The sequence below is a fragment of the Lampris incognitus genome, chromosome 2, assembly GCF_029633865.1.
Source record: "Lampris incognitus isolate fLamInc1 chromosome 2, fLamInc1.hap2, whole genome shotgun sequence".
NCBI classification, from domain to species: Eukaryota; Metazoa; Chordata; class Actinopteri; order Lampriformes; family Lampridae; genus Lampris; species Lampris incognitus.
The window spans coordinates 122,060,684-122,132,772 of record NC_079212.1 but is presented as its reverse complement, the minus strand read 5'-3'; the positions used below and the strand labels follow the sequence as shown (position 1 = coordinate 122,132,772).

The following is a 72,089-nucleotide window of genomic DNA, read 5'->3' as shown; positions in this document are numbered from 1 at the left end:
GGGGGTAGGTTCAGGACTAGCTTCCTGGCCTCACCGCTCAGGTGTCGCACAACAGTCGAAAAGCGGAGGTGTGTGGGGAGCTCGATTGCCTCCAGGAGGTACTGCATATCACGAACCCAGTCTTCTACAAGTATTTTGCTGTCTGGATTGCCAGTGAAGATTTGGACATTTTTTACCTGATGAGTTTGCATGAACCCACCATATGCAGCTGGTGGAAGGGTTGTGTTGGCTGCGGCTCTGACGGGAGCATTCATTGGGGGCTCATACGGACGTGGGTGCATGTGCGGGGAGGTGGATGGGTGTGGTGGAGGGTGTTGTGGGAGTGTGTTGTGGTACATGACAGCTCGAGGGTCTGAGGCAGGGGCTGTGTGGTTAGGGGCTACATGTTTCACTGCTAGTGGGGTGGTCACCTCTTGGGGGTAGAAGGCAGCAGGCTGTGACATATGCACCTGGGGGATTGATCCATGCTGCAAACTTTGAAGGGTCTGGCCAGTAGAAGAGGGGTAGCTCATAATGTTCATCATTGGTGGCATTTGAAAGCTTGGCATGAGGGCCTGGGGCACAGGGGGATTATATGCAGGACCAGTGTAGACCTGGGGTTTAGGCTCGGCAGCAGGGCTTTGGTAAGGAGGGGTGTCTGGGTGAGTCATGGTAGGCTGCTGTACAGTTTGCATTTCCGTGGAGGTGGGGCACGAGAGGCTGTGAATGGGCAAAGGGTGTGTGTGCTGGTTCACACTGGCTTGGGCCGGGGGATTAGATTCCACTAATATCTGTACAGCTGGACGGGATGCACTGGGCAGGTTGTAGTCTGGCCTGCTGTTTCGGTGGATTGGTTTGGCAGCTGGGCTGCTGTCAAAACATAGTGAGGGTGCTTGCATTGGAGCTCTAGAGGCTGGCAAGGTGGGTGCATGAGCTGGAGTGGAGTAGTGAATAGGGTAAGGTGACAGTATTGGGGGTGGTGGAGTGAGTGGTGCACTTAGTCCTGGGTACGGGGGCTGCTGACTGCTGTGGTGGTCTTGAGGGAGGATCAGCTGTTGGGTGGTGGTGGGGCTAGTGAAGTAGTTGTTAAGCTTTGGCCTCACTGATTGCTGTTGATTTGCAGCACTGGTGGTTGTTACGCCCTTGCTTGAAAGGTGGGGTTGTGTCTGGGCTGGAGAGTCACAGTTGTGGCTGGCTGTGGGCATCGGGGGCAGTTGGGAACCCGGTGTGGCAGCAGAGGCACCTTCTTGCTTTGACTGATAATCTGCATAGTCACTGAACATTTTGATATATTTTTTTTCTAATAAATATATCAAAAAACAATAATCACTATCAACTCAAAACTCAAATTAAACTTGAGTCAAAATCAGATGGTCAATACACAACCCTTAACCAAAACCAAAAAATTATGAATGATATATATCAGCTTCATGTTAAACACAGTGTTCCTATAGCAGGATCTCACATAGCACGCTTTTACACAACTCAAATAACAGTTAAGTTTATCGAAATATCATAAAAAGTCCTCAAATGGATATAGCAAGCTTTCAACAGTCTTTAAAGGATATTTGAAGAGGTGAGAATCTTGCCAATGCTGCAGCGCCGATGACAGTAGTTCAGTCCACCACACTGTCCAGTCACTGAAGGTAACGCAGTTCAATGCAGCAGCAAAGGCGAGGACGCGAGTCTCTGTATCTCCTTGGATCTCGAAGCACCACGATCCGGGTCACGGCACCATGATGTAACCCGTACTTTGCGTTCGGCCGTCGTCTCCCTACACGCCCTGGGACTCTGCGTTGTGTTTGTTGTAGTATGATGTTTGCGTGGAAAAGGAAGGAGGCGGAGGCTTGGGATCGTGGCTGAGACCTGGACACTTTATTGGCACTCGCTTGCACTTCACCTCTCATCTATCAGCTGGCCGCTGGCCTCATCATACTCACAGCTTCCGGCAGAAGAAACAAAAACATTTGATCAACGTAGCATTTTGCCCGGGACAAGAACTAGGGGTACGGTGTTGCAAGAGGGACAAACATCGCCATTTGCGGCATTCCCAGGGGAACATACAGCATAACAGTGCCACCCTGTGGCGGATTTACATTACTACCTTACATCTATAAGGATGTGATACAAGCACTCCTATTGGCTGTTAAGTTAGCTGCAAGCTCATTGGTCCATCTGACGCATGAGGACGCAGGGAAGCCACATAATCGTCAGTCTATGTTTAGCACTCAGACGAGTCACTACTGTGGAGCTAGCTACTGTATGATTGTAACCGTCACCGTTGAAATAAAGACACTGAACTATAAAGTCGTCGTCGGATCCCTCCATAGAGTCAGAAAGTCAGACATGGTGTCAGAGTAAAAGCGTGAAAAGGAGAAGAAAGAATAAACAAAAAAGTCAGAATGGACGTCGCTGGAGTTCCTGCACCCCGCATGGACTGGGAAGCTAGCAATCTGCCCGAAGCATGGCGCAAGTTTAAACTGCACGTCGAGTTGATGTTTTCTGGACCTTTAAAGAGGAAATCGGAGGAAGAAAAATGCAGCTACCTACTGATTTGGGTAGGAAAAAATGGACGGGACGTTTACAATACATGGACGCTCTCAGAAGCGGAAGGAAAGTTGCTGGAAACATACTACGGTCGTTTTGAACGGTACGTAAAACCCAAAGCAAATGTGATCTTCGCGCGCTATAAGTTCCATGGAAGGGCACAGGCAGCTAGCGAGCCTTTCGAACAGTTTGTGACAGATTTGAGACTGCTTGTGAAGGACTGTAATTATAGAGAGAGTGAAGAGGAGATCAGAGACCGTATCGTTTTTGAAGTTCATTCACCGAGAGTGAGAGAGAAACTACTGAACATCGGTTCCGAGCTAACATTGGAAAAAGCAATAGACGTTGCTAGGTCTCATGAACTATCACAAGCACAGCTCAAAACCATTGCTAGCACCAGCACGGGCACGCGCGAACAGGCTGTGCATGCAATAGATCGGAATGCAACGAAGAAGAAGCATTGGAAAAGGCGCGAGGACGACACAAAATGGCGCGCAGCGTCAGACAATGCCTCATGGAGAGCGAGAGACAACAACCGCAGTAAAGGATGCAAATACTGTGAGAACAAGACTCACAGTGGAAACGAAACATGCCCAGCAGAAGGCAAGCAATGCAACAGCTGCAGCAAATGGAACCATTTCGCTAAAGTGTGTCTCTCCAGACCAGGAAAAGGCGTACACACTGTGGAGGAAAATGAGTCTGACAGATGCTCAGACAATGAAGAACTGTTCATCGACGCATTGACACAAGGTAAAGACAGTAAAAATATGGATCAAGTTTTCGCTGATATGCAAGTAGGTCCAGACAAAAACACAGTCAGTTTTAAAGTAGACACTGGGTCCTCAGCTAATGTCATTCCCACACAAGCTTTCAGAAGACTGGGAATACAGAGTGCATTGCAGCCCTCCACTCACCCACTATATGGCTATGGTGGTGAGCGGCTCGCCATTCAAGGCAAATGTGACCTGAAATGCCAGTACAAAGGCACCCAGTCAATGTTGAAGTTCTATGTTGTTGACACACAGGCACCACCTGTGCTAGGATTAAAAGCATGCCTAGACTTTGGACTGATCAAGCTCATACTGTCTGTATCCGACACACCCGAGGTATCACTCATTGAGGAGTACTCAGATGTTTTCAAAGGAATAGGACTATTTCCTGGTGAATGCATAATCCATGTTGACTCAAATGTAACACCTGTGGTCCACCCACCGAGGTGCGTTCCAGTAGCCTTACACGACCGTCTCAAAGAGGAGCTACAGAACATGGAGAAGCAACAGATTATTGTGAAAGTCACCGAACCGACTGAATGGGTCAACTCAATGGTGGCAGCAGAAAAGCCACACACAGGAAAGCTCAGAGTGTGCCTCGACCCGAAGGACCTGAACAAGGCTGTGAAACGACCTCATTATCCTCTACCTACTCTCGACGACATCACCTCCAAACTGGCAGGGGCCTGCTATTTCAGTGTCATGGATGCTCGCTCAGGGTACTGGGCGATAAAACTCGCAGAAGAGTCATCCAAGTTGACAACATTCAACACGGTGTTCGGAAGATACCGTTTCCTTCGTCTACCTTTTGGGTTGATCTCCGCCCAGGACGAGTTTCAACGGAAGGTTGATGAGACTTATGAAGGTCTACATGGAGTCACAGCCATAGTGGATGATGTCCTCGTATATGGAAAGAGCAAGGAGGAGCACGACAGCAATCTCCGAGCCATGTTGCAGCGCTCCAGAGAGCGAGGAGTGAAACTCAACCCGGAGAAGAGCATGATCTGCGCCACCGAGGTCAGCTATTTTGGGCATCGCATCACAAAGGATGGGGTCAAGCCTGACCCAGCCAAGATTGCAGCTGTGAGAGACATGGAGCCACCCAAGGACAAGGGTGAGTTGGAGACAATCCTCGGTATGGTTAACTATCTGTCCAAGTTTGCCCCGATGCTCTCAGACATCAATGCACCCATGCGTCACCTGCTGAAGGAGTCAAGTGAATTCAGATGGGATGCGCAGCATGACGAAGCTTTCAGGAAGATGAAAGAAGTGATCACACGCGAACCAGGACCAGTCTTAGCCTACTATGACCCTGGTAAAGAGCTCAGACTACAAGCTGACGCATCGAAGTATGGACTAGGTGCAGTCCTGCTACAGGAAGAAAAGCCCATCGGATATGCATCCAAATCGCTAAATTACAGTGAAGTCAATTACGCACAAATAGAGAAAGAACTATATGCTATTCTGTTCGGATGCAAGCGTTTTCACCAATACATCTATGGTCGTCATGTCGTCGTGGAGAGCGACCACAAACCGCTTGAGTCCATTATGAGAAAACCACTCGCAGCAGCGCCTCCGAGACTACAGCGGATGATCCTCCAGCTACAGCGGTATGACTTCACCATCGTGCACAGACCAGGCAAGGAGATCCACGTGGCAGACACACTGTCCCGCAAGTCACTCACAGACCAAGATGACAGCCTCAGAGAAGGCATGGACATGCAGGTACATACAGTGTAGAGTGGCCTGCCGGTCAGTGACACGAAACTGACAGAGATCAGAGCTGCGACTGCCGCAGACACACAGCTCACAATGCTGAGAGAGACAGTCAGAGAAGGATGGCCTGAGGAGAGGGGAAGATGCCTTCAGAGAGTTGCAGAATACTGGAACCACCGAGATGAACTGTCAGAGATGAATAAAATTTTGTTTAAAGGCAAGAAAATCATCATACCTACCTCGCTCCGCGCAGAGATGTTATCCCGGATACACACAGGACACAGGGGCATGGAGAAATGCAAGCAGAGAGCCCGTGACATAGTGTTCTGGCCTGGTATGAACAAGCAGATTGAGGAGATGGTTGGACAGTGCCCCACCTATCTCACCTACAGACCGTCAAACACTAAAGAGCCCATGATCAGCCACAAGATCCCGGACAGGCCATGGCAAGTAGTCGCTACTGACTTGTTCACCTGGAATCATGACAATTATATCGTCACAGTGGATTATTACAGCAGATACTTTGAACTCGACAAGCTACACAGCACAACATCCTCAGCGGTGATACGCAAGCTGAAGGCAACCTTTGCCAGACACGGCGTGCCTGAGACTGTTATTTCGGATAATGGACCTCAGTACTCAAGTATGGAGTTTGAGACCTTCGCGAAGACTTGGGAGTTCACCCACACGACTACCAGTCCGCATTATACCCAAAGCAACGGCCTCGCCGAAAAAACAGTACAGATCGCCAAGTTGCTGATGGAAAAGGCCAAGGCTGACCAGAGAGACCCCTACCTGAGTCTGCTTGAGTATCGGAACACACCTGTCGACAGCTTCAGATCACCAGCCCAGCTTCTCATGAGTCATCGTCTACACTCAATTCTACCCAACACACACCAGCAGCTTCAGCCCAAGGTCGTCAGTCACAGAGACACGCATGCCAGGAGAGTCCAACGTCAGCTGCAGCAGAAAAGGTACTACGACAGGTCAGCGAAGCCGATGTCACAGCTGCACGAAGGACAACACATCAGACTCCAGGAGCACGGCTGTTGGAAACCAGCAGTTGTCATCCAGCCAGTGGATACCAACAGATCCTACCACATCCGCACAGCTGAAGGACAGGAGTACAGACGAAACAGACGTCACCTCCTGGACACAAAAGAAACACACACTGACACTCACCAACACAGGCACTGACGAGAAATATGGTCAACTCACAATTCACAACGCACCACACGTCTCACATGCAGCGGCTGGGACAGCCTCAGAGACTGTCCCCTACCAGACAAGGTATGGACGAGCAGTGAAGCCCAGAGAGGTTCTGGACCTGTAATGTACAAGGGTGTAGGCGGATCGCTGCCCTTATCTAAAAAAAAAAAATGATTGTAAAATGTTCTTGTGAAGTGTTTGATTACTTACCGTAGTTTAATATGCATACAGTAATATTGAATGAATGACATTACCTGTTTTATTAAGAGTATTGACTCTATCAGTGATTACTATAAAATGTGTTTTCCTTCGTCCGGATTGTTCATATGTTTGATATAGGACATGTGCTACTAATGTTGGGAGTCAAATGTTTGATTTCAATTTCTTAAGAAGGGGAATGTAATATTCTCTAGAATATAATAGCCCGTTTGGCTATAAGGATGTGATACAAGCACTCCTATTGGCTGTTAAGTTAGCTGCAAGCTCATTGGTCCATCTGACGCATGAGGACGCAGGGGAGCCACATAATCGTCTGTCTACGTATGTTTAGCACTCAGACGAGTCACTACTGTGGAGCTAGCTACTGTATGATTGTAACCGTCACCGTTGAAATAAAGACACTGAACTATACAGTCGTCATCGGATTCCTCCAAACTGACAGAAAGTCAGACAGGTATCTACATTTGTTCACGCAGGTACAGGGTAATGCTAGCTAGTTAATAAAATAAACTAATGCGCGTACATCTCAGTGCCTCTACAAGATTAACGTTAGTTGATTGTAGGTAAATTAATTTACCTTCAATTGGCCCTGGATGATGTTATCTGCAATCGTGATGACCGTGAGATTAGGCTTTTCCCTCTTGCATTGTGATCTGTAAACTCTCGCCTCCAATTTAAGCTTGTCACCCACCATATCTAGTTTTACATTTTGTACATATCCCTCCATAGCACAGTGAAGTCTTTTTTGATGCCTTCTAGACGAAATCAGGTCCTTCTGTCTCCAAAAGTTATGCATAGCCTCTTGGGATACAGTTTTGACACCGATAGTTGCCATTGTAACTTCTAGTCGGCCAAGGTAGCTTGTCCGAGTTAGCAACATTAACTAAGGGGGGCGGGGCTTAGCGATAGGTATTGCGTCAGCTTCCATTCAGCCTCGTGTTACGTGAGTGAGAGGTGTCTTAGCACCCCCCCTTGATTTGCTGATCATTTGGGCTAAATTCAACCAGCCCACAGGCCATGACTTTTGACCTATGACAGCTCGGACAGTACTGTGACGTGCTACTTGCGTGAGAGTGGGAAGGGAGAAAACTGAGCGACTGTGGCAATGGCGGCCGCGGGCGTTAGCATGAACGAGGGGGATTATTTACCTTCTCATCCATTTTCTTCTGTGTCTTTGAAGGAACATTTGGAAGTGAAGAGACTGGGGACACATCATTCAAACGATGTTCAAGTAACACAAAAGGACAAACGACAAAATCGTAAGTTTTGTGTTACTTGGTTTCAACGAAAGGACTGGCTAACGGCAAGTGCAGCTAAGAATTCAATTTTCTGTTTCCCATGCTTGTTTTTTCGGGGAGACACGGGTTGGACTCAACAAGGAATTGTGGATTTGAAACATTTATCCGATAAAATGAGGAAACATGGATGCAGCGCAAGTCACATTGGAAATAGCGTAAAACTATCAATGCTGGGTAAAGTTAACCACCGCATTTCTATACAGAGACACAACGAGCTGGTGAAGAAAAACAGGCATCCATTATCACGGATTGTGTACTGTATTACATTTTGGGGGACACACGAGCTAGCTCTGCGGGGGTCCGACCAATCTCCGACTTCACTCTAGCGGGGCTGGAGTCTGGACCTCGTTGACCAGTTCTCTTCTTTTGGATAGCCAGTTAGCCGATCACCTGTCAAACACACAGGTTGCCAAATACACGTCTAAGACGAACCAAAATGACTTGTTTGATTGTATGTTAGCTGTTTATGGACAAAAATTGGCTGATGAAATATCGCAGGGACCATTTGTGGCCGTGCAAGCTGATGAGACAACTGATGTGGCATGTGTAAGCCAGTGCGTGATTGTGCGCAGGGAACAATCTGAGCACAATCTTCAGAGCACTTTTCCTGAAAAATTGAAATTAACACAAATAGCCATCACAACTCCTATCACGTCTGCAGAGTCAGAGAGGTGTTTCAGTACACTTAAGAGGATCAAGTCATTCCTCCGAAGTACTATGGGACAGGATAGGCTGAACGCCCTGGCTATGCTGTCTATTGAGCGGGACTTCATCCAAAAATCACCAGACTTCAGTGGCATGGTGATAAACCTGTCTGCATCACAGAAAGGCCGTCGGTGTGAGCTTCTCTTCAAATAAGGTAGGCCCAAGCCTATAGACCTCTTTAAAAGACCTTCAGACACGTTTAGCTTTCCTGTCTACATATTGCTTGTCCCTCTTCTATAGCTAATGACCGTTATTTTTGCTGTGCTTACCAAATGGTTTTATGCGGGACATGTTTGACTCAATGTGTTGCAAAACAGTTGTGCTAAAAACAGCTGCAGTATTTATTGGCAGTCGTTTCAGTTGGGACACGTTTTGTTGTGCATCCTCAGGTGAGCCCTTTTCTGACATTGTAGGTTACATGATTCGGCATTCAGTTCTATCATGTAGCTTACCATTCCATCATTCTTGCATATGTTGTTCTTGTTAAAATGGCATGTGCTAGTGTGTACAGAGAAAAATAGGCAATTGATGTGTGAGAGTTTTTTTTGGCATCAGGCCATTCTCATAATTCTCTATAGTGTTGTTGTAGAGCACTTGCTATAAGAAGGTATATAGTGTCGTTGCTCTAACTTGGTATCTCAGATGTTATGTTGCTGTTGCTGCAGTGTGAACTATAGATGAGTATACTATATTTGTTAGCCCACCCAACCAATATCACCACCAAGAGTCACTGATACACACGCACCATAAATCTGCGCTAGCAACGCATAGAGTGAAGGGTCGTAGAGAAGAGATGAGGCAAACGCGACAACATAGAAACGTGTTTGAAGTTAGCAAAAGTTGTGCTAATATGTTAGCAAGCAACTACTTACACCCCTCTCTGCCGTCATCTTGGAAACGCTGCCGGCCAGTGTATTCTTCACCAGCAGGACTTAGACCCCTATCTTTTACAATGGAGAGTCGTCAATATCTCAGGTTCTGAGACACATTATTATTTGCATTTAATCTTTTGGAACACTGGCACATTGTACACAACATGGGAGTAATAATGTTTGTTACAATGGAAGCTGTTTTCACAGGAAAGGGTTTTAATGGACGCTTGTGTACAGGTGGTATTCACGCCTCGGGAATCATTGGAATCTAAATCAGAATCAGAATCAGAATACTTTATTTATCCCTGAGGGGAAATTGAGTAACATGTGTATGGTGGATTTTCTTTATGGTATGCAGATGTAGCCCGTGGAATTAGATACCACACAGGACACAATTACTTCCGGGGTCCTTGTAGCTTTAATTTTATTGTTTGAACCTTCGAATGCAGATCGTTTTACTGAGTGCATACATTCCTGTGTCTTTCGAGCAAACAGCTCATAAATGTTCACAGATGTGGCAAGTTTAACAGAAAAGATTTTAAAAAGGGAAATAATAAATACAAAATACGGTGCAAAATACGGCAGTGGACTATGTACGTTAAACAGGGTTTAACAAAGACATGTGGAACTTCCTGAAGATCGCGCAACTTCTCACTCTGTCAGTTACCTTGTCATGCCTGCAATGGCGAACAGCGGTCGACGGCTCGCGCCCAAAATCACCGAACATCAACTCCAGTAGCGTCTAAATCAAACCATCTTGTCAAATTACCGACATACAATATTGTTTGGAATAATGTTACAGGTATATTTCACAAGATATTTACCCTTACTTACTACGGAGTCAGAGCACTGTCACACCGCAATCTTCAGGCGCTCCACACAAGAAAAAAAAGAAAGAATACCCAAGATGCACTTGGATAACTTGCACGGAGTTACAATAAAAGTCCGCCACTGCCACTTACTGGTCAAAACATGCAATGACAACCAAACTATAAAAATACACTCACAATCTGCCTCACAATTTAAATACATCAAATGACATTTTACATGGCTTGACAGTGTAACAATTACATATATTAACAGTTAAACTATACTAAATTTAAGTGGAAAATCTTTTAACATATTTAACAGATTTACCACCCGGCTACATACTCCCCTGCAAATATAGTCAACGTCCTCGGTGACTACGAAACATGAACTGACTCAAATACTCCCTGCAAGGCCTTTTCAAAGAGAGCAGCACCCAGGCTTGTCAAAACCTTAGAGACCATGTCTGTGCTGACTGAGACTGCATTACAGGCTGACTTTGGCAGATGAAATGGGTTTGAATGAGATCCAGCCATTTCCCGCTTGCTTTTCCTAATGGCAGGTTTAGGTGCATAGGTTCTACGTCCTGCTCCACCAGCATCCTCTGTTAGTGCGGGCCTGTCCCTGTTTTCAATAATGGGCAAGTCACTGTCGCTAACGTTTGGATGCATATCATTAACACATTCTGTTTCTGTGCCACAATTTCTCATATCTGAATAACCTTCCTCAGGTCCTTCACCGTCACTCTCATCTGTGGGTGCTGTCACAGGTAAACTAACACTTTCTGCTGCAAGAGGCAGGTTAGGTACTTGCACAAGCCGGCGAGGGATGACTTCCTCAACAATAACAAAATCAGCCTCAGGTGACTCAGGCTCATCCTCAGCTACAGGCTGTGCAGTGGTCTGTAACCTAGTTCTAGTTCTTGGTTTGGGAACTGGTTTCGCACAAGGTCGCAACTCTGACCTATGAACTCTTTTAATGGGACCTCCCTCAAAAGGTTCAACAGTGTGTGTGGTACCCTGGATGTCAACTACCTTGTAGACTGTTGAGGTCCATGTGTCCTGAATCTTATGTCTACCTGGGGGTCTGTGACGTAGGAAAACCAACTGACCAATGTCCACAGGAGGACAATACACCTTCTCATTTTGCAGTGAGATCCTCTCAGCTGCCTTCTGCTCTGAGTACTCTCTGGCTCTCTCATGTGCCTGTCGGAGTCTCTCCTGATGAACAGACAACCAATCCTGTTTCCTGTCTGACACACACTCACGCCCTAATAAAGCATCTACTGGGAGATGTGGCTGTACCCCGAAAAGCAAATAATAAGGCGAGTACCCTGTGGTGGAATGAGGAGTGACATTATAGGCATATACTACTTCAGACAGATGCTCTGGCCAACGCTTTTTTTTCTCTGGTGGGAGTGTCCTTAACAAGTCATGGAGTGTGCGATTGTATCTTTCACACTGACCGTTTCCCTGTGGCCTGTAGGGAGTTGTCCGTGTCTTTTTAACCCCATAGAGTTTGCACAGCTCTGCTATAATTTCACTCTCGAAATTTCGACCTTGGTCTGAGTGCAGTCTCTCTGGGACCCCATATTTCATGAACCCCTCCCTGAGCAAAACTTTAGCTGTAGTGTCAGCCTTCTGGTCTTTGGTAGCATATGCTTGCGTGAACTTTGTAAACACATCGGTCACAACAAGGACATTTTCACGGCCATCTGAAGCTGCCTCCAACACTGTAAAATCAACAGCCACCACTTCTAGAGGTCGGGAGGCCAGGAATGCCTGAACTGGAGCATGGATTTTTGGCTGAGGCATCTTGGTCAAAATGCACCGCTCGCAGTTTTTAACCCAGCTTTCCACATCCTTGCATAGCCCTACCCAAAAACACCTCCCTCTTAGCAAGTTTACAGTGCGCTCTATGCCCTGATGTCCCATGTTGTTATGTACATTTTCTAGAACTTGGTCCCTCAAACAACTAGGCACGAGTAACTGCCACACTTCTCCATGACGTGGGTCTGTGATAACCCTGTACAACAACCCTTCTCGTTGTTGTATGCATCTCCATTGTTTCAACAATCTTTTCACTTGACTAGACAGGGCTGCTCTCTCTCTGGGACATGGCCTCCTCCCCCGATCCCAAAATGCCCTAAACTCTTTTAGGGTGGGGTCACCGGCCTGAAAACCTACCAGCTCCTCTCTGGTATAACCTGGCAGTGTGGGGGTGTTGCCCTGTTTAGTACCTGTCTCACCAGACCTCGACTCCCCAGCACGAATCTGTCTCACTTTGTAACACTCCAGACCTCTAGAGACAAGACCAGGATCCAGAACTGTTCCTCGCTCAATCAGGTTACACACAGTGATACAGTCGTCAAAATCCGAGTCAGGGTCTGTTTCAGGCTCCCCTGCAAACTCCTGCCTAGAGAGAGCATCTGCGGCGGCATTACTGCAACCAGGACGGTACTTAACCTCGAAATCAAAAACAGACAGTTGCGCTACCCACCTCTGCTCTATAGCACCTAACTTGGCTGTCTTGAGGTGGCAGAGGGGATTGTTATCAGTCAGGACAACAAACTTTGAACCAAGCAAGTAACCCCTGAATTTTTCAGCAACTGCCCATTTTAAGGCAAGCAACTCCAACTTCATGCTACTATAATTTCGGTCATTCTTCTCAGCCTGGCGTAGTCTGCGGCTAGCATATGCTAGGACACGTCTGGTGTCACCTTGCTGCTGACACAATACAGCGCCTAATCCATGCTGACTAGCATCTGTCTCAACTACAAATGGTTGTGTGAAATCGGCAAAACCCAAAATGGGAGCAGAGGTAAGTTTTTCCTTTAACTGCTCAAAGGAAGAGTCACACTCTGGTGTCCACATATTACAAAACTGGTGACCTACTTTCCCTGTTTTTTTCACACCTGAACATTTGTTGACTAGGTCATGCAGTGGCCCGGCAATCTGTGAGAAGCCTCGAATGAATCTCCTGTAGTAACTACAGAAACCCAAGAACGACTGCAGCTCTTTGGCAGTGGTTGGGACCTTCCAGTTCTTAACAGCAGAGACCTTGGAGGGGTCAGTTCCTATACCTTCTGCTGACACCTGATGACCCAAAAATTTTACTGACTGTTGTAGAAAAGCACACTTCTGCAACTTCACCTTAAGGCCCGTCTCTGCCAGTCTCTTAAACACAGTCTCAAGTCTCTCCAAATGCTGCTCAAATGTCTCTGAAAAAACCAAGATGTCATCTAGGTAGACCAGGAGTATCTGAAAAATGAGATCATTCATAGTAACTTGCATAAGTCTCTGAAATGTAGCTGGACCGTTACAAACGCCAAAAGGCATTCTCACGTACTCATACAGACCAAACGGTGTAGTAAATGCAGTCTTAGTCCGATCTCTCTCATGCATAGCTACCTGGTGGTATCCGCTCGCCAGATCTATGGTCGAAAAGAACTTTGCCCCTCTCAGCGCATCAAAACTCTCATCAATTCTCGGGAGCGGGAATGCATCACGTCTTGTCTTTGAGTTGAGTTTCCTGTAATCAACACATAGCCTCAGACTACCATCTGCCTTTCTCACTAGTACTATGGGCGAAGCATAAGCACTAGAGCTTTCTTGAATGACCCCTTTTTTAAGCAGCTTGCCAATATGTTCCCTGACTTCACTGTACTGTGTGGGTGGGATTCGTCTGTATGGCTGTGTTACAGGTATGTCATCTGTCAGATGGATCTCATGTTGTACTTTGTCAGTGTGGCCTAGATCTTCATCTTCTGTTGCAAACACAAAAGAGTACTTCTCCAGTAACAAAGTCAGCTGTGCTTGCTGTTCTGGGCTACCACAAAAATTGAGCTTGCCGAGAATTTCCTGCACATCTGTCGGTGTTTCGGGGTGTTCACTGATACTCACTTGTTCAGTGTTTGCTGAGATTCTCTGGAACTGTACCTCACAAAGCTCATCACTTTTCACACAGTCTACCTGAGTCAAAACCCCTAGCCTAGTCCGTGGCCCTAGCCAGATATCTTCATCAGACATGTTCATGACTCGGACTGGAAAAATGTGATTGCCCGATGAAACCAAAGTAGGCACAACAACCAAACCTCCAGGAACGGGGACACCCACAGACTCCAGCAACAAAAAAGAACCATCCTCACTCACGGTCCTGAGTCCCCTAGCCATAACTGTAGCAGCAGATGAAGCAGGTATATGGACTACATCCTTACCAGCTACCCTAGCGAAAGAGAGTCTGTCTGTTGCATGTACTGCATGAAGATGATTAAAAGCCTCTCTCCAGTTTGAGTCAAACCTCTCCTGCAGTGTGGTGTCAAACTCAGTGTGTACTAGCTCTCTGCATTTTTTGACAATGTTCATCCCTATTAGACCTGGAACAGAGGAAGAGTGTTCAGAATCTTTAACTATCAGAAAACCTCGCTCTGGGATAGTCAGACCCATGGCTTCTACATCAAGCTCCACATAGCCCATATAGGGTATGTCTAATCCATTAGCTGCAGTGATCTTTAACCACTCAAATGCCGGGTGAATGTCTTCGCCTTTCACTGACAGGTGTTCCCTGAAAAAACTCTCAGAAATTGTACTGACCTGGCTACCAGTGTCAAGTAAGCAGGACACTGTAACACCTCGTAGTTTCACCTCAACAGTTTTACATTCTCCGACTGCACGCTCTAAGATCCTGCTTCTGTCTGGAGTCTCTTTTGGTGAGCCAGCTTCCTCCCCTCGAGTTGTGTGGCTCATGACAACTGAGGGTGCGAGTTTTCCTGCACTACATAAGAACTAGGTGTTGCGTCCCCTTGACCCCCTCTGGCCTGTGAGCATTTTCTTGCAATGTGACCTATGCCTCTACACTTGAAACAGATAGGCTGACCATCTGGTGTGAACTTTGGCTGGGGTCTAGGTCGTGGCTTGGGCTCTAGGAATGTCTGTTGAGTGCTGCGCTTACTCAGTTTACCTACAGCAAAGGCTAGATCAGCGAGTGTTTTGCCTAACTCTGCTAGCTGTTTTTCCTGATGGGCTACTGCTCTCCGAACATCATTTAATGCAATACCTTGGTCATTGTTTGTTTTAATAATAGAGCACTGGGTTTCCGGAACCTCTGATGTAACTTGGTTGCTCTTTATGACCCTGGGACGATGAGACCTGCTGTCCTCCATCTCCCACAGGAGGGCCTCGCTCCTCACATCTAGAAGACTGCTCTCTGGTTTGTCCCTAACCATTTTCCTGAGTTCACGCCTGAGTGCTGCTTCTCTTAAACCCTCAATAAACCGGTCTCTGAGCACAGCTTTCTCATTAGGTATTACATCTGTGGACTGTTTCACTACAGAGCTCAAAATCTGGGATAGTGCATGGGAGTAGTCACGGAGGTCTTCTCCATCAGTTTGGTTACGGTTGTAAAAGGTCTGCAAAAGCTGTGTGGAACTGCGCTTTTCCCCAAATGCATTGCTCAGGTAAGAGTATAAATCACTGGGCCCCACTGACTGACCCCTCATGCATAGTCGCACCTCTTCCAATGCAGGGCCATGCAATAGAGATAGTATATAGTCACATTGTTCTTCTGTTGTTTGCTCTCTGTATCTTAAAACCCTTTCAACCTCTTCAATAAACTCTTCGACAGATCTCCTGTCTGTACCACACTCCCCACTAAATGCTTGGATCTGGCGTTCTCTTGGAACGTAGATGTATGAACGTGTGGGTGCACTGTTATCACTTGCTCTCTGAGCCCTTGCTTCACCATTTAACCTGGTGAGCTCATCTCGCAGTCTGGCAAGCTCTTGCATGGTGGTCTGCATTTCTTTTGTAGCACCTTCACCTATACCCATTATGCCACCTGAGGTGTGGCCATTATCATTACGTGAACTCCCTTCATCACCAGAATCATTAGACATAATGATATATTAATCTTTACTCAGTCCAGTATAAATGAGGATATTTAGTTCAAAACCTGGTTCAAGGATACTACAAGGACAGTCTTTAACTTGGAGCCTTGCTGGATCTTGGTCTTTGTAGCTGAAATTAGCGCTGGAGTCCTCTGCGCTGGTACGGCTGAGTCGTGTGAAACAGGAAGCACCAGAACCTCTTAGATGCCCTCACGTCGTCTCTCGCTGGTCACCACCTCCACAGCAGGATGGCTTCAGACTCAACACCAACGGACGTCACCAACTGGTGCCAATTTAAAAAAAAAATGTTTTAGCTACACCCCACTCCTGGTACCAAAATTATGTAGCCCGTGGAATTAGATACCACACAGGACACAATTACTTCCGGGGTTCTTGTAGCTTTAATTTTATTGTTTGAACCTTCGAATGCAGATCGTTTTACTGAGTGCATACATTCCTGTGTCTTTCGAGCAAACAGCTCATAAATGTTCACAGATGTGGCAAGTTTAACAGAAAAGATTTTAAAAAGGGAAATAATAAATACAAAATACGGTGCAAAATACGGCAGTGGACTATGTACGTTAAACAGGGTTTAACAAAGACATGTGGAACTTCCTGAAGATCGCGCAACTTCTCACTCTGTCAGTTACCTTGTCATGCCTGCAATGGCGAACAGCGGTCGACGGCTCGCGCCCAAAATCACCGAACATCAACTCCAGTAGCGTCTAAATCAAACCATCTTGTCAAATTACCGACATACAATATTGTTTGGAATAATGTTACAGGTATATTTCACAAGATATTTACCCTTACTTACTACGGAGTCAGAGCACTGTCACACCGCAATCTTCAGGCGCTCCACACAAGAAAAAAAAGAAAGAATACCCAAGATGCACTTGGATAACTTGCACGGAGTTACAATAAAAGTCCGCCACTGCCACTTACTGGTCAAAACATGCAATGACAACCAAAACTATAAAAATACACTCACAATCTGCCTCACAATTTAAATACATCAAATGACATTTTACATGGCTTGACAGTGTAACAATTACATATATTAACAGTTAAACTATACTAAATTTAAGTGGAAAATCTTTTAACATATTTAACAGATTTACCACCCGGCTACACAGACAAAGCACTTCAAGTGGCTAGTTCATTAAAACTAAGAGGGTTTGTGTATTTGGTGAAATTTGCCCTTGTAATCCCGGTTCACTCACTGCGTTTTGCGCGCCCGTAGTGGCCATTTTCAGACTGGCGTACATTTCATTCACGTCAAAGTACATTTGGTTCACATTTGTTCCTCCGTTTTATGTCCCCACTGTACTCAGACTAGTTGTAATATCCCCTTGGAAAGATTAATACTTTTGAAGGAAGAGTTGCCGAACTCATGCGAGGATATCTTCATCTTTGTGAATTGAATACGCAGAGGAAAAAAAAAAAACCCAACGATGTATACTTAAATAAGCCCTGTGATGGTCTGGCGGCCTGTCCAGGGTGTCTCCCCGCCTGCCGCCCAATGACTGCTGGGATAGGATCCAGCATCCCTGCGAGTCGCGACCCTGCACTTTGGTTCAACTGTGGTTGTTTTAAATGTGCTATATAAATAAACTTGACTTGACTTGATTTGGGTAAGGATAAGCGGTTTAGATAATGGATGGATGGATGGACGATGGATACTCAATTTCCGTAATACACAGCTCTGATCATTCTGCGACCCTCAGCGACACGGGGTGATATAATGATGAACAAAGAATTTGTCTTGAGTATACTGATAATGGTCTTCGAGGACATGTTCACTGGTGTTTTTTTTCCTTTCAAAAAGGTCCTTCGTCATTTCGAGTATACTTTTTGCCTAAAACACCACTACTTGTTGCCAGCTGTCATTAATTTTGGTTAATAAGCCCCATGGGGCTTATTAACCAAAACACTCACTCTATATATGCTTATATATGCAGGTAGGTCCATAAGTATTTGGACAGTGACACAATATTTGTAAGTTTGCCCCTGTACACCACCACAGTGGATTTGAAAGGAAGTAACCAATATGTGATTGAAGTCTGGACTTTCAGCTTTAATTTAAGGGGTTGGACAAAAATATTGCATTAACCGTTCAGGAATTACAGCCAGTTTTATATATGGTCACCCCATTTTCAGAGGATCAAAAGTAATTGGACACTTGACTAACAAGTGGTTTCATGGGCAAGTAAGACCTTTTCCATCATTATTCCATGACAAATTAAGCAGATAAAAGGTCTGGAGTTCATTCCAAGTATTTACATTTGCATTTGGTAGCTGTTCATTCAGAACTCTCAACATGAAGTCCATAGAGGTGTCAGTGCAAGCGATGGAGGCCATCATTAGGCTGAAAAAGCAAAGGAAATCTATCAGATGGATAGGAAACACTTCAGGAGTGGCCAAATAAACATTTTGGTACATTCTTAAAAAGAAAGAATGCACTGTCAAGCTGAGCAACACCAAAAGGCTTGGAAGACCACGGAACACATCTACAGTAGATGATCGCAGAATTCTTTCCCTAGTGAAGACAAACACAATCACAACATCTAGTGAAGTCAAAAACACTCTTGAGAGGTAGGGGTATCATTGTCCAAGTCTACAATCAAGAGACGCCTGCATGAAAATAAATACAGAGGGTTTAGGGCAAGGTAAAAACCACTGGTGTCACTTAAGAACAGGAAGGCCAGATTAGACTGTTTAAAAACGTCTAAAAACCTACCCAGTTCTGGAACAAGGTTCTTTGGACAGATGACGCAATGATTAACTTGTACCAGAAGGATGGGAAGAGGAAAAGTGTGGAGAACAAAAGGAACAGCTCATGATTCTCAGCATACCATATCATCTGTCAAACATTGTGGAGGTAGTGTTATGAAATGGGCATGTATGGTTGCCAATGGAACTTGGTCATTGGTGTTTATTGATGACGTGACTACTGACAGAAGTAGCAGGATGGATTGTGATGTTTATAAGGATACCATTTGCTCAGATTTAGCCAAATGTCACAAAACTGAGAGGACGGCACTTCACACTGCAGATGGATAATGACAGAAAACAAGCTGAGAAAGCAACCCAAGAGTCTCTCAAGGCAGAAAAGTGGAATATTCATCAGTGACCAAGTCAGTCACCTGACCTCAACCCAGTTGAGCATGCTTTTCACTTGCTGAAGATCAAACTAATGGCCAAAAGACCCACAAACAACCAGTAACTGAAGGCATCTGCCGTTAAGTCTTGGCAGAGCATTTCAAAGGAGGAAACTCAGAATTTGAAGATGTCGATGGGTTCCAGACTTCAGAGCGTCATTGACTGCAAATAATTTCCCTCCAAACATTAAATATAATTGTTATAATCATAGTTATGTTTGTTTGTCCAATTACTTTTGAGCCTCTGAAAATGGGGTGACCTTGTATATCAATGGCTGTAATTCCTGAACAGTTAATGCCATATTTTTATCCAACCCCTTAAATTAAAGCTGAAAGTCTACCCTTCAGTCACATTCCAAATACTTCATTTCAAATCCACTGTGGTGGTGTACAGGGGCAAAATTACAAATATTGTGTAACTGTCCAAATACTTATGGCCCTAATTGTAACTACGCAGTCTGTACTCGTTATGCATGCGTACACAAAGGGCCCCTTTAAAATGTAAGGACCAACTCTTTTTCCTTTTATTTCAAGGAATACCACTGCTTCTGAACATGTAGGAAAGTACAGACTGTTGTGTATGTGAGTACCGTGTTTTGGGTTTTTACAACAGTTGACAGCTTTACGGGAGTGTGCGTTGTGAAGTAAAGAATGTTATGTTGCATCGAACTACTGTGTTTACCTCCAGTTTTGTTGTCGGCTCACTGAATATAACATTGGTGATGAGAGATGGCTGAGTTTGGTCTAACGCCACCAGCACCATTCTTGGCTGTGCCTGGCGACCCTCCATTCTCGTGGACCGCCTGGTTGGATAGTTTTGAGACTTATCTGGATGCTATGAACTTTTCCGACATTACCGACAAGCGGAAGACAGCAATACTCTGCCACTGCCTTGGCCAGGAGGGGCAGAGGATATGTAAAGCAATTTCAGGAACCGTTTCCCCAGTTGCCTCCTGCACAGACCTGGTCCGGTTACTCTACAACCATTTCGCTGGTAAGCAGCGGGTCCTGCAATGCTGATACCGCCTGAGGAAAAGCGCCCAGCTGCCTGGTGAGTCGGTCACTAGCTACATGGCTAACCTGAGGGAGCTAGCGGGCCATTGCAGTTGAATGGATGAAATGGTCAGAGACCAGCTAAACTGTGGGACGTTGTGTGACAAGACGAGGGAGAAACGCTTTTGGAATCAGACGATTTGTCACTTGAGGACGCTGTCAAAATAGCACTCCAGGTTGAGTCAGCGCCAGAATGCGCCTCTATGTTAACTAGTAATCTGCCATGCACACAGCAACCGTCCCCTGCCCTCATGCAGCAGCTCCAGCCAGCGTGTCACATCCTCCTCTGCACATAGCGTGGATTCGGACAGTGACATTCTCGTGCAGCAGACACATGGGCAACTTAACAGGTGGTGTTTTGGCAATTTGTGGGGCTGGCTCTCACAATACTAGGGCGCTGAACTGCCTGGCTCGGGGGACAGAGATGCAAGAACTGTCACAATTAACCATTTCGCCAAAATGTGCCACTCAGCCCCTGCTAATAGCACTGTTCAGGCCAAATCTCAAGCGAACCCACCTGACCACACTGCGATTTGGCATGTTTCCAGCAACCATGTTGCATTCAAATCCTGCACTGTGCAGCTAGGGGAAGTAGGCTTACCTCTACTACTGGACACTGGTGCTGCAGTTTTGATGCTCAACCTTAATATTATAAGTTTTTTCTCATATGCTGCTTAAACCACCCTCCACTGACCTGTGGGGTTATGGCAGCTCTAAGATCCCAGTAGTAGGGACTCTCCAGCTCCCTGTGCGTTATGGCACAACTCCATCCTTCACATTCCACATCTCCAAGAGGTGCGCTAACATCCTAGGACTTGACCTATTCACTGGGTTGGGCTTCTCCCTGCATGACGACAATGGGGCGGCTATACTTCAGGTCACCACCACGTGGCAGCAGAAATGGTCTGCACTCTTTGATGGACTGGGCTGTGTTAGAACTTTCATACACAAGCCCTTGGTGAGGGATGATGTGAGCCCCGTCATCCAGCCCCTACGTCGGAGCCCTCTGGCGTTCTGAGGGCGACACGAAAGAGCTCCAGTCACTGTTGGACGATGCTATCATTGAGTCGGTTGATGCCTCTCCCTGAATTTCTAACCTAGTCATTGCCAAAAAGAAATCTGGGGGGAATCAGGATATGTGTGGATCTCCGCACCGTCAACAAGGCTATCATCCCAGATAAATATCCCTAGCCCACAGCTAAGGAACTTACCACCCTATTCCATGGTTTCACAGTTTTCACGAAGCTCGACCTATGGCAAGCATATTTGCAGATGCCTCTGCACCCTGACAGCAGGGATCTTACAGCGTTTGTAACGCACGCTGGCGTGTTCAGGTACATGCACCTGTCTTTTGGTCTAAGCTCCGCCCCTAGCTGCTTCCAAAAGATCATGTCCACTGTCCTCGCTGGAATACCTGGGGCGGCAGTGTACCTGGATGACATAGTCGTCCATGGGGTGGACGAACACACTCATGACGAGCGTCTCAACAGAGTGTTCCGTGCCCTGCTGTGCCACAACTTGACCCTTAACAGAGGAAAGTGCACCTTTTCAGCACTGCATGTCAAGTTCGTGGGGTTTCGTGTCTCAGCTCGGGGCATTTCTCCCCTCATGTCGAACATCAAGGCCATCCACCGCATCCCAGAGCCAGTGTCAGCCTCCCAGGTGGCCTCATTCTTGGGTATGATGGCATATTACCTCTATTTTCTGCCTGGGTATTTCCAGACTACAGCACACCTCCGCCAGCTCCTCAGGAAGGACGTGCCATGGACCTGGACAGCAGCATTTTCAGAAGCAGTTTGCAGGCTAAAGAACCAACTCATCACTGCACCTGTGCTGGCTCATTTTGTCCCGTCATGCCTGACTATGGTCACCTGCGACGCCTCTGCCAGAGCAGTGGGAGCTGTACTCTCCAGGGCCCTGACTCCCACAGAGCAACACTACTCAGTGGGTGAAGGGAGGCACTTGTGTCTGGGCATGTGAACGATGGCATCTTTACCTGTATGGATGTCAGTTCACGCTCCTGACCGACCACCAGGCACTCACCAGGCTGCTGTCGGCCTCAGGCTCAGGCCACAAGCCCTTGCAGCTACACAGGTGGGCCAACCGCCTCAGACAGTATAACTATGTGCTGAAGTTGACTCCGGAGAGGGATAACGTGGCAGCAGACCTCCTCTCCCGCTCTGTTGATGCCCCGGTGAAGCAGAGTTCATACAAAAGTTATACATGCTCCTCCAGCCATTCATCACATTGGATGAGCTCAAACAGGCATCGGAACGGGACCCTATACTAGCAAAACTCTGCACGTACATACGTGCCGGATGGCCATTACAAGTGCCTGCCTAACTGACACCTTATACTAGAATCAAACACGAGCTCTCCTGCTGGGAAGATGTCTGTCTCTCTTGGGGGCTTTGCACTGTGGTCCTGAGTGGCCTGCGTGTGCGCATTTTAGCCATGGCACACGAGGGTCACTTGGGCATAGTGAAGCTCAAACAACGATGCAGAGATTTGGTGTGGTGGCCAGGCATTGACCATGATATTGAAGTGCTGTCAGGGATTGCGCTGCATGCCTCCTCAGTGGCAAAACTGGACTGCCAGCCACACCGCCCTTACAACCTTTAGCATGGCCAGCCCGTCCCTGGGACCATGTCCAGTTGGACATCTGTGGCGAAGTACATGGGCGAGGGGTCCCTCATTATCAGTGGTTCTTGGTGGTGGTGTATGACCTACATTCAAAGTGGCCGGAGGTTGTTCTGGTGGGAACAGTCACCACTAGGGCCACTATCGATGTCCTTGACAGCTTGTTTGCAAGATGGGGTCTGCCCCTGTCCATTACCACAGACAATGGGCTGCAGCTAACCTCCACAGAATTCTCTTCCTACCTCTGCAGCAGAGGCATTAAGCACTTCTGCACTGCATACTTTCACCCTCAGGCAAATGGAAGGGTAGAGCGTTTTAATCAGATTCTTAAGAATGGTATTAGAGCACACCTTTTCCAGGGGTGCTCGTTCCAAACTGCCAATAAAATGAGCATATTTTGGTCTCAGCCCCTGCAAGTTACACACAAACTCGGGGCTGCCACATTCAGACTGAGTGACGGTTCACGTTGGCATGCCAGTTGCCTCAGGAAAGTGTCCGCACTGCCTCCAGTTTATACACCTGAGTCTCCTTCACATTCCACTACAGTAACGGGCTGGTCTGAGCCATCGCCAGTACAGCCCGCACCTGACCTTCCACCTGAGCCTCAGGAACCAGAACCGGTCGTATACACCGGAGTCTCCTTCACATTCCACTACAGTAACGGGCTGGTCTGAGCCATTGCCAGTACAGCCCGCACCCGACCTTCCACCTGAGCCTCAGGAGCCAGAACCAGAACCGGTCGTCAAGGTCGAGGGTTGGTCTACATGCGTACGGACTTGTCCTGCCCATCTTGAGGACTTTGAAACCTCTTTCCATACCTAGGTCTGTTCCTCTCAGGTGTGTTAGCCTCTGGTTGAATTATGGTAAGTGAGCACTGTTCACATCTTTGTGTTAGGGAGGGGGAAAATGTTGTGTATGTGAGTACCGTGTTTTGGGTTTTTAAGACAGTTGACAGCTTTACGGGAGTGTGCATTGTGAAATAAAGAATGTTATGTTGCATCAAACTTCTGTGTGGACCTCCAGTTTTGTTGTCGGCTCACTGAATATAACACAGAAATCTGCACAGAACTTTTAAAATAGCCTACGACCTAGTTATGACTGTTTCAGTTTACATTGCAGTTAAGATGATTTGGAATCATGAAAAATAAAAGTAATTTTAAAAATAGCAGCCTTTCTACTTGTTTTTCATCCTGCTGTGATATAATTCAACCATGGCTGGTCAGAACTGTTAAATTTGAGATATGTAAAGCTGCCTAAAGTCTCTTTTGTGATATAGTGTAGTTGTAGTTCTATGAAATGACTTTTTTTTACTCTAGATGTCACTGCAGAGCTCCAAGAATAACCTTCTGAATGAACGTATCTGTTAGAGTGAACTGCATACTTTTTTTTTTTTTAGTTGAGAACCAAACTATATTATTTAATTCCAATGAAAGGCATCAGTCCTGGATGACCTCTCAACATTTTGGAGCACAAGTGTCAGGGTTTTTCATGGCTCAGAATGGGCCTTTGGGGGTGACTACGCACGACAGTAAGCATGATCGGTCCACATCGCGACTATGCGCAACAGTAAAGTCAATGAGTCTGTGTTGCCTTATTTGACAGAAATCTATGCATTTTCCTGTTATTTCTGACCATTTGATAAACAAAAATGTATATTATGCTTGAGTAAATGAAACTCCAATTAACAAACTGGTTAAAACATTGTAAGGGGGAGAGGGGAGTGGGGAGAGGGGAGAGGGGTTGAGGCGGGCAAAGATAACTCATAATGGGGAGTTGGGTTGAGGGAGAGGAGTGGGGTTGAGGGTGAGGGGGTGGTGGAGAAAATAATACAGCAACGTTATCACTTGGTTATAAATGAATAAAATAAAGCGGGTGGGCAAACGCAAGTACAGTACGACCAAAGAGTCTTCTTGGCCGCCTGTCATGGTCTTTCGATAGCTAGCTAATGTAACGTTAGTTTGCAGCAGGTATCGATACAATGTAGCTGACTGTAGCTAACGTGAACAGCTGTTAACTTGAAAAGAAACTAACTAGCTAACATTTACGGTGTGTTACTGTAACGAATATAAAACATTAAACTCTAACACTAATGTAGATACAGCAGGCCGCCCAAATACACACTATTCAGTCTTTTACAACAGTTTACCATAAAACGTTTTTTTCTCCCTCCTCTCAGCCATTTTTCAACAACCCCTTCTCTTTTCTCCACAACAACAATACAGACAAAACAATAATACGCAAATTCTTATTATTAAGAACGGGATGGTTATATATGTATACATATTTTATAGCCTAACATTACTCATGATATTTATAAATGGAAAACAAGCAGAATTTAATAAATGCGCGCCTGTTGAGACGACGAGCGTCTGGTTGGGGTGATTTCGGTCTATCGTAATTCTACTACACAGTCAGTGACTGGCAATCCAGAATAAAATATGTAGCTGTAAGTATACTCAAATCAGCACATAGAAAATAAGCTGAATTTCACTAGAAACTTGCCTCACAGGTGAACCGATTCGAAGGCTTTCTTCAAAAAAGCGCTGCTGTCTATGTGCCAGCTGCCTTCTTGAACAAGCTTCGCTGTCACTGAGCTCACACGCCACTATCACTCTGAGCTCGCTCTTCGCAGTCGCGGGAAATCTCCAACATGACACGAAATAGACCCATAAATAAGAAGCCAAAATGTTTAAGATACTGATATTAACTCCATTACTATTGGTACAAACCACGGAAATTGCAAGAAAGAGGGGCTGAACGGGCTTAACTTGAAACAAGCTATTTAACACTTTCGGAGAGGATTTGAATTGCTATTTGTATTCTCAATTCTTATCGTTTTGGCGCTGGTGATTTTCCTTTGGCGCTGGCTAAAACCTCTTTATTTTGGGGGGGGGGGCGCCAAAAATCCCTCTATGCAGGAAAAACCTTGAGTATACTTGCAATTCGTATAACAGTTTTGCTTACATTACACCCCTCTTTGAAGGCTTAGTCCTGACAGTTTAGATGTCAAAGTAATTTTGCCCACTGACACATCACACATGCAAACCCGATCATAAAGATAGTCTAATCCCAATGTTATTTCTCCACATATCAGACAGCAGCAATGACACGACTGCTCAGTAACCGTCTACATCAGCTCTGTTTATTTTCCTCGCTCTTTTTTACATGCCATTTTCGTACTTCTCCCTTGTGCCCTCCCCCCCCCAGCGGGCGGCGGACTAACTAGAAGATATAACATCCCTCCACCCTCGTTGAATATAACCATTACTTTGAAATAAACTCCCACAAACACTCACAGATGAGTAAATATGGGTCTAACCAAATTACATTACATTACATTACAGTCATTTAGTCGACGCTTTTATCCAAAGCGACTTACAATAAGTGCATGTAACGTAGGAAATCAGGAGAACTACTAGTCATTAGAGGTCACAAGTGCATCTAAACAAGCATCTAAGAGCAAAACCAGTGCTAAAGTAAAAGCTCAAGAAAGAGATTTAAAAAAAAAGAGTGAATATAATAAGTACTAAGGGCAAGTAACAGGGTAGTATTTCTTGAAAAGGTGAGTTTTCAACCTGTGCCGAAAGATGGGCAGCGACTCCGTTGTCCTGACATCAGTCGGGAGTTCATTCCACCACTGTGGGACCAGGACAGAAAAGAGCCGTGACAGGGTCGATCGGCAGCAGGGGCCTCTGAGCGACGGGGCAACCAGGCGTCCCGAGGCAGCAGAGCAAAGTGGTCGGGTGGGGGTTTAGGGCTTGACCATGGCCTGGAGATAGGAAGGAGCTGTTCCTTTCACTGCCCTGTAGGCTAGCATCAGAGTCTTAAACTGGATGTGAGCAGCTACTGGGAGCCAGTGTAGGGACATGAGAAGGGGAGTTGTGTGGGAGAACTTAGAGTGGTTGAACACCAGATGAGCTGTAGATTTTTGAACAAGCTCCAGAGGTCTGATGGTTGACGCTGGGGCGCCAGCAAGGATGGAGTTGCCGTAGTCCAGCTGGGAGATAACCAGAGCCTGGATGAGCACCTGTACTGTCTCGACGGTGAGGAATGGGTGAATCCTCCTGATGTTATAGAGGAGAAATCTGTAGGAGTGAGCAGCCGATGCAATGTTTGCAGCAAACGACAGTTGGTCATCCAGGATCACACCCAGATTCCTCGCGGTCCGAGTTGGCGTCACCACAGTGTTGTCAATAGTGATGGCCAGGTCTTGGTACGGGCAACCTTTCCCCGGGAGGAACATCAGCTCTGTCTTGTCCAGATTGAGCTTAAGGTGGTGTGTCGCCATCCACTCCGAGATGGCAGTCAAGCACGCCGCAATGCGTGTCTCTACTTCTGTGTAAGAGGGAGGAAACGACAAGATCAGCTGGGTGTCATCGGCATAACAATGGTAAGTGAAGTCATGTGAGCGAATAACAGAACCCAGGGATGTCGTGTACAGGGAGAAAAGGAGAGGACCCAGAACCAAACCTTGTGGAACGCCTGTAGTCAGTCTGCGAGGCTCCGACACAGATCACCTCCATATCACCTGGTAGGAGCGACCTGTCGGGTAGGATGCAAACATTGAGAGTGCAGAGCCTGTGACACCCAGCCCCTCGAGGGTAGAGAGGAGGATCTGGTGGTTCACTGTGTCGAACGCAGCTGACAGGTCCAGGACAGAGGAGAGAGAGTTTGCTCCCGCAGAGTGCAGCAATTCTGTCACTGCAAGGAGGGCCGTCTCTGTCGAGTGACCCACCTTGAACCCAGACTGGTTGGGGTCCAGGAGGTTGTTCTGGTGGAGGTAGAAAGAAAATTGGTTAAAGACAGCGCATTTGAAAGTTTTGGATGAAAAGGGTAGAAGGGAAACCGGTCTGTAGTTTTTTATGTCAGAGGGGTTAAGTGATGGTTTCTTGAGAAGGGGGGTGACTCTAGCAGTCTTGAGGCAGATGGAAAGCATCGTGCCTGGAGGGAGGTGTTGATGAGGTGGGTTAGAAAGGGAAGGAGTTCAGGTGGTATAGACTGAAGAAGAGGGGAGAGGACCTGGTCAAGGCAGCATGTGGTGGGGTGACTGGATGTGATGAGGTTGAGGACCTCATCGGGGGAGAGGGGAGCGAGGTGGGATAGGGTGGGACGTGGAGAGGTGAGGGAGGGTGCAGAGGGTGGGCTAGTGCAAGGAGCACTAACTGGGTGGTGAGAAAAGGAGGCTCTGATGTCGTTTACCTTCTTGTCAAAGAAGTTAGCGAAGTCATCAGGGAGAAGGGAGGAAGTAGGAGGAGGAGGTGGGGGTTGAAGAAGTGTAGAGAAGGTTTCAAAGAGTTTCTTAGGATTAGGCAGAGGATAGGATTTTAGAGTGACAGAGGGCAGCCTTAGCAGCAGAAAGGGAGGGGGAGAAAGTGGAAAGATGAAATTGGAAGTTGAGAAGGTCCTCTTGGAGTTTGCCTTTTCTCCATTTGCACTCTGCCACATAGGCTCCGTCTGTCAGTACATCCTGAGTCAGACAGCCAAGGGGTAGGTGGAGTTGGGTGTGCAGGCCTGGGGGTGAGGGGACAGAGATTGTCCAGAGAAGAGGAGAGGGTAGAGAGAAGATCAGTAGCAGTGTCAGGGGGTAGGAGAGAGAAAGATTCAGGTGTAGGGAGGATAGAGGTAACAGAGGACGAAAGATCAGTGGCGGAGAGAGAGCAGAGGTGTCTGTGGGTGGAAACCATGTGGGTAGGGGGAGGGGCTGAGGGGGGGGGAAGAGAGGGAAAGAGAGTAGGACATGAAATAGTGGTCAGAGGGCTGGAAGGGAGTAACGGAGAAATTGGAAATAGGACAGTGTCTCGTAAAGATAAGGTCCAGCTGGTTGCCGGCCTTGTGGTTAAGAGGAGAGGGTGAGAGGTGAATGTCAAAGGAGGAGAGGAAAGAGAGAAGAGGATCTAGCTTGTCAGTGTGGATGTTGAAGTCACAGAGAAGGGTAAGTGCAGAGTCATCAACAGGGAAGTGCGAGAAAAGTGTGTCAAGCTCCTCCAGAAACTCACCAAGGGGGCCTGGTGGGCAGTACACAACCACAATGGGGAGTTTGACTGGATAAGAGACAGTAACAGCATGAAATTCAAAAGAGGGCAGAGAAAATTGTGGAATGGAAACAAGAGAGTATTTCCATTTCAGGGAGATTAGCAGGCCAATACCACCACTGCGCCTCCCAGCTCTGGGAGTGTGAGAAAAAGAGTACACATCAGACAGAGCTGCGGGTGTGGTAGTGTTTTCTGGCATGATCCAGGTCTCAGTTTGAGCAAGAAAGTTGAGGGAGAGCAAGGATGCGTAGCCTGAGATAAACTCAGCTTTCGGCACCGCAGACTGGCAATTCCAGAGCCCTCCTGTCACCACTTGCTCAACGTGTGAGTAGAGAGAGTGGGATAGATGAGATTGGTAGGGTCACAGCGCCTAGGAGTGACCCAACGTCTATGCCAGCCCCGGGAAGAGGAAAGGACAGGAATGCGAAGGAAACACATAGTCTATACTAGGTACACAAAATACAGATAACTGACCGGATCTAAAAAGAGCAGTCATTGCTTGATGGAATCTTGGCTTGACGAAGTCTTGGCTTGAAAAAGTTGCGCTTGCCTTTGTTCACTCTAGCCTTCGCTCAACCTAGACCTGCTTGCCCTCAGCTTGTTTGCCTGTCACGTGGATGCTTCCAAGTAGCAGTAGTGATTTAAAGAAAACTGATTGCTAATTGTCTGCCAGGAGTGCAGACCACACCCTGGTCACTGAACAACCAATTGGCCAAAGAGGTACGCCGAAAATAGGCCTATTGCCCAGAAACTGGTCACTTATGTAAAACTCTATCAAATCTCACACAAAACTATTAAAACTGCAAACAGCAAGTTACCAAGGAATATATTTATAAGCTAAAAGGATAACTAAGTCAAAACAGCCAGGCAACAAGAAATATTTAAGTACACACTAGATGAAAAACAGCTACAGCTAGAATAAGACAGCTAAGGCTAGAATAACATCCCACTAGTTCTCACTAGGAACCAGCATCAGATGTATAGAGAAAAGGACTAATACTCAAGCAGTTGGAATAAGAGTAATAGCAACTTGTTAAGCAAGAAAGATGATACTTACTCTATTCTAGATGAACCAGCAATTCAGAATCACTCCAGAAGTTAAATGCACACTCCAGAAGTTAAAATGCACTTTAGCACGCAAAGGATCCCCACAAGCCCACTGTTTCAGCTGATGACTGGTCATAGGAGCAGTCTGAAGCGGTTTCAATAAGCATGTCAGCTCAGTTGGCCCGTGTGTGTCCTCGGGCATTTCTGGGAGGGGAAGCCTGCTGAGGCCTTCAGCGTTTGCAGTGGAGGGTCCTGGCCTGTATCTGAGGATATACTGATATTGATCCAGTAGTAGTGGCCAGCATTGAAGGTGCGGTGATGCAGCTGGCTGAATGTTTTTTAGCTCATCTAGTAGACCCAGTAGGGGCTTGTGGTCAGTTTGGATGGTGCAGTTACGGCCATACACATATTGGTGGAACTTCTTCACAGAAAAAATTACAGCTAGCGCTTCTCTCTCCAGCTGACAGTAGTTCTTTTCTGCTGGCGACAAAGAGCAGGATGCAAAACAGATGGGCCTCTGAGTTGTCCTTCATCCTATGTGACAAAACTGCTCCAACTCCGTATGGGGAGCAGTCACATGTTATGATCAGGGGCAACTGTGGGTCATAATGTGCCAGCAGTGTTGATGCTGATAGTAGATCCGTGGACCTCTGGAATGCTACATGTTGTTGAGATCTCCACACCTATTTTACTCCTGTCTTGAGGAGGTAATGAAGTGGGGCTAAGACTGATGACAAATCCTGAAGAAACCGCCCATAGTAATTAATCATTTCTAAGTAAGCCCACAGCTCTGTCACATTTTTGGGCGGTGGGACCTCTTTGATAGCTCTTACTTTCTTCTCCAAGGGCTGGAGACCGGCAGCAGATACCCTGTGGCCAAGATATTCAACTTCTGGAGCCATGAACTCACATTGGGGTTTTTTTCAGCTTGAGTCCTGCTTCCGCTAGTCGTGTTAAGACCAGGTCCAGATTTCGAAGGTGATCTTCCTCTGTCACTCCTGTGATGAGCACATCATCCATGTATACCGCTGTGTGTGGGATCCCGGCCCCCTCCATTGTCCTCTGAAAAATTGCACAGGCTGATGAAACCCCAAAAGGGAGACGTGAGTACTGGAATAACCCCTATGAGTGTTAAACGTCACCAGCTTGCATGAGTCTTCTGTCAACACCACCTATTGATAGGCATGAGACATGTCTAGTTTGGAGTAGCTTCTGCCTGCTGTCAGTTTGGCAAAAAGCTCCTCAATTCATGGCAAGGGGTATTCCAGTCTTGAAGCCAAGTTTGCAGTCAGCTTGTAATCTCTGCAAATTCTGACTGTATTGTCTGGCTTCAGTAGAGGCACGATGGGTGCCGCCCAGTCTGACTGTGTCACAGATTTGATGACCCCTGTTGCTTGTAGTCAGTCTATCTCCGCTTCAGTCTTTGATCGCATGGCACATGGCATGGGTCGGGCCTTACAATACCGAGGGTTTACAGTCTGATCAATATGGAAACGCAGTTCCATCCCTTTTAATGTCCCAAGTTCATCTTTGAAGATATCATCATGTTTGAAGAGAACATGCTGCAGCCCGCCATCTGCGACCCTGAAAATTGGCTTGAAAAGCTCTTTCCAGTCAAGCCGCAACACACCCGTCCAGTCCCGTTCCAGCAGATTCGGACCTCGGCTGCGGACTACCAGCATGTTCAGCTGTAATGTCTGGCCCTTATAGTGCCCATTCACTTTAGTTTTGCCTTGGACATTGACCTTCTCCCCTGTGAAAGACCTCAGCATGACTGCGGAAGGCTGCAACTCCAACCCTGGGACTGTGGCTTGTAGTCTGGTAAAACATTCCTCACCTATGACCGTACGAGATGCTCCCGTGTCCACCTCAAAATTCACTGGGCAGTTGTTCAGCTCCACTGTTATCACTAGTGGACCATGTGGTCTCTCTTTCAGCACCACAAGGTAATCAGCCTGTTCCTCCCCTTCCTCTACAGCCGACGATGGAGAACACTCTGACATGAGATGAGCTTTCCTTGAGCCCAGCATCCGAGTCTACTTACCTTTGTCCTTTATCTGCTGCCTACACACACGAGCGATATGACCCTGTTTTTTACAGCAATGGCACTCTAAGTCTTTAAACCTGCAGTTGTCAGCTGTGTGTGGATCCCCACAGCGGTAGCATGTTGTTGACTTTGTCCCATGTCGTGCATGTGTAACTGACACTGGGTTTGCTACCTGATTAACTTGAGGTACACGCTGCAGGGTTTGCGCACCTTTATCTGCTGCTTCCAGTGCTATGGCTGTATCATGGGCAGACTTCCATGTCAAATCAGAGATTGCCAGTAGGCGGCGTTGCATCTGTTCACAGCCTATGCCCCAAACGAACTGATCTCTCAGTCGCTCCTTTAATGTATTACCGAAGCCACAGATGTTTTAATCTAACCACATATGATAAAACGGTTTCACCTGCCCCTGTTGTACACGACTGAAATTTAAATCTCTCCACAATTTCATTTGGCTGGGATCGAAATGCTCACCTACACGTTTAACTAGGACCGCAAACGTGACTTCAGTAGGTTTCAGTGGCGCAATCAGATCCACTATTAGCCCATACAGTGTGCTGCCGCATGCAGAAAGAAGAATGGCCCGATTTGTCTTTTCTTCTGTTACCCCAGTTGCCTCGAAATAAAACTCCTGTCCACCCACTTATCTACTTCAGTTTTCTGAAGTTGGATCAAATGCATCCACTTTTCAAAGGCCGACGTCATTAGTATCGTTTTGTCGTCGATGATTCACTTGGTTTCACTCTCACTGGCTACGCCACCTACTCACGCGTGATGTAACTTTGCCTTCGCGTTGTTCACGATATGGTAAGCTATTTCTTAGTGTTGCTTTTACCTCCGCGCCAATGTCATTTATCCACATATCAGACAGCAGAAATGACACGACTGCTCAGTAACCGTCTACATCAGCTCTGTTTATTTTCCTCGCTCTTTTTTACATGCCTTTTTCATACTTCTCCCTTCTACTGCCCCCTCCCTAATGGGCGGCAGACTAACTACAAGATATAACACCCAACAAACCAATCTCCCCCCCCCCCCCCAGTGTTTTCAACAGCATGCTTCCATTCAGTGTGAATTATTACACAAAATAAAACAAATTGTTGCCAGAAATCCAACTAATAGAATTAATCAACTCACACCCGGTGGTATTTGGAGAACAACGGCCAAATTAAGGGAAATAACAGATTATGTTCCTAACAGTAAACCATTAGTAGATAATTTTGTTACATTATTGACAGTTTAAGTAGTTTGGGATCTGCTATATTTTTAACCCTTCCTAACCCTGATGACATCACTAATTTAATTACCAGTTTTAGAGGAATTCTGGGTAAGTTAAGGTGCACCAACACTGGCACCCACCCAGTGGTGCAGGACGGTCACTAACACAGTACAGGGCGGCACATTGTGATTTAGCCGTCTCAGTGGATTTTATTTTTAGTATTAGAATAATATGGCGTTCCTTCAGCTGATATCAGTCAGACTCATCTTTTGGCAGGTGGTTACGGTCATTACGTTATTCACACAGGTATATTCCGAAACAAATACGGAGATGGTAACCTGAATATGGAGTAATGAATTTGAGTGTAATGTGATGTCAGTGATGGGATGGCTGAAAAAAAAGGGCTTCTGCAATCCATTATAGTTATCAAAAAGTTTAAGTAATCAGAACACATACTCTTGAAAATGTAATGGATTACTTCTTAGATTGAGACAAATTTTCGAAAGGAAAAGGACATTGTGATTTTGATGTTCTAGAGACTAGTATAAAGATAACACAGTTTTACATTGTATTTTAGTAGTTAAGATAGATTTTCTTCTTTGACTACAAGGAGAGACCTCGTTGACCAACATCTCGGTCTTTTCAATTTCTGTATTTGGGGCCATGTGCAACATTTCCCCTGACTGACATTAATATCGGATCAATTAAAGGCTGAACTCATTGCCATTCTCTCAGCTAACTTGATGCCATCATCGCCAGTCCCTTCTCATGTCCTCGACGTATACATTTTTCTTATGGTCCACACCTATGTCAGCAGTTGCAGTGACGCATGTTGTTATTTAAATTTTATCTATGCTTTTCACCTCTTATACAATTGCTTCACATTTTCTAAATAAACACAATCCAAGTTACACACTTGAAGTTTAAATGGTAATCTTTGACCCAATATGCAATTCATCTAAAATATTACACCGCTGATTCCAGAAAAAAATGCTTGTCCACATATTGCAAGCATAAATTCCGCAACTTAATCATGCACAGAACAAATGATCAGGCCCATGACACTGATATCTACTTCAATGACTTGAAGGTGATCCTGATGGGCTTGATAAGTCCAGGAGAACTGCATGAGCGTCTCTCAAGTCCTCCGCTGGAAAGAGAGCTGTATGATCATGACAAGACTTTGAAAAAACACTAACCAAAGCCCCAGTACTATATGACACAGAAATGGATTACGACAGGCTGGACAATGTGGCGCCGTTGTGTGGGAGACTTACCCCTCCCAATCCCTTCAAGGAGAAGACCACAGGGTCTAACTCTCATGGCATCACAAGCCTCAACCTCTGAGCCGCTGCTTGGGACGACAAGTCTCAAGCTCCGCCTGCTGAACCATTGTTTCCCTCTGTCATGGCTGTCGGGTTGTAGGAGGTATGCATGAGAAGGGAAGATGATGTACACACCAGGTGCTGCTGACAGGCCCATGCCCCAGGGTCATTACTTTGACATCTATTTTCAGCTCCAAGTCAAGGTTGAGATAGCTCATCCACTGAAGTTCAAGGATGATGGCTGTGATTTGGAGTCCTCACACTGTCCATTCAGACACAAATAAATAAATGGAATGCATTTATATGGTGCTTTTCTACTCTACCGATCATTTAAAGTGCTTTACAGTGTATGACTCACATTAACACACAGATTCATACATTGATGGCGGAGGTTGCCATGCAAGGCACCAACCTGCTCATCAGGAGCAGTTATGGGTTCAGTGTCTTGCTCAAGGACATTTAGACACGCCCTCTGGAGGAGCCAGGGATCGACCCAGTGACTTGAGCGATGCCACCCCACGTGTTGTCTACCTCAGTGTTTCCCGACCCAGTCCTCAAGGAACCCCTATCCTGCAGATTTTCTTTGCAACCCTGAATAGGTACCTGTTTGTAGTTATTCAACCAATCAGCAAAGAATTGTGTCAGATGTTGCACACCTTGCATAATTAAGTGCTGTGAGATGATTGGTTGAGTAAGTACAAGCAGGGCTACCTATGCAGGGTTACAATGAAAATCTGCAGGATAGGTGTTCCTTGAGGACTGGGTTGGGAAACGCTGGTCTACCTCTTTGGTTACAGCAACTTCTCTGGGATGACTATGTTACGGTCAGTGTTTCTGAGAATCAGTACCGCAGCTTTCAGTGTGGCCCCAAACTCCATGGAGACCATTGAAAGAGTCCTCTCGAATTAAAAAATGAATTTCATGGAGGCGGGAGCCCTAATCTGGATTTGTTACAGGATTCCACACGCTGGACAAGAAGATGCACATATTTGTTCCTGAGAGGCTAAAACATAAAGCAGTTTAAATATTTTGGGAGATAGCCCCAAGAAGGCTATCTCGCTTTAAAAGTTTTAATTAGTGCTGTCCATTTGGCTAAAGTGTTGAGGTTAAATGTCAATGAGAAACTGGTGGTTTGTGTAATGTTTTGCAGGCTGAGTGAAAGTGAGGAGGAGAGGGTTATAGTTCTCTGAAATTAAAGCCTAAGTTTCTCCAAGTGTATTTATAACTACCTAGATGTAGGTCTAAGCCCCATCTTTACATGCCATGATGATGAGACAACTTCTGGTCTATGCAAGAGACATGGTCCCCCCGTTCTTGCTCCCAAGCTGTCATGACATTATACATAGAGATTACAGTAGCCGGAACTTCCTGCATAATTTTATAAAAACCCTGTTTTTTTTAAGACATGAAAAGCCTATCAGATAAGAAATATAGAACACAGATGTGATGGTTAATTTTTGTGAGTGCTATTAAATTTTATGCAACAACTATAAAATTTTCTCAGGTTAAACCAGCTAGTATGTCATGTGAGGCAACTTAAAGATGCCTTGCAGAACAACCTGTTCCCCTCAGCTGACATGGCTCTCAACTAGAGAAGGGGATTTGGCATGGTGCCTGGGAACTGGAAGCCAAAGCTTAAGGCAAATAGTCCTGATGAATCAGAAATGTCCTCTCTGCTCATCTTCAAGAGGAAAAACACACTCAACAGAAGGGTACATCGAAATTAAACAGTACATCCTCATGCGGAAACTGAACTGATGCACCAGGGACTTTAGCCAGGTCTGTCTTTACTAAGTAACTTGATTTTGGATCACATTAATTGTTGAAATATAAGCACTCATATGTTACAATCCACTGCAGGGAAAAATTAAATAGGTGTAACAAGCAAGTTTTGCAGACGGGCTAATGTATTAATGGTAGAACTGGCTTTGAGCAGGTCAGCCCATAACTACAGCATCCAGACCTTCAACTGAAACAAATGAGCTTATGATCTGCTGTGCAAGGAGATCACCAAGGCTTACAAAGCTTTACACCGGATACACCATACTTTTCACTCATAGACTTATATTGTCATGTTTCTCTGGCCATATTTTCAAGTGCCATGCAGCAGGTTCACCTACAGTCAAGCTGTATCAAAGTGCTTCTGTAGATAGGTCCAGCCCAACCAGTGCCCCAACCAAATGTTTTACTGGCCAGAGCAGCAGCAGGTTCAGTGAAGACCCTGTATGTCCAGACGAGGGTGACATCACTGGTAACCCCCATAATGGTGTGGTGTTTCACTGTCGAGGAATGACAATTTTATGGGCATTCCTTAAATTCTGGGCACAGGGATTGGGTTTTACTGCTATTTTCTAACCTGTTCCCCTCTCCCTGTGATCCTCTGAGCTTAGCGGAGGTATGGAGTCATGTTTAAAATGACATGACTAATGTGTTATGAGTCTTTATAGTGAAATATTTGCCTTGCTATTATCTCAGGTCAGTTGTCCCTATCTATAATTAATCATGACCCCCATGGCAGCAAAATCAGAAAGCATTAGAAGCATCTGGTTAGTATTCACTGATAACTCATTTGTAGTCATTTTGAAGGGTTGTGAACAGTATTGTTGACAATAATACCATTTGGCATGTCTCAAGCCGTGGAGAGAAAACATCCTATGTGCCAACATTTTGAAACCTACACCGAAACAGGACATATGGCCCTGTGACCGGCGCTAGCAGGACTTTCAGCTTTATGGCAGACCTCTGTCTATGTTCAGCCCAACTTGTCAAGGTACCATCCAGCTAACGGATATTAGCTATGTTAGTATGTACAGTATCAAAAGCAGTCGCATAGCCTTTTTTTTTTACCCCCCCTCCTTTTTTCCCCTCCCCCCTCCCAGTTGTACTTGGCCAATTACCCCACTCTTCTGAGCCGTCCTGGTCACTGCTCCACCCCGTCTGTCGATCCGGGGAGGGCTGCAGACTACCGTGCCTCCTCCGATACATGTGGAGTCACCAGCCGCTTCTTTTCACCTGACAGTGAGGAGTTTCACCAGGGGGCTGTAGCATGTGGGAGGATCACGCTATTCACCCCAGTTCCCCCTCCCCCCTGAACAGGTGCCCCGACCGACCAGAGGAGGCGCTAGTGCAGCGACCAGGACACATATCCACATCTGGCTTCCCACCTGCAGACACGGCCAACTGTGTCTGTAGGGACGCCCGACCAAGCCGGAGGCAACGAGGGGATTCGATCCAGCGATCCCCGTGTTGGTAGGCAATGGAATAGACCGCTATGCTACCTGGATGTCCCCAGCAGTCGCATATCCTTATGGTTCATCACCACTGTATTGAAAAAAAATCAAGGTATAAAATGGATCAGTTTTCTTAGCCACTGATAATATTCATCTCTTGTACAAACATTTAATGTGGCTTTGCTACCAGAGCTCAGTACAGCAGTTGGCCAAGAAAGCTGCTACCAGGAAAGGGCACCCTATGTGCCATGTTGTTGTACGCATGTGCCATGTTGTTATTGTTGGTTTGCACAGGCGCGTGGTTAAGTTTAGGGTTAGGTTGAGGTTAGAACAAATCAGGTTTCTGGTGTGGATCGGGCAGTGATAGTCACCTTGGAGGAAGTTAATGGAGGTTTCAGGAAACACTTCTAGCTAAACCCAAGAAGTCTTTATTCAAGACACCAGGCATGGATCTGGTCAGTCAGTCTTTAAGATGACTGGCTAGTGTCATATGCTTTTTTATGTATGCTTAATAATCTAGGTAAGAAAATTGAACCAGCTCATTTGGATACAGTGTTTATTGACAGACACGTTTCATCACTCGTCTAAGTGACCTCTTCAGTCTAAATTGACTGCAGGTATCCCCACCCTTATAAACAATAGAGTTGCATAATGAACGAAACCAACGACCAGTATCATATGCAAATATGGGTTTGATCATTAACTATAGTTTCAATGGCCATGTGTACTATTCAGAGGATTTGGGAATGTTTGCCATCACAGCATTGTTAGATGGCAACAGATGTAATATTAGCCCCCCCCCCCCCGTTTCAGGGATGGTTGTCCCCTCTTCACATAGATGGCATCTTTGACTCACCATTCAAATCAGCGTTCCTCCCTATCAAGGATGTGCACATCCTCATCCTAAAATGGGCCTAAGAGTACATCTGTCACCATCTTGCAATGCTGTGATTGCAAACATTCCCAAATCCTCTGAGAACATGGCCATTGTAACTAGTTAATGGTCAGGCCCGTATTTGCATATGAAACTGGTTGTTGGTTTTGTTTTTGGACCCCCCCCCCTTTTCTCCCCAATTGTACTTGGCTAAATCCCCCACTCTTCCGAGCCTTCCCGATCACTGCTCCACCCCCTCTGCCGATCTGGGGAGGGCTGCAGACTAACACATGCCTCCTCCGATACATGTGGAGTCGCCAGCCACTTCTTTTCATCTGACAGTGAGGCGTTTTGCCAGGGGGACGTAGCGCGTGCTGCTACGTGGGAGGATCATGCTATTCCCCCCAGTTCCCCCCTCCCCCCCAAACAGTCGCCCCAACTGACCAGAGGAGGTGCTAGTACAGTGACCAGGACACATACCCACATCTGACTTCCCACCCGCAGACACGGCTAGTTGTGTCTGTAGGGATGCCTGACCAAGCCAGAGGCAACATGGGGATTTGAATCGGGATCCCCGTGTTGGTTGGTAGGCAATGGAATAGACTGCCAAGCCACCCGGACGCCAGCATTAACTTTTTCAGCATTTTGAGCCTTGGGCACCCATGACCCTGTCGCTGGTTCACCAGTTGTCCTTCCTTGGACCACTTTTCGTAGGTACTGACCACTGCATACCGGGAACACCCCACAAGACCTGCTGCCATTTTGGAGCTGCCCTGACCCAGTCATCTAACCATCACAATTTAGCCCTAGTCAAAGTCGCTCAGATCCTTATGCTTGCCCCTTTTTCCTGCTTCCAACGCATCAACTTCAAGAACTGACTGTTCACTTGCTGCCTAATATATCCCATCCCTTGACAGGTGACATTGTAACAAGATAATCAATCAATCAGTCAATCAAAATCAAGATAATCAATGACACTTAACGTATCTGTCAGTGGTTTAATGTTTTGGTTGATTGGTGTATGCGCAGTTTATTTTTGAAACAAGATCAAAAGATTCTAGAGAAAAAGGGAAAACTTTAAAACAAAGACAGTTGGATTAAAACTCCATGACATTTTGCTTACTGCAGGAAATACTGTGCGCAGCATTCATTCAACTAAAAGCAGATAGCCTTGCCCCTAACAGAGGAAGACAGTGGTGTCCACATTTTTCAAGTTCCTGTTCTTAATGACAAGACACACATAATGGATGTCAAAGCATTCAGGAACATTATTGAGGTCAGTTTCTACCGAGTGCACCCTGTAAGTCCAGTAGCCTAATAAGTAAGAAATAATTTCTTTGTATCTTACTTGTAATTGTTTACGTGATATCGCACTACAGCAGTAAAGTTAAGTAGCACTTTGGATCAAACTTCACACAACACTGTCATCAGAATTCACCTAACACCTATCAGATGAGCTCTTTATTGTCTTAGATTTTGTGACCTTCAAAATAATCAGATAAATCTTATATGTTAATGCATACATTGGTGTGTACACAAGTTATTGTCAAACAGGTGCTGCTTTAAAATAGATAAGGCAATGCACATGTTCCAAATGTCAAAACAAACCATTATGATCCAGTATACAGGATGTGAAACAGTTTTCCCACATTTCCCTTGATCAGAACAAAGGGCAAAGTGCGTCTGGGTCACATAGCAGAGCTGTTTAAAATGTTCTTTCAAGGGGATGAGAACAGATGTATGACCTCTTCTCCAGGATTTGGCTGGCAATTTTCTTGATGTTGGCGTCATTGTTCTCTGGAGAATCTGGAATGAAGAATAAAGCTTCATTACACGCACGCCAATTCTATTTTTCATATAGAAAACTTGATGCTTCTTCTCTCCAGAGTAGCAGCTTGGACCATTTTCCAAATTAAAACAACCTTGCACAACATGAGAAGTCAAATGCGAGAGGATGTGTGTGTGTGTGTGTGTGTGTTGGGGGTGGGGGGTTGGCTGAATGTCGGTATTTAGGGCTGGCAGCGAAATTCCGCAACACATGCAAATCTTTTGTATTTAGACAATAAAAATGCACAGGGCTGTTCCTAATTAGTTTTTTTTTTGGTACTGTACTTACGCTTTTGCAACTGAGTCATCATATAATTGTTCTTGAAGTAAGCATCGTTGCAAAACGTGTTTGCGAGCAGCACCTAGAAATTTGCAAAACACAGCCATTATTTAAAATCTGAGAAGCCTAGGATTACCATTGCTAACATGATTGAAGTGCAGGTAGTAGTTTAAAGCATTTTAACATAGACCACCTAGTATATAACCAGCGATCGATGAGTATACAAACCTCTACCTATCAAAACATCTACACATATCACTGACAGATTGGTAGGAAGATAAGATTACTCAACCAGCACTCTGATGTGTGCATGCGTGTGTTTACCTCATGGTCGTGATTTCTGAGGCCAATGCTGATAGAGCGGCTGGCTCTTGACAGGACGGCGGTCATGGCATAAAGGTTGATTATCACATCTGCTACTTTCTTCAGCATCAACTGTTCATCCACTATTGTCTGACAACACATGCAATATTCAGGCTTACCAATCACCTCTGAAATCAGCAATAGCTTACATACATTGTGTCTCTGAGATCCGGACTCTACTGAGAGAAACTTGGTGTACATCACTGAGTTGTTCAAATTAGTTTACTTTAAGTCTCCAACAATGAAACTCAGCAGAGACCTTTTGACATGCAATCATTCTAAGATTATCTTTTCTTTTCCCCAATTTGAGTTGCGTGTTTATATAAAAGTTATCCCTGGGAAACCACAGCTGAAGGGGCCCAGGGAACATCAAAACTAAGGTGTTTCCAAGTGGTTTATTCATAATCCAAGACGTTCCTGATTACAAAAACATGGTCAAACAGAACCTCATTTGAGACGAATGGGGGGGGGGGGGTAAGGTACTTTTGGACCAGCTGTCAAGCAGATGAGGTTTACCTTAGCGCTACAGAGCGAGAGAGAGGAGGATGTCAGTAGGTCTCTACTGTACAAAACAGGCTCATATTAACCCCCAAGTTGCTATGGACACAAGTTATAGTTTCAGCTACCTCAGCCAAAAGGAATTTCGCTCAGTGGAATTGCAAACATTCAAGCTGGAGCTAAAAGACCCAAACATCCTTTTTCTACCCATCATGCAAACAGCCATAGATAGATAGATAAATTAAATAAATCACTTACCTTTCCATATCTGTAGAGTAGGCTCTCCACAGTTGCTCCAAAAACCGAGACATTGTGTTCAAATTTCTTTGCGCTGTCCTGTAAACAGAGAAAGGGTGCAAATTCTCATAAATATACTAATATGCCTCAGCCAACAAGAGAGTGCAGTGAATGCAAGATTTCAATGTGGGATAAAAATCTTTAAGGCTAATGCACATTATTTTACACATCTCCTGATTTGTCGCTTCTGTAGCAATTGGCTACAAATGGGAGATCTGGGGTATCAGGAGCACTGGTGTCTATATTTCTACACTGTAATGAATGTAACGGCTAATTAGTTTGTTTTTGGTTCCATGGTTTCCTATATAGTATGCATTCATGTACTTGTTAGTACACCAGCTAAACTAACACTCAAATTTTGTCCAAGCATTTGAGCAATTATACAAGCTAAGTGAATTACAGAGCATTAGGATATTGTTAATTACCATTGCTTATATCCATGGCTTAGATTTCTGTGGGCTACATTTGGATACAAAGCTAAATAAAACATTTATTAAAAAATGTCAAGTGTCTCAATTGATGCTCAAAACCAAATCAAATCCCAGAAAAAATATGATAATAAACTGCAGGTTTATGAAATAAAAGCCAATCAGCCTCTTGTCTGCTTTGTCTATTATCTGTGTTCACTACAAATTTGACTTTTTCCTCACATAGGCCACCAATTTACAAAGTGGCAATCACCGCAGTGATATTTTGTAGAATAGGCTGTTATTGGTGACTTGATGTTTCTGGTGAAAAGTAGGCCACGGACAATTTGTGCATTTGAAAATATGCTGAGGCTTTTCCAGGGCTTCCATCTCATTTCTGCCTTAGCATTTCACAGAGATTAAGTCCTTACTGCCAAACTGGGATGTGCCACTCCATCTTTGCCGGTCAAGCCAAAGTCCGCATTGCTTCCTACAAAGTGATCCTTCAGCTTCTTTCCCAACATACCCAGAGCAAGACCAATATTTCCTTTCTTCATCTCCCTAGGGTAGGAAAGAAAAAGGTCTGGAAATACTGACAAACATGCTTCTGAATGCCTTAATGAGTTATACAACCTGTATATTCTTACTTTATTTTCCCTGTCAGTATTTTTCCAGCATATTGCATTCCAGTTAGAGCAATGTACATCCGCAGGATTTCATTGGTGCCCTGTAGATGAACGAGGATAAGTCAAAATGACATGTTATTAGTTTTACATTGGTGCCCAGAGATAGTTGGCTGGTTATTTTCAATGTATCTGGAGCCATGTGTGGTTCATTGGCCTAGGATCTAATTCCTCTGGAAAACTCACACCTGCATTTTCACAGCTTTTTCTGCTACTGTGGTATGTTTATGTTTGTGCACACAGCAAGGTGGCAAAGTGAGACACACAAGTCATCATGTCTGGTTACCTTATTGCATCTCAGAAAAGGTGCCTGAAATGTTCTCTTAAAAAGGAAACATCAGAGTGCTAAAACATAAATTGAAATTGTCTTGAAACAAAATGTCTTTAAGAAAGACATACGTGGTGTTCATGCTAATTTGGTGATCCCAAAACAGTTCACAACATTTAGATCTGATTTACCCTCTATCTTATGCATAGAGCTGTTTGTGATAGATTCATCTTCTAAACAGACCAGTGAGCTGTAGTTCTGCCCAGTGAAAGCCAAAAGTCTACTTGGTCTGTTTTCTGCGGTTATGGGAAGTAAAAATTGGTCCACCACAAAATCTCACTCTTCTCCTTCTCAGACACAAAATTACAAAACAGCATACGCCCTCTGGTGGACTTCTAATTCCCCGAATAGTTACTTGTGGGTTACCTCAAAGATGAGCAGGATACGACAGTCCCTTAGGTAGCGTTCGTAGGGATAGTTCTTAGTATAACCCAGACCTCCGAGGACCTGCAGAGCCTCACTGACACATATCCAGCCTCCCTCAGAGCTGAATACCTGGCCAAAAAGATGCAGACAAACAAGTTTTGAACAACTGTTTCAAATACCTAAACAAACAACAATAATAGATGTTTGCCTTTTTTTTTTTAAGTCGGACCGAAAGTAATCATATTTAACTTTTCATGTCTAAAAATCTTGAACTCGGCATCATAAAACATTTGGCAACACATTTTTTCATTTGTTAATGACTAATACTGTTTTTTTTATACCTTAATCCATAACTATTCTCAATTGTCTAAAGAACAAGTGGTCCGGTGCTCATTAATATTCATGAGCTGACCTTTTGAATGACAAGTAAACGCAAGTAAAGGTGGGCAGTGTTTCATAACTTGATGATTTTATCTGACTGGCCTGATGTAAATTGTGTGTCTGATGACATTATGAGTATCAGGAAAAAAGATCAGCTGAGAGAAGCTGAAATAGGGGGAGCATGACAAAGTAATAAGCGATACTAAAGAAAAATATTACTGTATCAATTTCGGTCCGACTAAGTAGGGTTTAAAATGAGGTAATCTAACCTTGACTATGGCAGCTTCAAGAGAGCAGTCTGGTACTCCTGGTCTGTCCATCATCCCTGCAGTCAGGTAAGCCATGCTCTCCATTACAAAGGCATTCAGAGCCATCACTGCAAACTTCTCCTACAACAAGCAGCGGGAAAACGAGTAACTACTCTCTCTTCTGACAAGAGAGAGTAGTCTGTTCACTGGAATTTGCTTAGAGCAACAGGCCATACCTGAATCATACCAAACTCACTTAGGCGTTTGTTGAACTGCTTTCTGGTTGCTGCGTACTCTGCGGTCATTTCTACAAAATGAGAAAGAATATTAAGTTGAAGAAGATCAATCGAGTCGCAGGTTACTTCTTATTCAGTGACTGTAACTTGAAGCATTTACCTATTAACTTTTTAATCATTCCGGCCCCAGCACTGCCCATACTGAACCTCCCCGAATTGAGGATGTTCATGGCAACCTAACATAAAGCAATAACATCATTGTTGATGGTTCATGGAAAAATCACAACAGAGCTGCAAATAGTACATTCATATACAGTATAGCAGCGCTTGGTGCCAGTAGGATGACAGTCACCTTGAATCCACCACCAACTTCTCCTAATACATTCTCTACTGGAACAGAGACATTGTCAAAAGACACTTCACAAGCTGTAAGACAAAAGGAAAACAATCATGTTATGACCAACAAGTGGAAGGTAACTCTGGTTATAGAGACACCTACCACACGGTAATTAAAGAGTCCTGCCTCATCTAAATCGCACATGGGGACAAACCTAACAAAGAAGCAGGTTACAATATTTAAATGAAACTGAACACCCCAATGTCCACCACCATAAATGGCAGAAAAGTCTTACTGTTGGAGCCCCGGATGCCAAGTTTGTCCTCAGGTTTTCCACTGATTATGCCCCCATAGGCTCTCTCCACAATAAATGCAGAAATCTTATCTTTTTTCAATCCGTCTTTGTCAACCACTTCAGTCCTGGCAAATACTGTCATTATATCTGCCAGCCCACCATTAGAAATCCAAATCTGATAAAACAAATGAAATAGTCCCCTCAGTGACATGTATATTGAAAACAATGCAACAAGATTTCACAATGGGAATAAAAATCTCAAAATATGTTTTTGCTGACATGCTTCTTACCTTAGAACCATTGAGCAGGTAATGCTTCCCATCGTCTGACAGGGTGGCACGGGTCTGAATGGAGGCAGCATCACTTCCACTGAAACAAAAACAGCCATCATACGAAAGGCTAAAGCAGAAAGCATATATATTACGTTATTAAAATATATGACAATCAGTGAGGCAAAGTCATTCAAATGAACCATTCACAAATAAAACTTAAGATTCAGAAAGAACATAGTGCTATGGTAAATGTCATGGTTCACTACAAGAAGTTCTAAAGCAAGTTTCCAAGCTATTGTTATTATGATGATGATTATTATCATTATTATTACAGTTTTTAATTATATGGCACCTTTCAAAAGCTCAAGGTCAATTTACGAGAGTATCAACAAAACACAAGGAGCAGCAACAATATAACATGAAAAAGGAGAAAAAAAATAAGACGCGTCAATCACAAGCAGGTGAGACAGAGAGAGATGGGTAACACCGTACGAAGAGATGAGACTTTATATGGGTTTTGAAAGATGTAATGGAGGAAATGTGACGGATGCTCAGTGAATTCCAAAGTTAAGATGAGGTGAGTGTGGCTCAGGAGGTAGAGCAGGTCATCAGGCATCTGGAGGGTTGCTGGTTTGATTCTTGGCTCCTCTTTGCAAAAACGTCAAGGTGCCCTTGAGCAAGACATCGAACCCTTAACTGCTCGCGATGAGCAGGTTAGCGCCTTGCATGGCTGACAACGCCGTTGGTGTAAGAGTGTGTGTGCGTGGGTGAATGTGAGGCATTCACTGATTGTAAAGCACTTTGAGTGTCTGTTGTAGCTAGAAAAGCACTATATAAATGCAATCCATTTACCATTTTACCTTTACCATTTAAATCTTTTACCTTCCTGGCTCCGTCAAACAGAAGGCTGCTACATGTTCTCCTGTGGCCAGTTTGGGCAAATACTTCTGTCTCTGGGCCTCATTTCCTGCTATCAGGATCCCCTAAAACACCGAACACCTGTTAACAATTTGCACGGAACCCACATCCACTACAATGCCTATGAAAGTCACAGATGTCACTCATACTGGCAAGGATAAAGACTTAATCAAGAGTCTATCACAGGCTCAAACCCTTTAAGGTCTGTGCTTGCTAGCATCATATACACAACCCATTAAATCTTTTTTTTTTTAAATTGACAAATTAAGTAGATGATATACTATTTATGCCAGGGTAGTGTGTTTGACAGAAACCTCAATCTTTGCTGCACAATACAAGTTTACCTTTAGACCAATGGCTTGATGTGCAGCCAGTGTTACAGCGATGGAGCCATCTAGTGAGATGATCTCTCCTAACCGCGCATACATAGTGTTGGACAGTCCAAGCCCCCCTGGAAAAAAAAATGTCAGTTTTCCTTAATATGAACCTTAGAGCTAATAGATATTATAGGGCTTTTCCTTTCTGTTCTGGTCAGCTTTAGAAATGTAGCTAAGATACATTTGCAGTGTAATTTTTACCTAGGTGCATATGTGATTAAAACATGTCTTTGTAATACAGAACTCTATAATGACCTACCTACAGATAACCTAACATTGAGCTTGATTTAATATTTCACATAATAGAAAGAGGTGAGCTGTATGGACAAATCTAAGAAAATGAAGAATTGTTTATGGGAGGCTGCTTCAGAGACAGGTTATCTTGTAAAATCAAAGTGTTTGGAAAACAAGTAATATAATAAATAATAGTAATAATAATAATAATAAAACACTTCAGGTATTCCGAAAAATTTACATAATCTAAAACCATCAATTTAAAATAAAAGTATAGAAATAAAATGACAAATGCTACAGTAGAACCAAGTAAACCATTCTCTCCACAGATTATTCTCCATAAGAGCAAATGTATTAAATGTTCACAGTTTAAGCATTTGATTTTCCTTAATTTGCATCTATCTATCTGTCTATCAAATGAAACAGGCACCGCCCACCTCAACCAAATGATTAGATTTGCAAACAGAGATTTCAAGCTGTATGCTGGTTTACTTAAACTAAGGGGTAGTTTTTCAATATTAAAATTTCTGAAATGTTTATGGATATAGGCTGTCCCATTTCCCCAAATCCATTTAAACAACAAGTAAACATTCCGGATGTAAACATTTTCCAGTTGACTTCCAGCTGATTAACATTACAGCATGCTGTCCTCCAACGGGTATCTATCTGCATGCTTTGTCTACTTACTAAATGGGTTGATAGAAATAGTACAAGTAATACAAAAAGTAAAAGTTTAAGATCATGGGGCTAAATATGTTTTATGGGTGGGAGATATTTTTTAACAATTCTTCTATAGCTAAAATTACAAGTTAAATTGCTGTAAATTTGGAGGATTTGCTAAGCTCGAGCCAGGCCAAAAATCAATTCACCATACTCCTCAGGAACCTGGATCCCAAACAGCCCAAGCGCTTTCAACCCATCGAGGGTCTCTGAAGGGATTTTGGCTTCATGATCTATCCTCGCTGAGTCAACTGAGGACAGAAGGACAAAAGTCTTTCATTATCAAATTAATAAATTCATCAAAGGCACAAGTTGCACAAACCTTAATTTGTCCAGCTACTACCTGCAGTGGCCTGCAAAAACATGCATACTATTTTTTCATATTTCATAGATTGACTCTCTCACCTTCCTCATTAAAGAATTTTTCCACTGGGGCAACAAACTGATTCATCTCTTCCAGTTCTTCATTTCCAATTTCTGGATAAGGGAACACCTCTTCCTAGTAGACGCACATAAATAATTAAATGCAGATAAAACGCGCGCGCGCGCGCGCACACACACACACACACACACACACTTCCTAAACACACACACGGAATGTGTGTTTAGGGAGTTGTTTCTTATCCGATGCGAGGGTCAAAGGACAGGATGTTGTATTGCTGTTAAGCCTACTGAGGCAAATTTTAATTTGTGATAATGGGCTATATAAATAAAATTGACTTGACACAAATACTGTTTAAATAAAAATGACATCCTTCGAGGGACTTTTGAGGGAGTCATTGGACTACTGGGATAGGCTCCAGCATCCCCACGACCCTGTGTAGGATAAGCGGTTTGGATAATGGATGGATCCTTTGAGGGAGTTCAACATTTTTTGAGCTCTGAAAGTGGCAAGACCTTAAAGAGTCACTGAATAAAGTCAGAAAGCCTCGACAACATTGCGATCATTTCATTTGTGTGCAAGTAGATCAAATGATGAGCCTGACTAGGGAATACACCACGAACACATAATACCATAGAGTTAAACCTGCATGCCATTTATGAATTACAACTGATGAGGACATTTCGGATCTAACATTACCTCACAAATATAGATAAGAATCAATACTATAGACAAAAACTATAGAAAATAATCAATAACTAGTCGACAAATCGTAAACGATAAAAATACACACAAAGCAAAACGTGGGTCAGTTTCACAATGCTAACTGACAAGCCCTTCTTTTAATTTACCTTGTTCACCTGGCCAAGGAACAAATCCTTAGCATACGCAAGATTTCTTGCATGGGTTTTAATGGTCCGGTGATGCTGCAGATAAAATATTTCTTTCCCGGTATGCTTTGCATTGCAGGCGAGTAACCGCTTCCCGATTTTAGCGGATTTAGATAAGGCAAATATTCTGTTTATATTCATATTTCTGAAACGGGTCGTCAACCTGCCCCTGAGCAAGGAAGCTGTTACCTTTCACCTTATTTTGTCGCCTAATGATGACGCAGTAAGACGTTAGCTAATCAGTTCTTAGCTATACCACTTGGTGGCAGTATATATCAAGGGACAGTTAAATCGCAAACAAAGAGAAGGAACAATAACTCAAATCTAAAAATACGCACTAACAATTATATCAACACAACCGTAACAAAGGAATAATTGTTTTTTTTAAAGATGAATAAAGGACATACTCTAGGCGTATATTTTCAAATGGACAAAACTCAATCAACAAATTTGAGTGCAATTCCCTGTAAAACGGATAGAAATCTGCCCCTCCCATCACCCTGATGACGCAGTCCTGCTGACATAAAAGACATGCCCCTCAAGGCAGGAGTCTATTTTTATCTCCCAACCTCAAGGGCCAGACAGACAGAGAGCCGGACAATACATGCCGTCATTCAGAGCACCTGCCCCCCGCGCAGGATTATGGCTGACGAGGCAGCCAGGGTTTTTTGGTATTGTCTACAGGAGACTTAAAGTGGTATGTGGGGTTTATAATAGAGGCTGTAGCCACGAGGATGATACTTTAGTGTAACCTCTATCTTGTGTTTTTATTTATTTTTAATTTTTAATTGTAAACATGAAACAACACTTATGGAATAACTGTAATACTTAGGTCTGCATACAGTATGATTTCCTCACTAAGACTTTTATCCGAGCAAATATTGATGAAAACAGAGTAATTACAGTCACGTTCTTGTACTTTCATCTTTATGAGGACTCCTTATTGACTAGAGTCATTCCCTATAGCCCCTAACCATGATCTTAACCATTAGAACAAATGCCTAAATTTAACCCTTACCCTTACCCTAAACTAATCCTAACCCTAACCCACCCTAACCCTAAAATAGACCCTTAAGGAAGTGAGGACTGGCCAAAATGTACTCACTATGCAAAAATGTCTATGCTTCGATGGTTAAAAATTCAAACTGGTCCTCACAAAGATAGAAGTACAAGAATGCACACACGAATGCACGCACACACATAAATGTGCAGATTCACGTGCAGTTGCATACACTTGCACAAGGTCAATATTTATTCAATATACCAACCTTCTTGACATTCTCAAGGTTGTGCTCCTTGATAAAAAAGGGACACTCAGAAACAGTTGAGATTTTTACAGTATATCATTTTATTTTGCGTTGTCAACATTGTCACAGTACTAATTTTACATCAACAGGATTTCATCTACTTTTAAGATTGAATGCTTAATAAAATAAGGGCACTCCTCTGTTACCATTGACTTATAAAGTGGACTGTGGAATAAGAGAATGGGAGTGTCTCAGGGCATTAATAGGAAGCAGTGATAACCGTGTAACAGTTGGCTGTTCATCTCTAGATCCTATGATAATTCAGTATTGTCGGAGGCAGAGAGAAGCAGTTGATTATGTAGATATCAGAGGGCTGCATGAATGCACCTTCAATGTATCTGCAGACATTGAGTTATATTAATAATTTACAGACTATTTACATATGTACTTTCTCCTCTCGTCATTTTATCGGCCTCCCCCTCAAATCTTACCTCCCTTTGAGACCTTTTTTATCCCACCAAGAGTCCCATTAGACCCCCCCCCCACCTTACCACCCAACGGATTTGCTATTTACACTCGGCTGTATGTCGCCAAATCTTTAACAGTGAAAATTGGGGTGAAATGCATGCTGGAATAGAATGACACGGCATTAAATGAAAAGCAACAATAGCAATTCAGAAATCATCTAAACGTAAACAAGCGTCAGTCACAAGCGAAGTCTGAATCTAGGCTGCAAGGCTCTAAGTAAGCTTGTTGCTCAGTAGAAAACGAAAGAAAACAGGATAGGCATCGATGGCATGCAACCAAAGCACCTCAACATGGAATCCAGACAGGTGTTACTACAGATCAATTGGCTGGAGTGGAGTGAGACTTTGATTTAACACATAGTAGAGCGAGAACTAAATGGGATAAATTAATTTAGAATTCCACTTTGCTGTTGTCTAATTTCATCACACTGCACTCACGGTAATGAGAGTTAAATCTTGCCGCGTGTATTTGTCAAATGTGTTGTAATGGGTCACTGAAACATTAAATTTGGTCCACAAATTATCTGGAAGAAATTGCGTTGGGGATGCATGAGCTAGGTATATCAGGCTTAAATGTTCTTAGGTGACTGCAACATGAAGGCCTAATTAAATCCTGAAGGCTAGTGCGTCGTTCGAACAAAAGCAGGATGAACTGAATAACCCACACAAAGCCCACAAATTTCGTTTTGACTCACAAGAGACCTGGTGAGCAAATGCATTACAAAAAAAAAGAAAAGATGAAGTTCAAAGGAGATCTCTTGGATATCTCTTGACAATAGCAGTGTGCAGGTCACTGACCAAAACAGACAATAAATATCAAGGTAATGTAGTTCTTTCAAAACAACCGTAGCACTTTGCAAGTGCAGCAGTTACTAAGTGTTGATTTGCGTTCCGAAATCTTTCTATATCTTTTATCACTGTGAATACAACACATATTTTGCAGCTGCAGAATTTTGCATGGACATCTGCAGCAATACCCAGCTTCAGCCACTGCTACACATTAAGATTCAGACTGAAATGCTGAACGGGACTATATGTGGATCGAGAAGACACAGATTTGTTCTTCCTCTGGAGTGTCATAGGGACGTTATTGACTTTTCATAGTTGTATTTGTAAAGGCAATACTAAAGCTACCATTCAATTTCAACCGCCATCAGCTGCAACAAGGATATACTTTGGGAATACATAATGGTTAGAAAATAGTTTCAAAATGTTATCATGTTACATGCAATATTGTCTTTGACATTCTTTATCACCACGGAAAGTCAAATTCATCCAAGACTCATGTGGATGCTTGTGGTTTACTGAAATATTGAGGAAGAAATGATAAAAATCACAACCAACATATCTATGCAACAAAATGAAAAAAAAAACCTACCTGATTGCAATAAGTCATTAACAATATAGTGAAAACATATTGCACATACAAGTAAAAAAAAAACTCAGTTTTTATAAGCAGGTACAGAATAATATCTGCCACTGATATCAGCTACGTAAAACAAGTACTGTGTCGATCTCTTCATCCCCGCGACAGGAAATCATTTTAAATTACCCCCCCCCATACTGCACATTGAATGGCTGAAAGGTAGAATGAGCCATCCCATAATATGTCAGAAGAGTGATTGATATATAAAAAAAGAAATGCCATTTTCAGTAAGTGAAGCGTAAGGCCGTTATCACTGTTGCTGGATGATAAGCATTGATTTTGAACCGTGGTGTTTGAGTTGCTCCAGGTAAAGTTGGGATGAGGGGACTGCGCTAGCTCAAGTAAATAGCTCGGCACAAAAGTCGCTGCCAAAACAGATAGATACACGATGAAAACAAAGCGGGACAGGACACACTCAGCCAGCTGAGAGCTTCCACATCAAAAGAGACACTTTTTTTTTTGGACAGTCATGTTCTGCCGGTTTCCCTGCAGTAGAGTTTGCTCACAATCTTTCCGTGTCTACCTTGAAACAAACACGAAAGACCCCTAAAGCAAAAAACAGGTTATTGTCTGAAAATCCATACCAAATGTCATCATATGAATGCACACAGCATTTCATAATGTTTATTTGACTAAAAAAAAAAGAGAACCACGGCGAACAACACAAAACAAGACCAAGGGGTGGCCATTTGGATGAACCAGCCTGCTCACTGTGGCTCCATTTCTGCAGTAGACTTGGCTTTGAATGATGCGGTTGCAAAGTGTAAAGAATGAGCATGTTGTCTACGAGTTCGCAAGTGTGCACCGGCTTTCCACAATCTTGACAGTTCTAATTCCAAGGCAACCACGTCATATTCCAACGCACTGAATTGCCTAACTAATTAGAGCTTTAACTGGTTTCTTAATAGTGAAACAATGTTGCTTACATAGTAGTATAATACTGCAATTTTCCATTGAAGCCATAGACTGTTATTTGTTCCGTAATAATATAATACATGGCTGATAATAGTATCATTATTTTATAAAATACTATTTGCACAATATACACAAAGCAAATTTTTCATAACTAAATTAGTAAATGCTTCAATAATTGGCACATCTGACTGCTAACAGATATCACAGTGTACTTTGAGCTACTGCTACATTAAATACTCGTACAGCAACTGCCCAGGCAGACTGTCTATGGGTAACTCTGTCTGTTGTTCAAGCAACCTTCAGCCAACTCTTCCACACACAAGCTAAAATCACATGTTGTGGTATAAGATTACTATTCACGTCCTCTTCAAAATACTAGTATGCAAGATATTTGATCGTGTCTGTTAAGATACCCATTAATTTATCAAGGGAAAAAAACAGTAGTTGTGGTCTTTGTGCATGCTCTTGCTTTGCTGCCTGTGAGCAGACAGACACAAGCTGTGGGCCTAGCCCTGAAAATAAAAAGGAGCTATCTACTTAAAATGAGTTTGTTTTGAATTGTTGCCTCGTGGTGAGTGTAAAGGAAATGTGGAGGAGGCACAGGACCGAAGTCTGGCTGGCTCCCCAGAGAAGCGGACCAGTGATACACAGCATGGCTCTCCCGTCAACTCAGAGCCTCAGAATGAAATTAAGTTCAGTCATTGAGCCAGGCGTCCCAGTCACCCAGAGTTACATTAATAAGCTGTGTGGAGGGTCAGCCAACAGCCTGGCTCTACACCACTGTACTGATGCCGCTGTGTTTGGGCTTGGCGCTGCTGGAGGCCATGGACGGGGCCGGGGAAGGGGCTGGCGAGGGGCCCGGAAGTGGGCTGTGGTGGTGGGGGGCGCCATGTTGAGAATGAGAAGGATGTGGTGCATGAGAAGGGTGGCTGCCGTGGCTGTGCTGCACGTGGGAGTGTGCAGGGTAGGGGGGCTGCTGGCCATGAGAGGACGGAGGGTGGTACTGGTGGGCCGGGTGCTGTACGTGGGCCGGTGGGTGGTAGTGGTGGTGGTGGTGGTAGGGCGGGGGCTGCTGGCCCATGTGGCAGAACTGGGTATGGTGGGGGTGCATCTGGGCCACAGCCTCTTTTTCTGCCCGGACGGCATGGTGCAGGTTGCCGGGGTGTGGAGTGTGGGAGATCAGGGTGGGGTGCTGGGACTGTGGGGTCGGGCTGGGAGACTTCACCCGCTTGGTGCCAAACAGGGATCCCAGGAGTGAAGAAGAGTTGGGCAGAGACTGGCCGCTGTGACGCGACGGGCAGTCTCGGCTGGACGTGGCTCTCCGCCGTATGTGGGGGCTGCTAATGATGGACCCCTGCAGAGGAAAAGAAAAGTCAGATCGCAGCCAACGTAGTCGGCTCAAAATGTGTCCTCCACACCAAAGGAGGAGTGGTGACTGATGAACTCCTGCTCTAGAGCAGGACACTGCAATAACGAGAACAGTTCAATAAATGTTAAGTCTAACTCAACCAAAAGGAACAAAATTCTCCCAACAAAATAATTCATGGTGACATTATTTACACACAACAGTGAGACAAATGTAAACAAAAGTAATGGACCAAATGAGTGCAATCAAAACAGAAAATATGTGTTAAAATAATGAAGCAGACATTTCTGAGCCATGCATGAATGTGCAGAATCTTGAAGAAACTTTACCAATTCATAGTTCCCTGTCAGCACATTTTTGGCTGTGTTTTAGTTCTAATTTAGTCCTAGTTTTCAAGGATTGGAGCATAATGAGCTGCCAAGAAACTGAAAAAAAAAGATTTAACTTGCGTTATCCTGAGCAGAAATTATCTTTGCACTATGGATAAGGTGCTGTAGATTTGTCTTGACAGATACTGATGAATGAAACTGCTTATTTGTGAATCCCTTTTAAGAGCTGCACCTATACTATAGAAGCTATATGGTATAGAGTTTCTTGGCCTAGTACCACTGATGGCTAAGACAGAGGTAAGGGGAAAGAATTAAGAAGAAAAGTGTGAACCTTGGGTCGAGGGAAGGGGTCGATGAAAGCTAACCAAGCCACCGTTCAATTCATTCATTCAATTCAAACTGTGCTGACATGCAGCTTCAGCTCGTAAAGGACATAACTAAGGAAATGACTAAATGTTTTTCAGGACTGAAAAAGAAAGGAGGACAAAGAAGGAAATTCTGCCGCCAGAACCTCAGTGGTCCTGGTATGAACTGGATAGTCACTTCATGCTGTGTGTACATGGAAACAGTTAATACGGTCTAGAGCCATAGCAGATAGAGTTGCCCTTCAGGCACAAAGAACATAAGGGGTAGACAGTCTCATGCATGCACGCTGACCAAGACAGGCAAGGTGCTGGTTGCAAACAAACACCAGCAAAACAGAACATAAAAAAAAAGAGTTGTCAAACTATAGATAAACACTGGGAAAGTTTGTAAAACAAAACAGATTTTTTTTAAGAGTGCACTACATCAACAAAGAGTGAGGACAGCTTGACCTCATCAGTTGCTGCCTACTTACTTCCATATTGCTGTCTAGTGATCCTGCGCTGCTGCGCCGCCCCCGCTTGCCTGCCCAGAATATGTGATATGACAGATTAGAAAGGTCTCAGGATGGTGTGGATGTTAAATGGAGGTGTGCATATCCCTCCTGCCTGGTATCTACGTTTGCAATCTAGGGGACTAAGTTAGCACACCACTAGCTACACAGCAGACTCATGGAGGAGGCTAAGAGAGAAGAAAACAGTAACTAGAGGGAGGGGAAGGAGAAGCAAGCTGGTGCTGTTCCTACTCTACCCTCACGTCAACCACCAAGATAACTCAAGCTAGGAGAGCAGCAGAGTGACCAGGGGTTCTTGCTTGGCATTGTACTGCACAACAGTTTGACCCTTTATCCCGCGTCTCACATACTGAGATGATGTCCCACATACTGAGATGATGTCCCACATTTGAAACCAAAATTAAAAAAGTACACGGTTCCCCATTTAAACATTAAACAACCAATTTTGATTATCATCCAATAATAATATCTGGCATTCTCTGCTTAGACGTCTCCGCTCTCTTATATCAGTTTGATTGGTCATAAATGAGTATGCTCTTTGGTCGAAAAACACCAACAGGACACTGTTAAGACCACTGTTATTATTAACCATTGGTCATGCCTTAAATGGAGTATATCATTCTCCATTTAAACATTAAACAATCGATTTTAATTATTGATTCTGTGCTTAGACATCGGCGCTCTCCCATATCAATTCATCCATCCATCCATTATCCGAACTGCTTATCCTGCTCTCTGGGTCACAGGGATGCTGGAGCCTATCCCAGCAGTCATTGGGCGGCAGGCGGGGAGACACCCTGGACAGGCAGCCAGGCCATCACAGAGGGCCAGCAAATACACACACACACACACACACACACACACACACACACACACACACACACACACACACACACACACACACACACACACACACACACACACACACACACACACACATTCATACCTAGGGACAATTTAGTATGGCTGATTTCTCTGACCTACATGTCTTTGGACTGTGGGAGGAAACCGGAGCACCCGGAGGAAACCCACGCAGACACGGGGAGAACATGCAAACTCCACACAGAGGATGACCCGTGATGAACCCCAAGGTTGGACTACCCCGGGGCTCGAACCCAGGACCTTCTTGCTGTGAGGCGACCGTGCTAACCACATATCAGTTCAATTGGTCATAAAGTAGCATGGTCTTGGTCAAAAAACACCAACAAGGCTATACTACTGTTATTATTTACCATTGGTCATTCCTATAGAAATGTATTTTCCATTGTTATCAAGTAAATTATACATTGTCGTGCAACAATAGTGGACAAGAGTATAACTGCAGGTGGGATATAAAAATGTCTAATGCCAAATATGCATTATATCAAAGTTCTACACCTTATTTTGTGTAGGTAACTTCCAAAGATTGGCCATTATAAATGTGTCCCACATTGTGCCTCAAACTCTTGCATGCTGCACTTGGACTCTGAATCTGGTCACCCTAGAGAGCAGAAAATGTGCATACGCCACCACTTGAGGCACAGCTGGCAGGAGACCTTCCTGTCAGCAAAAGGCCTGGAGGTCTGGCTACACATAGAAGAAGCTCCATTAGCAGGCTGTACCTTTCCCTGGACCAAAGTCAACCTGCCAACTCTAGTCAGGTTCATCCTCATGACAGAGTGAGACATCGTGACAGCTGCTGAGGGGCACTAGCTAGAAGCACAATGCTGGGATGCTCACAAACATTGCCAAGTTCAAAACAGCAAAACATAGACAAAATCATGAAAATAACTATCAAAATAGTTTACAATGACTACCAGAATAACTTTTAGAACTGAGATTCAACTGTTGATGAGAATAGTGAAAATAAGTTGCTAAGCATACTGAAAAATAAAGTAATTAGCAATAATGTTCGACAATACATGCTCCGTCTAGCCAGTGACAGCTTTTTTTTTGGATTTTAATATCAACTACAACATAGAGAATATATCATCTAGAAATCTTAGCTTCAAGCAGTCACAAGCCCCATTTTGTTCAAAACAGACGTCCTATTATTATTATTATTATTCTCATCATCATCATGTTGTATTGCTTATGTAGATTGGGTGGCTGTGTCAAGGCAACATTATAGGTCTGTCCTAAATCAACAGCATGGCATTAACACCTCTTACTGCTAAGACACTCAAATCGATCAGTGACCTACATAGTGCTGCCTCCACCCACACTGGTGACGCTGGATTATTCAGTTAATAGCCTCTAGTAAATAACAACCTGGGCCCATTAAATAACACATCTCTCTCTCTCCCTCCCTCTCTGTCGCTCTCTGGCCCATTAGTCCTCCAACTTTAAGTGGCTCCAATGTAGTGGTTCCTCCTTTTGCAATCAAGATGTATTAACTGAGACTGCTGTTTCAATTTGACTTTTACCTGCAGTGACAAGCTAAAGCAGAACTGCACAAATGTCAAGTCTCTGTTTATTCTCAGTTCAGACCTTCAAAAATTCCCCTCTGGTACAAGGGCAGTGTGTAGTATCATGCCAGCGTCCGGCTTGGGGTCTACAATATACTTTAGCTAGCAGGAAAGGGAGTCTAAGCCTTTAGATATTCTAATTTAAGATGTGGGATGCTACATTACCACAGCGACCTCTGACCTCACCTGCATCTGAGAGGTCGCGTAGGGAACTGCTGAGGGCACTCCTTTTCAGACCTTCCCCGATGGCATAGCTGTCGTCCAGGCTACCGCGACTCAGGTTGCCGTTGCCCGACTCCTTCTTTAGTCCGGCAGTCTGAGATATACTGGGCCTCACCACCCCCTTCTGCTTTTCTAGCTCCGCTGTGTAGAGGACACATGCACAAAAGTTGACACTAATCTAAATGTCTACATATTCATATGTATGATAAAAATGAGCAGCTAAATAAGTGGTAACATTAATTCTGTCTTTGCACAGGTTTAATAGCTTTACAGTCATTCTGTTGAAGTTTTCACATTTTAAGTGACGTAAAGCTGCTGCGAAGAGTTTAGGATGTTTGTTGACTGTACACTCTTGTGGACAAAAGCGGACCGTTTTGGGCATCCGGGTAGCGTAGTAGATTATTCCGTTGCCTTCCAACACAGGGCTCACCGGTTCGAATCCCCGCGTTACCTCTGGCTTGGTCAGGCGTCCCTACAGACACAGCTGGGTGTCTGCGGGTGGGAAGCCGGATGTGGGTATGTGTCCTGGTTGCTGCACTAGCGCCTCCTCTGGTCGGTCGGGGTAACGGTTTGGGGGGGGGGGCGAAAGGAATAGTGTGATCCTCCCACGCGCTACGTCCCCCTGGCAAAACTCCTCACTGTCAGCTGAAAAGAAGCGGCTGGCGACTCCACATGTATCGGAGGAAGCATGTGGTAGTTTGCAGCCCTCCCTGGATCAGCAGAGGGGTTGGAACAGTGACTGGAATGGCTTGGAAGAGTGGGATAATTAGCCGGATACAATTGGGGGGAAATATCCAAAAAAAAAAAAGTAGTCGGTTTTTGAAGAGGAATGACTTTATTTCACATAAGCATTGCCTCTTGTTGCATTAATTGACATTCACCCTCTGGTAGCTCGTGCATTTGTTTTGAAGAGAAGAGAGAGATGTACATGTGTTTTGGAAAAACAGGTATTTGCAAGATATAAAACAATGAGGTAATATGTCCCTAATTGTGGCTATATACCCTGTCTTTGTGCCTTAAAATCGTTTTAGCATGGAATCTGACCCGGAGACAAACACTTGGAGTCATCATATAGCAAGATCTAATCTTTTCAATGATTTGCTTATGTCGGTCATATAGAGGCATCAATTTAGACTGATAAAATGATGAGTGAAAAACCCCTTGTAGCAGCCAGATAAAAGGAAAGCATTGCTACTTTTTGCCAACGTGTTGTTGAACATAAACCTCCTTAAGGGGAAATAAAATGGAAAATTGTGCTCACATTCTATCCGGTACTTCTCCATCTCCTGGACCTCAGCGATAGACTCTCGCAGATCGTCCGTGAACTTTTTGCGGTCCTGGGGATTGGGCGCATTGAAGTTGATGAGGACTTTGATGTCAGCGCCGGGGATGGCTGACGTCAAGCGGACTCCATTTGGATAATCTGAAGAGTAATTGAATCAATACTGTTTTTAACCTGATATTGTAAAACACTAAGGAGAAGTAAACTCTTAATTTTCTGTGCCTTATCTAAAATACAGCCATAACCAAAAGGGTGCATTCAGTAGAGTGCAAATCCTCGCCAGGAATATATCCCCTTCTCCAGTGCTCGGACTTGGCGACAAACCACCCCTTTTTCCGCCTACCGGGAGAAGGCAAAATATGGAGGTACTGCCTGCATATCTCATATCTACGCTTGACTCAGATCGGGCAGCAACAGAGAGCAGCATTGGTCAAGCGAGCTAGAGAGTGAATGAAGAGAGGGAGCGGTGGTAGCGAGAACAAACGTTTTTCAAAGCTTTTGAATCACTGCAACTATGAGAGGTTCTTGATCATACAGTCATAACTATGCACAAAATCTTTTAGGCTGATAGATCCAGTAGTATGCGAGATTAGCTGCAGACACATGACATGCGCACACACACACAACCAAACGCAACAGAATGGTGGGTGGGGGCCTCTAGTCTTATGCAAAATAGGGGCTCAAAGGAACTTACACTGATTTTCAAAGAGCAGCACTTGCATGCCATACAGAGAAAACGACTGCCGGAAGCTGTATGTCACAGAGTTCTTCTTCTTCTGGAAAATCTTGGTAACCTATTGGAAAATACATAGATACATAGAGGTATACTATATTTTAGGCACTTTCAGAAACACATCTGAGTATATAATCTTGATTTACTGAAGAAGTGGTTGCCATACCACCAGTAGGTCATTGAAGAGAAAGATCTCCCTTTGGTGCAGCCCCAACTTTTGTGGCTTGTTGGGGTCAGGTACTTCAAACAGTCTGCAGTAACACACCAGTCTTCGGTGGGGCAAGGACAGCACCTGTATGTACAAAACATCCCTTACTGACATGCTTGATAAAACAGTAGCATTTCTGACTCTGAATATGTACTGAATATTGTAAAACCCTGAGGAAACACACTGGGTGCTTTCTAAATACTGTCTGACAACAAATATGTCTGAACTTCTAATTCTGTTTCGCAAAGTCTTTGAGGGCTTGTCAATCAGATAATTTACATCCCCTCTAAGAAGGAAGTGATGGTGATGTATAAAGAATATTTATGCATTTTAGATAAATCTCCATGTTTTATGGTATTTATTTATGCGCACTGAATTTTAATAAAACGCAAAAGATATACCAATACTTACACAACCCAGGCCATGGTGCAAAGAGCCAATCTATGGGATGACATTTGCAGAAGGAAAATCAGTCATTATCAATACATGCTGTAGGGAAACTTAACTTTTCTATTCATGATTCACTCGCTCCAGAAAGTACCACCACAACAGCAAAAAGTTGGAATGAACAGCAACTGTCACGATGACAAAACAAGCATTTATGTATCCCCTTTCTTGTTCCTGTTAATCACTTTGCATCCTTCCATCGTGCTGAGGATGAAAGTTTCAAGTTGCTATGGGCTTGTGCTGACCCATTCTGTGTTACTAGAGCAAGTTACTAGGATGAAATAGTAATCAAGGGACACAAGCAGTGGAGGCATAATGGCCTCAGAGAGTTAGCACCTTAGAGAATATGTACTGATTCCTGCTTCCCTGGTTGATTGAGTCTGGACCAGATAAACCCAATTTATTATTACAGGGAATGTCAGCAAGGTCTTTTTTCGCTTAGCTCTTCAGGCTATAGACACATTAAATCCAGCCAGCGTGAAGGTCTCTAGCCATGAGGAAATGGATGTGTCACACAAAGAGGAAGGTCTTCCCTGGTAAAGGAGCCACTCTGATCTTCTTATTTAATAATGTTGGCCATAAATAAACCAGTGGTTCTGTGTGACCGCTTAGAAGTTACATCAGGTCATTTGCCTTGTGTGGCTTTAACATGCTTTTGGCACATTTGGCCTCTGAGTGGCGAGGGAACTGAAAGTGTCTGGTGCACAGGATCACTCTCAAACTCACCGGCTTTTTCCCCACGATGAGCTTTTCCACTTTCTGAACCTGAGACACATGGTCCTCATTGGTCTTGAGCTCACGCTTTCGAATCCTCTCATATATCCCTATTAGCATCTCTCTGGGAATGTCCTCGCCATCATCAACTCCTGAAAGACAGAGACAAAAAGAGAGAAGAGAATGAAGAGGAAGAGAGAGAGAGAGAGAGAGAGAGAGAGAGAGAGAGAGAGAGAGAGAGAGAGAGAGAGAGAGAGAGAGAGAGAGAGAGAGAGAGAGAGAGAGAGAGAGAGAGAGAGAGAGAGAGAGAGAGAGAGGGAGCAAGAGAGATAGAGATTAATGCACAAATTCACGCGAGTTTATGAACCCATGAAAGTTGTGACACATTGCTGCACTGCAGATATAGTACCTTACATTGCAGACGACTCAGTGTTGTACTTCAACTACTGACACTCCAATAGGCAGATAAAGGAGTAAGCCATACCATGACCCATCCCCCACAGGCTAATTCCCCTTAAATCTGTTGAGGGCAACTTAACTTGATTTACAGAAAGTAAACACCATACTGATGTGGCCATTAATCAAAGCAGAGCCCATTCACAAAACTCAATTTGAGATAAGGACTCAAGTTTATCCATGGAGTTGCAGAGCAACAATACAGAGGAGAATATGAGTCTTGGGTTTGGATGTTATTGTGAAAACAGGGAGGAAGGAAAACATACCTCGAAGGTTTTTAACAAAGTCTTCCAGCTTCATCTTCCTCTCAGGCTTGACATTGGGACTGTACATGTCGGTATTTAGAAGGATGATGGCAAAGGCCAGAATGAAGATGGTGTCGGGGTTCCTGAACTGTCGCACCACACCGGGGTTGCAAATACAGTAGCGCTGGCTGTAAAGAGAATATTGGACACAGGTGATCAAATTCAAGGCAGAAAAAGCAATGTGCACATCCTGAAACACCCTCCTCACTTCAGGCCTAATTAAACTAAAAAAAAAAGAGAAAAAAACAGATGGTAAGTCATTACATCACAAAGACTATAAAGGCACATTTCAAAGCTAAAACAAAATCAACAATCATTTATATGAGGGATTATTTCCAATCATGGCAGTAGTATCAATATTGATATTGCACCCTCTTCAAGGCGCGCTACAGTCATTAAGATGATTTTTCTTATCCCCAAGCCATCACAACATTGAGCATGTCAGTGAGAACACAGTCAATACAGCCTCAGGCGCTCTGACAGGCTGTTTAATGGCTTTATGGGTTGTTGTGAAGTCCATGATTATATCTGGGTTAGGCTGTGGGCTAGTGCCAGATGAGAAGTTTTTCTCATCTTCCTGATGTAACAGTCACTGCAGTGTTTACTGAGGCTGAAGTGTGCTTGCTGAGTGCATATCTAAGCACATTCTCTCTGGGCATGAGAGTACCTTTCTAGGTTCGGAGGGAAAAAAAAAGAACATATGACAACCAGTGTTTCAGGCCCAGAGGCCATCTGCTTTATATTTGTAGATTGTTTTTTCTCTCCTGCTGTGATGTAATTGAATAGAGAACCATTTCCAGATTTTAAAAGGCCTTACCCTATGGAACTGGTGGTATCTTATGTCCAGCAAAAGTATCACAGTATCCCTTGTCAAGGCATACCCAGACTTTTTGGCATTTGAGGGTTTAAATTAATTCCATTAATGAGAAAATTAGAGGTAGCTTTAGCTCTGTTTACAGTTTTCTCCCCAATTGTACTTGGCTAATTATCCCTCTCTTCCGAGCCATCCCAGTCGCTGCTCCACCCCCTCTGCCGAGCCGGGGAGGGCTGCAGACAACCACATGTCTCCTCCGATACATGTGGAGTCGCCAGCTGCTTCTTTTCAGCTGACAGTGAGGCGTTTCGCCAGGGAGACGTAGCGTGTGGGAGGATCACACTATTCCCTCCAGTTCCCCCTCCCCCCGCACAGGCGCCCTGACGGACCAGAGGAGGCGCTAGTGTAGTGACCTGGACACATACCCACATCCGCTTCCAGTCCGCAGACACGGCCAATTGTGTCTGTAGGGATGCCAGACCAAGCCGGAGGTAACATGGGATTCAAACAAGCGATTCCCGTGTTGGTAGGAAACGGAATAGACCGCCACGTCACCCGGATGCCCAATAATAGTGCTTTTGAGCTGATACCGTGTCATGGTGCACCATCTACTACAGCACATACACATATTATATCATAGTGAGTTAAATAAATTTTTTTTGGTGAAACGTAGGTGCACTGCTTTCAGCAGAATCTCTCACCTGAAGGCCTCTATGAGTCGCTCCACCTTTTGTGCCTCTCCCTGGACTCGGATGTGGGCCTGGAATTTTCTGAGTGCCTCATCCAGTTCCATGGCTGAGAAGTCCATCTCATCCACAACACAGCTTGTCACAAAGACACAAGCGGAGGTCAGTTGCAACACAGCTAATTACTCGTTCAGCAATAAATGAGATTCGTGTTGTAACTTGTACACAAATACCGACAAATACACCAATGCAAAGACACCAATGCAAGTAGCCACTGGCAAACAAACATGTTGCATAGATATGCATGTGACAGCACGCAGATGCACATACATTAAAATAGGTGATAAAAGACTGCATCCTGCCAAGAGGATTAATTCGATGTTAGCAAGGCTTTATGTCTCATTAGGAATCGACGGCAACAGAAGTCGATGATGGTGGAACAGAGCTGACATTAATTTGAGGCGTGTGACTCCACTCTCCATAGCAGATGAGATCTCACGTCAGGATTTATAGCCATGGGGTTGAAGAGCCCTTTAGAAATCCCTGTCAAACTGTCACAGACAGACCATGCCTGTCCTTATCGTCCACTGAATCTCAATGGGCTCTGCTGGCGTGAGTCTGCTTTGAGTAAGTGTTGACTCACAGCCTCAGACGAGTATGTTGAACCCTCAAGTCCTGAACGAACACTGTGGGTGATATTTCAATCACGTAAATAATCTCTACACAAACCCACCACGTCCTTAGCAGTGATACCATCAGACTTACCTCCGCTATAAAATAGACAGATGAATCTGTAAATGGAGTCTATGTGTTAGTAGTATCTGAGCTCTTTTTTGTCTGAATCACTTCCATCGGCATTCGCACAAAGCTTTTCTCAGCAGAATCTGTTTGTGTGTATTTTCTTGATGAAAATTGAGTATCTATGTGCACTAAAACAATGGAAAAGACAACTATAAAAAGCATTAAATGTAAAATGGTTGTCTGAACGGATGCAACATGCTCACAAATGTTTTAATCCTTGGGGTCTGTTTGGGTCAAAACAACTGCTAACCATAAATGTTGTTGATATTATTTTATAATTGAGGTGAAGGGATATTGAATTATTTAAAAAAATACATAATTGAATCCAAAGGTGGCTCAGGTCAATGTGACTGGAAAACAGTACATCCATTGCTGATTAATGAACAAAACATGAGCATTAAAGTAAGACACTTATGCATGTAGAAAGCATTTCTTCTTTTTTTTCTTTATTTGGATTTTTTCCCCCTTTCTCTCCCCAGTTGTATCTGGCCAATTACCCCACTCTTCTGAGCCATCACGGTCGCTGCTCTACCCCCTCTGCCGACCTGGGGAGGCCTGCAGACTACCACATGCCTCCTTTGATACATGTGGAGTCGCCAGCTGCTTCTTTTCACCTGACAGTGAGGAGTTTTGCCAGGGGGACATAGCGCATGGGAAGATCACGCTATTCCCCCCAGCTCCCCCTTCCCCCCGAACAGGTGCCCCGACTGACCAGAGGAGGTGCTAGTGCAGCGATCAGGACACATATCCACATCCAACTTCCCACCCGCAGACACAGCCAATTGTGTCTGTAGGGACGCCCGACCAAGCTGTAGGTAACACGGGGATCGAACCGGCGATCCCCGTGTTAGTAGGCAACAGAATAGACTGCCACGCCACCCAGACACCAATAGAAAGCATTTCTGATTCACTGCAGAAACATCATGATACTTCTGAGCACACAGTCTTCCTGCGTAGTACAGACACATTCCCCGATGTCAACTCACTCGAGGACATCCCTGTTGAACTGTTTCTGTCTGTTACCCAGGAACTCTCCAATCATCTGCCTGCTAAGGCCTTTCCTCTGGAGCAGGAAGTGGGCCACACCCACCGGAGTGTCCGGCACGAAGCTTCGCTCTATCAGATACTGGATGCCTTTCTCTGGTTTCCTGAAGACAAGGCGGAGGGTAGAGAGGTATGGAGAGTTAAAAGGAGGCGGGACACAATCCAAATCTCTGATTATCCCACTGCATTTCTGTCCCTGGCCCAGTGTGTGTGTCACATGAGGTAAAAGGATTTAGGGAGTGGGAGGGAAGGGGCAGAAAAAGGTGAAACGAGAATGGGGAGGAGAAAAACTTCTCCATGGTGTTGATTAAAAAGAAACTTAATGGTCAGTCTCTGAAAGACATCTTATCCACAGTCATCTGTGATTAAAGAAAATTCACACAGGCACAAATGAATCCACCCACTTTAAGTGACTTAGGCAAAATGAACTGGAGCAGAATAGATTTACACGATTCTTTGCTCCATTAATACAACCATATGCTGATGTTTCAATCACCATCATGGCATATAAATCATACTTAAGATTCTCATTTTGGGTTCTTAAGAATAAGTCAAGCAATGCTTTCCATGATATACAATTCAGTGATAAAGAATCCTATTTAGAGAACTTTTTAATCATTACAGTTTTGTGGTTGTTTCTGTGTTATGCAGTGGGTTGTGCTGTGTGCAATGTAATTGTTAGATAGACTCGATTATGTCATTAATCTGCTCAAGTTATTTACACTGCAATGTTTGTGGAGGCTGATTGTGGTTAATTATAAAGCATAGTGTAAAAAAAAAAAGAAGATCAAAATGACATCAGATGCCAACTGGCTCCGAGCCTGGAGTTTGTGCGTGTAGAGAGTGTGTGTGGATGGCCGCAATGTGAATGTATGGATGGACGTGATGAACCAGAGTGTACATACTTGTTGAAGAGGTTAAGGCCAATGCGGTAGTGCCTCTTTCGGATAATATCATTGCTAAATGCTGGTGAGTCCCAGCTGTTGCGGGTCTCCTTGTGGTACGTCTGCTTGCTGAGTGTCTGCTCTCGAAGGCTGTCCCTGGATGAAGACTCAGAGCTGCAGTTGATGGTGTCGTTAGAGTTGGATGTGCTATTAATGCTGTCATTGTCCCCGTCCGAGAAGTCCGACTCGGACTTGCTCTGCCGGTTGGCAGTGCCATTGATGGCCAGGTGTGCCTCCAGCTGCCGTGGCCGATGGCGGGTGGCTTCTTCCTCCCTGGAAGGCCCCCGGGGTGGCAGGCCGTGGCTGATGTGTTTCGGGCTGGCTTGTTGGTTGTTGATGCTCCGGTCATAGGCGTTCTGCCTCTTTAAAGAACTACGGTCAGAGCGATCGCTCAGCTCCACTGAGCTGTCGCTGGGTGGTTCAATTGTCAGCAAGGGGAGGTGGTCTACCCGCAGACGCTGCTCCTGGCACTCCAGAGATGGTGTGCTGCGACAACTCGTGTCTGTGTCCCCCTTGTCATCCTTATGAGCCAGAGACCAATAGTCCTGGGAGGAATTGAGGGAGCGCAGTCGTAGGTCCGATTCTGTGCTGGAGGGCCGGTCTACAGACTGAGACAGGGGCAGGGGGGGTGACAGCTCCTCCTCATCTATGTATAGGGTGACATCACTGTAGGATGCCGTCATCTCATCCTGTTTGCGGTGTTCAGAGGTGCTGTGGGAAGGTTTGACCTGAAAACTGACTTCCCGCTCCATGTCCTGATGGCCTCTGGCAGGCTCCGGCTGAGTGTCCTCACCGTGCATGCTACGACAATTCAGGGCATCATCGATAGACTCGGCAAGAGACTTGACCTGCCTGGAGAAGGCATCTTCCAGTTCTGTAATAGCGTCTGTGAAATCGGTCTGTGCCACGGGAGACTTAGCTGGAACGCCCACATCCCCGCCGCGCTCCGACTGCACCAGTGCACCAATTTTGGTGCCATCGTCCGTGAGGGACACCTGCTTGCCCTCAAAGTAGGAGCTGTGGACTTTTTCAGGTCCTTCAAAGGAAAACTGCATTCTCATGTTGGACAGGACAATCCGTCTGGACATACGGTTCTCAGACATAGAACTCCTGAGACGCTCAAAGTTTTTGTTCATCTGGTACTGGCGGAAAGCTGTCTGAATGGTGCGGGCTGCATGCCGGGTTATGAAACGCCCACCATATTTACGTTCTAGCATTTCCACCTGCAGAGAGAAAAAGAAAACTAATATCCTAAATAACTCTTAAAAAGCCCTGGCAAAAGCCTGTCAGCCTGTGTAAATGCAAATAGTCTGTTAGCTGTGCTAATATGGCTATTCAATCTTTGCAAAATGTCCCCTGTGATGGGATAACAGGTGATAGTCTGTGAGACACCAGATGATACACAAGATATCTAACTCATTATAAAAGTATTTTAGGAGGAGGAGAAATTTAAATATGATAATGTATACTATTTAATTAACTGGACACTTTGACATGAGAAGGGTCTTTTTTTATTTTTCCTCTTTTTTCTCCTCAATTGTACCCGTCCAATTACCCCACTCTTCTGAGCTGTGCCGGTCGCTGCTCCACCCCCTCTGCTGATCCAGGGAGGGCTGCAGTGTACCACATGCCTCCTCTGATACATGTGGAGTTTCCAGTCTCTTCTTTTCACCTGACAGTGAGGAGTTTCGCCAGGGGGACGTAGTGCGTGGGAGGATCACGCTATTCCCCCCAGTCCCCCCCCCAAACAAGAGCCCCGACCGACCAGAGGAAACGCTAGTGCAGCAACCAGAACACATACCCACATCTGGCTTCCCACCCGCAGACACGGCCAATTGTGTTTGTAGGGACGCCTGACCAAGCCGCAGGTAACACGGGGATTCAAACTGCGATCCCCGTGTTGGTAGGCAACAGAATAGACTGATACGCTACCCAGACGCTCGGAGAAGGGTATTTTAGTGAATATAATTAGTAAACAGTGAAGGTACAGAGGAGGTGGAAAGAGAAAGGCGCTTATGGGGTGGTGTAAGACTCAGAGTCTCTCCATTAAGTAGGTGTGTTATTAAGAATCTGAGGTGAACCCTTCTGTCACACAAATATAACCCCATTTCCTCCATGGCTCTATCCTACTTGTTCCCATTCTTTAAAATATGTAGTAGGTAAAGAATAGCAGACAACCGTGTTCCAGAACTCTTAAAATAATAATGATGCAGTACTCCCTGAGGAACTGTATGGAAGCACAAAATCACAAGAAAGAGAGGCAAAATAAAATGCATAACGGAGGGGGGTGGGGTACATACATAATGACTTCACCTGATACACTCTCTATACCATTAACAGATGGTGAATAATGTAGGATGCTGCACAGCTCTCAATTAAGAATCCTTATAAATATCCTTATTTGAGATAAAGATCAAAACTTACATAAATGGGTTCTAAAAATATGTATGATTTAATGTACACAGAACTGAACTGAAATGGTCATTAAACAGAATCTGTTTATAACTTGAAGAATTAGAAATGTGTCAAAAAAGGGACAAAAAATATAAAGAAATGTGCCCACAGCCTTACACTATGTCTTCACACGCCAAACTAGTTATCCACTTCCATGCTGCTGGTGTAGCAAGAGACACTAATCATATTTTCCAGCGCTGTGGGAGATCCAAGGAGGTTAGTGGTCTCTAGCTTGCCAAAAGGAATATGAACCACAGTAGTGAATCTTACTCACAGCAGGTACCCCCATCACAGCTCGATAGGAGGGCTGGGATAAGTTGTTCTCATACTGACAGTATAAGAGTTTGGCCATCTTTATGAGTATCATCCGTCTGCAGTTGTTAGGGGAGTCCAATTCTGAGACGGCACTGACTACTCCTGTAAGAGGGGAACAACTTTCTAATAGTGTGTTTGTCTTTGTCCACCCTTGCACCCCCCGCTTCCCCCTCACCTGCTTGTCCTGGAGGTCTGAGGAGAGCTCATAGCTTTCGGAGAGTGAGCGAGAGCGCTTGATGGCCTCCTCCTCGGCCTGCTTGCGGAGGATTGACTGCGAGTGTTGAAGTTTGGGCCGGCGAGGCCGATGCTGGCCGGTGAGAAAGATGTGGTGGCCGTACAGCTGGCTGTCCAGGTGGTCGGAGCCGAGCCCAGCAGCATGGGTCACTGGAGCACGACCGTAACTGCCACTGGTCTCCACAGAGGAGCCCACTTCGCTGCCCAGCGCATCACCTTCCACACTGCAAACACACAATGCATGTACTAGGTTTAGTCCACTCAGTCGTTTTACTGAAAGCATGCAGTGGAAAGGCATTATGGAAAAGGGCTCAAACAACCAACGCTTGCTCCAAATAGACTGAAGTCTGAAGTCCAGTGTATTTCCATCAGTGCTCAGATGACTGCAGCTGTCAGAAAGTGAACTTTGACACCTTTGCTAGGGTTTAAATGTGCGTGAGCACATCTACAGCAGCAGTCTCCCTCAGTGTGCATAGAAAGTACCCCAAGTTAACAGAGAGTATTGCAGTGCTCTAGCTTTGTTTAAATTTTCTATGAGAGACCTGGACTGGAACATAAATCCAATGTAGGAATGATGTCAGAAGTTCCAACATGTTGCAGTACTTTGAACACTATAAAAAAAAACCCCGAAACAAAACAAAACAAAACATATTTTTAGCCACAAAAAACACCAGCATCCTCTTCGTCTGCTGTTTGGATATAGTTCAGTGGCTGAGGTCTGAGAAACAACTAGCCATGCCCCACCAGCCTAGCAACTAAATGTCAACATACATGCTAACTTCCTCCACACCTCTTAGGCTATTGTGATTAGTGAGGAGTGTTGCAAAGCACAGTGCTTTGGTGCTTGTGGTTGCTAAATAAAAACTAAGAAATGAGGAATCAAAGCCTTGTGATTGGAAATCTCGGCCGTGACCTGAACCCATCACTTCCCAGGTTTGTGAAACAAGTTCTGTATCAAGAAAGTGAACCTGATTGTGAGAAGTAAAGTGAATTTCCTCATACCGAGGCTGTGCATGCCAACACAAGACTACAACCAATATCAAATATAAGTCTTTTAATTAAACACATTAGCCTCCAGCTGAACTAGGAGCTTTGTTAAGGGTGGAATAAATTTGAATTAATATAACTAATAAATTGAAAAAAGAATAGAATGTCTAATCTAACAGACATAAGGGGGATAAAAACTCCAAAGGTTCATCAAACAAGTTTAATGGAAAAAGGATCAATATTCAATGGGAAATATGACCATCTTTGCTCCAGGCCAGGGCAATGCACTATTGCTTCCTTACATGCCTGAAAACTAAATCATGTTAAAGAAGGATACAGTATTTCCTGTGCTATTCACTTGAAAGTAAAGTATTTAAGTGAATAATGGCCAAAATGAAGTTATATGGCTCTTACAGAATTTCAGCCAAATGCAGGTGAGATAAAAGTTTGATGTTAGTGACCCTTGCTTGCAACTGTAGAGACGAAAAAGCTATCTAACCAAAGAGACCATAAAAACTTGTCTCACATGGCTGCAGTTGCGTGTGCTCTGAGACCTGGGGCTTGCAAACATTCTCTACAAAAATGACAGTGACTCAGACATTATGTATCGGCATGAAGAATGGACTGAGGTTTACTTTCAGTTGGTTGTCAAGTTAGACTGTAAACATCGACTGGTGATTTATAAAATGTGTCCCTCAGAGTTTCGTAGTGAACAACTGCAACATATGCTGATCAGCCAAAACACTAAAACCACTGATGGATGAAGTGAATAACTTTATCTAGTTACAACCCACAGAAGAGCTACTGTAGCTCAAATTGCTGAAATAGTTAATGCTGGCTATGATAGACAGGTGTCACAACACAGTGCATCACAGCTTGCTGTGTATGGGGCTGTGTAGCTGCAGACCGGTCAGAGTGCCCATGATGACCCCTGTCCACCACCGAAAGTGCTTACAATGGGCATGTGAGTGTTAGAACTGGACCATCGAGTGATGGAAGAAGATGGCCTGGTCTAATGAATCACATTTTTTTTCTCATGTGGACGGCCGGGTACATGTGCGTTGTTTACCTGGGGAAGAGATGACATCAGGATGCACTATGGGAAGAAGGCAAGCCGGCGGAGCCAGTGTAATGCTATGGGAAATGTTCTGCTGGGAAACCTTGGGTCCTGGTATTCACATGGATGTTACTTTGACGTGTACCATCTACCTAAACATTGTTGCAGACCAGGTACACCTCTTCATGGTAATGGTACTCCCTGATGGCAGTGGCCTCTTTCAGCAGGATAATGCACCCTGCCACACTGCACACATCGTTCAAAAATGGTTTGAGGAAC

The 72,089-nt window shown here is 44.5% G+C and overlaps 2 protein-coding genes across 2 annotated transcripts; both read right to left on the bottom strand.

The window, feature by feature from the left end:
* Nucleotides 1-39,626: 39,626 nt before the first annotated feature.
* acad9 (acyl-CoA dehydrogenase family, member 9) lies at nt 39,627-49,152 on the bottom strand. The gene is made up of 18 exons (XM_056273752.1): nt 48,935-49,152; nt 48,107-48,200; nt 47,851-47,952; nt 46,715-46,821; nt 46,335-46,435; nt 45,471-45,549; nt 45,181-45,355; nt 44,901-44,974; nt 44,709-44,784; nt 44,549-44,619; nt 44,334-44,453; nt 43,684-43,812; nt 42,954-43,033; nt 42,738-42,867; nt 41,861-41,938; nt 41,066-41,194; nt 40,751-40,823; nt 39,627-40,440 (listed from the first exon to the last, which is right to left on the bottom strand). The coding sequence occupies exons 1-18, from the start codon at nt 49,112-49,114 to the stop codon at nt 40,340-40,342; spliced, it is 1,899 nt and encodes a 632-aa protein (XP_056129727.1). The 5' UTR covers nt 49,115-49,152; the 3' UTR covers nt 39,627-40,339.
* A 1,151-nt stretch (nt 49,153-50,303) lies between these two features.
* Nucleotides 50,304-69,978, bottom strand: iqsec1b (IQ motif and Sec7 domain ArfGEF 1b). The gene is made up of 13 exons (XM_056273693.1): nt 69,708-69,978; nt 66,725-67,986; nt 65,762-65,923; nt 63,990-64,112; nt 62,436-62,602; nt 61,726-61,865; nt 60,964-60,993; nt 60,511-60,636; nt 60,306-60,405; nt 59,591-59,752; nt 58,294-58,470; nt 55,622-55,671; nt 50,304-54,442 (listed from the first exon to the last, which is right to left on the bottom strand). The coding sequence occupies exons 2-13, from the start codon at nt 67,978-67,980 to the stop codon at nt 53,861-53,863; spliced, it is 3,075 nt and encodes a 1,024-aa protein (XP_056129668.1). The 5' UTR covers nt 67,981-67,986; nt 69,708-69,978; the 3' UTR covers nt 50,304-53,860.
* Nucleotides 69,979-72,089: the final 2,111 nt, after the last annotated feature.

What these genes read in the sequence shown, in the direction of transcription:
- acad9 (XM_056273752.1), bottom strand. Translation starts at nt 49,114, where the DNA reads ATGAATATAAACAGAATATTTGCCTTATCTAAATCCGCTAAAATCGGG. An exon ending in ATACTGACAGGGAAAATAAA is followed by an intron (nt 42,868 to 42,953) that starts GTAAGAATATAC and finishes TTCCTACCCTAG; the next exon opens with GGAGATGAAGAAAGGAAATA. An exon ending in GATGACTCAGTTGCAAAAGC is followed by an intron (nt 40,441 to 40,750) that starts GTAAGTACAGTA and finishes TCTTCATTCCAG; the next exon opens with ATTCTCCAGAGAACAATGAC.
- iqsec1b (XM_056273693.1), bottom strand. Translation starts at nt 67,980, where the DNA reads ATGCTAGAACGTAAATATGGTGGGCGTTTCATAACCCGGCATGCAGCC. An exon ending in TTCAACAGGGATGTCCTCGA is followed by an intron (nt 64,113 to 65,761) that starts GTGAGTTGACAT and finishes CTTTGTGACAAG; the next exon opens with CTGTGTTGTGGATGAGATGG. An exon ending in GGAGAAGTACCGGATAGAAT is followed by an intron (nt 58,471 to 59,590) that starts GTGAGCACAATT and finishes TCCTCTACACAG; the next exon opens with CGGAGCTAGAAAAGCAGAAG.